The 72,089-nt window shown below is 41.4% G+C and overlaps 1 protein-coding gene across 1 annotated transcript; it reads left to right on the forward strand.

The window, feature by feature from the left end:
- The first annotated feature begins 23,986 nt into the window (after window positions 1–23,986).
- LOC107783393 (ribosome-binding factor PSRP1, chloroplastic) lies at window positions 23,987–28,413 on the forward strand. The gene is made up of 5 exons (XM_016604359.2): window positions 23,987–24,503; window positions 24,905–25,048; window positions 25,133–25,399; window positions 27,802–27,910; window positions 28,011–28,413. The coding sequence occupies exons 1-5, from the start codon at window positions 24,237–24,239 to the stop codon at window positions 28,136–28,138; spliced, it is 915 nt and encodes a 304-aa protein (XP_016459845.1). The 5' UTR covers window positions 23,987–24,236; the 3' UTR covers window positions 28,139–28,413.
- Window positions 28,414–72,089: the final 43,676 nt, after the last annotated feature.

The raw sequence follows: 72,089 nt of genomic DNA on the forward strand, positions 1-72,089 counted from the left end.
TTCCTAAGGGTATTAATTCTTCTTGAGGGTTGTTCCTATAGTTTTGGGTCAATTAAGTCTTAAATTGATTGGATATTTGTTTATCTTCAAATGTTCTTTCAATTTACTAAGTTGGTCCTCTGCTATAAATCTCTATCTTTCTATCTTATTCATGCTCTTGTTATTTTGCTTCAACATTCATATCATCTTGGTATTCAGAGCATAGGTGTAGTGATTATTATTGATTGCCACTCAAAAAAATTGAAAAGTATAAAAATATAGCCTCACGAACAAAATTGTTGCACTATTTCCTTCTTTGTTCAATGTGTTGTACTAACTGTGGGGGCTGCTATTATATTGAAAAGGGTTCGAGAATTAGCTGCTTGGGTATTCTTTGAGCCATTTTTGAAAAGCACTTACTGCTGGGTCTTTGGAGTTTGTAGTTTGAATTTGAATCTTAGATCTAAAAGTTGTTGTGACCTGTTGTTGTTTGGAATTTAATCAGAACCAAATTCCTTGAGTTAGATTTGAGGAGACTCTCGATCTCCATTGCAAGGAATCAAATGTATATGCTGGGTTAGTTCGAGTTCGAACAAATCGGCTAAGAGTTTTTGGATCTATTTAAGAAAGAAAAAAAAAATTGGGGTTCGAATTTGTTGGTTAAACTTTGATTAAAGTGAATAGTGATAGTGTATTTGTACAAAAAATAAAACACAAATTTGTGGAGTTTGGTTGAATCAAAGATGGGAATCCACCATTGAAGAAGTTGTGGAAGCTTGAGATTGACAAGTTTTGAATTGAAATTTCGAGTTCTACAAGTAGGTATTGTTCCACCTTGATGAAACTACAATTCATTACTGTTTAGGACATTCTCGGAGGACCACATCTGATTGGGTGTGAAGAAATTCGAACTAACTTGTTTGTGGTGTTTTGGTTGTTAAAAAGAGTTTAAGGACTTTCAGTTCTTTGAATACCTGTAGTGTAGGTTGCAGCACATTGAGTTAGCTTTGGATCAAAGTTAACAGTGCAGTTTCCGTTTTAATCTTAATCTCAATTTTATTTATTTTCTTTGTGTTCTTTAGATAGATTAACATTAGTATTAGTTCATATTAGTGTTATCTAGTTACTTGACTTCATATTTTTCATTTTGTGCCATTTTTTCGTGCTTTCATCTTTAGTTTGGTTGTTAATTTCTTTTTTTTTTATTGTCCTTTAGCCATTTTAGCTTCTTTGTTGAGTCACACAAACTCCACTCTCACCCCGAAGTTGGAAGGTCCGCTTGAAAGTACTCATAATTGAGTTTAATATCAACTTTTGATATTCATCCAATAGTGAAAAAAGGCTTGAGTTGTGAGTAGTGACAGTTACGTGGAAAATCCCGCCAAGACTATCTCTGCTACGCGCCAAAGATCATGCCACTTCCAGGATACTTCTGGAGAACTATCCAAAAAGGGAGGAAGTATCTGTATTGATAAAAAATCGACTTTGATATGTGGACAAATTGCATGATAACGCGACATTATTGGGGATAGGTTTTAACCCCGGAACAAGATAGCGGTGGGATTCGATTTTCACAAGAAGTACTTACGGTTCGGTGAGCTCTCCCCAGAGAAATAGGCGTCGTGTATCAAGTGAAGCATCCCAAAGATGGTTCCGAGGGCTAACCGATGAAGTCATGATCCAGAACTTAACTTGGTCATCAACTGTCGCTGTAACACAAGGGATAACTCGTGCCTACTACGCCAGATTTGCCACCCACAACTGTCGAGTATCTCGACGGTTATTAACCACTTGGAGCAACGTGAAGTGGGGATGATCATGTGAAAGTTATACTTAGGCTATAAATACCCCCATTTTGTTTACTTGTACATTGATTCACAATCTACTAAATTTATTTTTTACTTAAAGCTATTGTACTATTTTTGGGCAATCTTTCTTGATTTTGCAAGCATTGTGGCTCACGATGGCAGTAGGGCTGTTCATTTGGATCGAATATCTGAAATTCGAACCGATCCGCTCAATTTCGAATTTCGGATATTGGGATCGAATTTCGAATTATGTTTATTAAACTTTCGAATATTTGGATCGGATTCAGATTGGTATAATTTTAACCCGATCCGATCCGAAATCCGAAATTATTAAGGCATGTATAAATACTAAACTTTAATTTCGGATAGTTAGTACTTTATTTACATCTTCCTCCAAGTTATTACCTTTACAATTACTGGATTTAGCTATATTGGCACCGTAGTACACTCATAATTGCAGAAACATAATTTTTTCTTGTTGTATTGCCTCTTTTACAAAAAAAATATACGTATGAGTTTGCAACTTTGAGGCGTAACAACTCGAACCCCCAGAGAAGTATTTTCTTAGAGATGTCATGCTGATAAAAGGGATGAAAAGCAAAGAGATGTTTATATTAGCATAGAACACAGAAGAAACAGATAAGACAGATGCATTAGCCGATTAGATTAGCAATAGCCTTAATAATATGTATAATTCGATCCGATCTGATCCATGCACAACCCTAGATGACAGTCATAAAATCCTTTTTAACTTTTATTTATTTTATTTGATTAATTTATTCACATCACTATTAGCTTCATTCTACGATTCATTGGATTGGACTTCGATTCGAACAGATTGCTACTAACCTCATTAAAAATAAATTTAATTGTTTATTCCTAAACTATTTTTGGGTTAAACGCCAAGGTCTTCTTTGTCTATTGAGACCTTGACTTTGAAGCCTTAAAGTATATGTTTGATTGTTTGACGTTGAATAGCTTATTTACCGTGAAAATGGTAATGACAATTAAATTTGATTTAGTGGTTCTAAAATACGTGATCTATTTTTATGCTAGTTGTTAAGCAATTGATACTGTGCGAAAGACTTAGAAATAATGTAAGCGCTTAAAAATGAGGTGTTAGCCAAACCAAAAGGTTAGCAATCGGGGCCTCGAGCTTGTCGATTCTAGGGCCTCGAGGTCGATTCTGATGCTCGACTGGGAGCTATCGAGGGTGGTCGATGGAGACTAACAATTATGCATGAATCAAAGACACTCTTTATGGCCAATAATAAGCAATAAATGATGAACTTTTAATAGAACATAATAAATACAAGCAATAAATGAAGTAATAAAATCGAGAGAATGTGTTAGCGAGCAGAGATAATGTTCTTGTGTATTTAGTATGGAGCAACAAATGTTTACAAAATGACAAGGATCCCCTTTATATAAGAGGGGGAATCCCAACATAGTACAAGTGCATTTATTACAAAGATATGGAGATGAGACAACTAGTTAATGCCTACGATACGAGCTCAGACTAGCTTGACAGACTTTGTTGGCTCTGGCTTCATGCCTAGGGAACTCCCCACTTTCTTTCCATGACCATCGGTCTCATACTGCCCCGAGGTCGAGCGTCGGTGGCCCTCGAGGGATGAAACCCGATCGTGATTTCGAGCCTTTGAGATGTTATAACGACGGAAAATTGGACCCTCCAATTTTACCGTATATAGATAGTCCCTGCGTTTCTTAGAGTAGAACGATAAGAAACGACCTTGATAGCCATCTTTCCAAATTTCCCGCAATAATGTTATATTGATGATGTCATACTCATGACATAGGCTTTTGTGGCAACCGAGGTGTCCTGCTGACTTGTTTTTTCAGCATCTTTCAACGCACTGTCGATCCTCGTCCTTCTAAGCGATAACATCGTCGTCGATTCAGTTCCCAAAATGCATTAATTGCACCTACCAAAATGTCTTTCAAGGACATTGATGGCGCCGTCAGTTGCATTTTTCAAAAGAGCATTGATTGTACTCGCTGGTTACTTTGCCTTTCTCTATAAATGGGGTTTTATGGAACCAATTCCTTATTCAAGTGTTCTTCAATTAGCCTTTCTCCCCTTTCTTCTCTCCAACCTCATACACTTTCGTTTCCCATGTTTGCGGCACGTGGCCTCAAAGTTGCCTGGGCGTTCTCATCAGTTATACCATGACCTTTTTCCGGGGCCCCTCCTTATCGAGCGAGATCACACCAACTTGTTGTTGTTGTTGTTGTTGTCGTTATTGCTGTTGCCATTGGCCCGAGACGAGAAGATAAGGAGGCCGATCTCTTCTGTCTTGGGAAGGTATTTGGGATATACACCACTACTCACGAGGGTGTTCGGACTATACACCACTGCTCATGAGGGTGTTCGGGCTATACGCCGATGCTCACCTTCCTACCCGGTCTGGTGTGGCACTTCACCCCTTTTGCTTTTCGTGGGGTGAAGTGGTATCTCTGGCCAGTAGCTTGCATGGCACAATGTCCCAAGAAGTGGACTCAAAGTAGCCGTGCAAGTGGGGCCGATGCTCGCCAAGTCTTCTACCGGGCCGTGATCTTCTTGGCCTGGTGAAAGCTTTTTCTCATTGGCGGGATATGGCATTTTTTTATCCCTTTCTACCTCTTTACTTTCCTCTTCTTCATCTTCCCATTTTCCTCTTCTTCATCTTTTCTCTTGGAGATACCATTCTAGAGGACCGAGATGAGACCCCCGAGGAGGTGGATGTCAAAGATACTACCACCGAGGATGCATACCCGAGGGGATGGTGCTTGAAGATACTACTGCCGGGGATGAACCCTCGAGAATGTACCATTTTGTCTCTTTGTTTCTGTGTAAGGACCCCTTGTAGGCTTTTGTAATCATATGTAAGGACCCTTTGTGGGCTTTTATAATCAAGTGTTTACGAATATAAAAATATTTCTTCAATTTGTCTCTGATGTATGCTATATTTCCCCTCATTTACGCCTGTGAAGAATCTGTACGCATGACTCCACCAATTGGTGCAAATATCGAGCCCAGATGTGGGTATTTTTCTGACCTTTGATCGATTAACACGGCTCCCCTCGGAACCCTTTGCCATTCCTTGGACCGAGCCCGGATTGAACTGATAAACTCGGGTCATTGGGACCCTGACTTCGAGTTGAATGAGAGTAGGGCTTCGAACCCCCAAATCGAGACTTAGCCTTTAGACCCTGCGATAATCTTCGAGGGGGAATTCGCTCGGAAGCTCGAGAATGCAGACCTCCTTTAGGCCCTTTTAGGGCAGTCCCCGAGTGAGAGTTTGCTCAAACACGGGTAGTCTGGAAACTTGTTTTGAACTTAGTACAGATAGCCTTAAGGCGTTGTAGATAGATCTTCGGATGAGGGCCTATCGGGGTTTAGATGTTAACCCGAGGCCAAGCCCATGTAAGTGGAGTTTTAAGCGCTTATTTTCCTCTTGAGAGGAGCCTTCGAGACTGGGTACCATCACGAATCTTGTAATAGTGTCGATGGCCCCTTGGAGAGATCCTCGAGATCGGATACCATTTCGGGACTGGCGATGGTGCCAAATGTTTCCTGGAGGTTGACTTCTTTTTTATAGAGGTCCTCGAGATCGGGTACCATCTCGGGACTCAATTGATGCCAAAGGATTCCTGGAGCCTAACTTTTTTTTTGATGGAGGTCCTTGAGATCGGGTACCATCTCGGGACTCGATTGACGCCAAAGGCTTCTTGGAGCCTAACTTCTTTTTGATGGTGGTCCTCGAGATCGGGTACCATCTCGGGACTCGATTGATGCGGGGTCTTCAACCCTAAAACATCGTATGGTGGGTCGTTGCTGCTCTTTCCATATATAGGGTTGTTTCCGCCCCTTTGGAGATTCCACCATTCTGAGTAGTTACCCTTTTTTCCTACATTAGGCCTTTCATTATTTCAGCATTAATGCTCTTGCCCAAATTCCTGCTTCAGTTCTCTAATTTTGCTGCAGTCATGGCCGCTACATCGGGATCCATTCGGCAGGGAGGGGAGAGTTCCGCCTCTAACCCTCGCCTTGCTAGTGGAGCGCTACTGATGCCAGGCGGGCCTGATTCGGGACATTTTGCTTCGAGAGGGGACTTTTTGTCAGAAAAGTACCCCAATTCTCAGGATCAATGAGAGCATACCTTGAAGTTTACTTCTTCGATAGGAGAGGGACACCTTGAGTTGGTGGGGAAAAGCTGCGTATGGGAGGAAAAGGGTAACATTACAGGTACCTTCCTCGGACGAGAGTATTACGGACCATGTATGATGACCCGGTCAGTCGTCTCATGATTTACCACTCTGTTTCCCCTATTTTTGCTTGTTATTGCTTTGTCTATTGGTTCTAAGTGCGTTTGGGTTGGTTGGCTTGGGTTCGAAAAGGTTTTGGTGAGGTTTGAGACACTTAGTCTCTTTTGAGGAAGCTTAAGTTAGAAAGGTCAACCGTATGTTGACTTATGTGTTAGAGAGCTCGGATGTGAGTTTCGATGGTTCGGATAGCTCCAGGAGGTGATTTGAGGCCTAGGAGCGTGATCAGAATGTGTTTTAGAGGTCCGGAGTAGATTTAGGCTTGAATTGGCGAAATTGGTATTTTGGAGTTTTTCGGTTGATATGTGAGATGTTGATATAGGGGTCGGAATGGAATTCCAGGAGCTGCAATAGTTCCGTTGTGTCATTTGGGATGTGTGTGCAAAATTTTAGGTCATTCGGACATGGTTTGGTATTTTTTTTTATCAAAAGTGTAATTCGGAAGATTTTGGAAAGTTAGGCTTGAATCCGATGCGATTTGGATGATTCGATGTTGTTTGAGGTGTTTTGAAGATTGGTATAAGTTTGAATGGTGGTATATGACGTGTTTGTGCTTTTGGTTAAGGTCCCGGGGGCCTCAGGGTGATTTCGGATGGATGACGGAAAGAATGGAAGATTGAAATGGCAGCTGAAGTTGGAATCTGCTGTCATAACTGCATTTGCGGTTGGGAGGCCGCAGGTGCGACCCCCGCAGATGCGGAAATGAGTCGCAGAAGTGGAAGAAGGTGAGGTTTGCAGGAACCGCAGAAGCGGTTGAGGAACCGCACCTGTGATGGCGCAGGTGCGGGCTAGGCATCGCAGATGCGGAGACTGTGGGGCTTAAGTGAGGACTGCAGATGCGGTTCATGGACTACAAAAGCGGTACCGCAGAAGCAGGATTTTGGCCATAGATGCGAAATCCCTGGGCCAGAAGGTATAAAAGCATTCCTTCACGAATTTTTGGGTCATTCCACCATTTCTAAGTCGGTTTTGGAGCTTTTTGGGAGATTTTGAAGAGGGATTCAAGGGATATCGTCTGGAGGTAAGATTGTTAAACCTAAAGCTCGTTTCTATGGTATTATTTCACGGATTAGGGCTGTAATTAATGGAAATTAAGGGTTAAAATTGGTAAACTAGGGCTTGGTATTGGAGACCTATACTTGAGGATTTGAGGGGCCATTTGTGGTAGAATTTTGGGACTTTTGATATGTATGAACTCGTGGGGAGATAAGGAATCTATTGATGTAAATTTTATTGAATTTCGAGATGTGGGCCTAGGGGTCGGGTTTTGGTTAGATTTAGAATTTATGTTGTAAATTGATTGTTTTTGCATAGGCTTTGTTCCCTTAGCATATTTTGATGGTTTTGCACTGATTTTGGTTAGATTTGGAGCATCCAGAGGCCGATTCCAGGGGCAAAGGCATCGCGAGCTAGAGATTTGGACGGGTAGAGATGATTAATGATTGTAAATATTGTCCTGAGGGTATGAAACCCCCGATTGCACATCGTTGTGCTATATTGAGGTGACGCACATGCTAGATGACGAGTGTGGGGTCGTGCATTGTTGGGGATTGTGACTTAGTCCATCCCGAATGATTATTTTACCGCGTACTTGACTGAAAATTATTTGCTATCATCATATTTTGGGTTGAATGCCATACTTGGGCCTCGTGCCAACTATTTGAACCCTTAGGGAATTTTTGCTGAGATTTCCTCACTGTTTTGACTTTATACTTTAACTCAGTCATGCTATATTCTACCGTTTTCATAACTCAGCCATGTTTACTATGCTTTAACACTTAAAATGATGTTTTAAATGATATTTTGGGCTGAACATCATGTTTTACTGTTGCCTGAGTGGCTTGTGAGATTCTGACTGAGTAAGGCCGAGGGCCCATGTTGTGAGGAAAAACCTGATTACGATTATGAGGCCGGGGGCCTGAGATTTGTATGCCACGAGGTGGCTTGTTGATATGAGGCCGAGAGCCTATGTGATTATACCACGAGATGGCTTGATATTGCGCTTGGGCTAAGGTGCCCCTCCAAGAGTCTGTACACCCCCAGTGAGCGTGGGTACCCATTGTGATGTGAGATATAGCCTATGGGGCTGGTATTGTTCCATATGTGGCCCGAGGGGCTGATTCTGTGGTATTGTGCCCGATGGGCGGTTCTTTATGTGTTTACCTTTCCTAATTGCCTATCATTTACTTGCTTAACTGTTAAAAGGCATTCCAAATAAGTTTTAACTGAACTAAAGTGACTTTACCTATTTTTCACTGTTTTATTGCTTTTACTGGCTTTTACTGCTTCTTTATAGTCTGTTGTTGTGCCTTTACGTGGTTTCTTATTACTCAGTCTGCATTTATTATTATTACTCACTGAGTTGGAGTACTCACTTTACTCTCTGCACCCGTGCAAATTCAGGTACATCAGGTCCTGCTTGCGAGGGTTGAGAGATGTCCAGCAGATTTTGGATATTCACTAGGTAGCTGCCCGGCGATTCGTAGCCTAGTGCTTCTCCCTCTATCTTATTTTCCTTCTGTTTTAGCTATGTAATAGTGGAGTAGACTCTTTCAGACTTGTAGTATTATTATAGATGCTCATGACTGATGACACCCCGATGTCGGGCTATGTCTTTTTCGCAAACTATATTATTTACCTTATTTTGGGGATTTATTATTATGATTAAGGCTTAGTCCTATCATTTAATTACTTAAAATGAATTAGGAGCGTGTTGGCTGGCCTTGTATTCACGAGAGGCGCCATCACGACCTGGTCCGGGTTTAGGGTCGTGACAAGTTGGTATTAGAGCCTAGGTTATATAGGTCTCACGAGTCATGAGTAGGTTTAGTAGAGTCTCGCGGATCGGTACAAAGACGTTTGTATTTATCCTTGAGAGGCTGTAGAACCTTTAGGAAAAGCTTCACATATTTGAAATTCTTGTCGTGCGAATTTGTTGATCCGAGTACTTAACTTCTGTTATTCTATTCTCTCACAGATGGTGAGGACACGCGCTATCGGTCAGGATGGACGACCACCAATACCACCAACTGTGGCCAATAGAGGTCGAGGACGCGGTCGTGCTCGCGGTAGGGGTAGAGGTGTAGCCCGCACAACAGCTAGGGCAGCACCTGCAGATCCACCAACCGCCCCAGTTCATGATTAAGTCCCAGTTATGGACACTCCAGCAACACTAGCTCAGGCACCAATTATGCCTATTATGATTCCGGGTCTTCAGGAGGCCTTGGCTCAGATTCTATCAATATGCACTGGCCTAGCTCAGGAGGTCTCAATTATTACAGCCGCAACTACTTCTCAGGCCGGGGGAGGCACTCAGACTCCCGCCGCTCGCACACCTGAGTAGGTCGTGCAGGGACTTCAGACACCGGGGGCACATCTAGCCCAGCAGGTTGCAGCTGCTCAGGACTATGTAGTTCCTGCCATGTCAGAGGACGAGCAACGTATGTTGGAGAGGTTTGGTAGACTCCAGCCTCCGACTTTCAGTGGTGCAGAGGGCGAGGATGCCCAGGGTTTCTAGGATAAGTGTCAGAGGATGCTTTGTACAGCGGGTATTCTAGAGACCAGCGGGGTTGCTTTCACTACTTATCAGTTTTCTGGAGCTGCCTTCACTTGGTGGGAGGCTTTTGAGAGGCGTAGGCCTGTTGATGCAACACCCTTTACCTGGTAGCAGTTCTCCATTCTCTTCTTGGAGAAGTATGTGTCGCAGTCTCGTAAAGAGGAGCTGTGCAGGCAGTTTGAGTTGTTGTGTCAGAGAGATGACTGTGATGCAGTATGAGATGAGGTTCTCTAAGTTAGCTCGTCATGTAATTTGGTTGGTTCCAACAGATAGAGAGAAGATTAGGAGGTTTGTTGATGGCCTCACATATAAGCTTCGTATTCTTATGACCAGAGAGAGGGTGACTGGTGCTACTTTTGAGGAGGTTGTAGGCATTGCTCGTGAGATTGAGTCAGTTCGTCACCAGGAGAGGGAGGCCAAGAGGCCTCGAAGATCTGGTAGTTATAGTGGTGCTCTTTTGAGAGTTCAGTTTTAGCACGGCAGAGGCCGTCCATTTAGGCATGCTCAGCCAGCTCGCCCAAGTTATCGTAGGGCGTCATCGGATCATGGTTCTCACAGTTCTCATCAGGGCCAGTAATCACTTAGTGCTCTTCCAACTTAGAGTTCGTCCCGTGCTCCATCAGTTCAGGGCTCTTCTATGCCAGGTGCATCTGCTAGGCATTCCCTTCAGTCCCCGTCTCTAGCACCCGAGAGTTGCTATGAGTGTGGAGAGATGGGTCATATATGGAGGTAGTGTCCTTATCGCCTTGTGGGTTTATCTCAGAAGAGTCAGCCATCGGCTTCTACACCAGTTACTTCATCACCACCCACCCACCCAGCTAGGGGTGGAGGTCAGTCAGCCTAGGGGTCGCCCTAGAGGGGAGGTCGATCAGGTGGCGGTCAGGCCCATTTCTATACACTACCAGCTAGACCGATGCTATTGTTTCCTATCCTATTATTACAGGTATTGTTTCAGTCTGACACAGAGATGCTTCTGTATTATTTGATCCCAGTTCCACCTTTTCTTATGTGTCATCATACTTTGCTCGTTATTTGGATACACCCCATTCTCTTATTTTACCTGTTCATGTATCTACCCCAGTGGGCGATACTATTGTTGTAGACCGTGTGTACCGGTCGTGTGTGGTGACTATTGGGGGTCTGGAGACCCGAGTGGATCTTTTATTATTGTGTATGATGGATTTTGATGTTATTTAGGAATGGATTGGCTATCTCTGTATCGTGCTATTCTGGACTATCATGCTAAGACAGTGACATTGGCTATACTGGGTGTGCCACAGATTGAGTGGCGAGGTTTGATTGATTATGTTCCTAGTGGGGTAATCTCATTCTTGAAGGCCCAGTGTATAGTTGGGAAAGGTTGTCTTCCATATCTAGCCTTTGTGAGGGATGTCGGTGCAGAGACTACCAATATTGATTTTGTTCTAATTGTGAGGGAGTTTCCTGATGTATTTCCTGCAGACCTGCTGGGCATGCCACCGGACAAGGATATTGATTTTGGTATTGACCTAGTGCCAAGCACTCAGCCCATCTCTATTCCACTGTATCATGTGACACCAGCGGAGTTGAAGGAGTTAAAGGAGCAGCTTCAGGAAATCCTTGATAAGGGATTCATTCGGCCTAGTGTATCACCTTGGGGGTGCGCCGGTTCTATTTTTGAAGAAGAAGGTTGGGGCACATGGTGTCCAGCGAGGGTATTCAGGTTGATTCGAAGAAAATAGAGGCGGTTCAGAGTTGGCCCAGATCGTCCTCAGCCATAGAGATTCACAGCTTTCTTGGTTTAGCATGCTATTATTGCCGGTTTGTTTAAGGATTCTCATCTATAGCATCGCCCTTGACCAAGTTGACTCAGAAAAGTTCTTCATTTGTATGGTCGGATGAGTGTGAGGAGAGCTTTCAGTAGCTTAAGACAGCCTTGACCACAGCTCTAGTGTTAGTTTTGCCATCAACTTCGGGTTCATATATCGTGTATTGTGATGCTTCGAGAGTTGGTATTGGGTGTGTATTGATGCAGGAGGGTAGAGTTATTGCTTATGCTTCTCGTTAGTTGAAGCCCCATGAGAAGAACTACCCTGTTCATGATTTGGAGTTGGCTTCCATAGTTCACGCGCTGAAGATTTGAAGGCATTATCTGTATGGTGTGGCTTGTGAGGTGTTTACTGATCATCGTAGCCTCCAGCACTTGTTCAAATAGAAGGATCTCAATTTGAGGTAGCGGAGATGGTTGGAGTTGCTAAAAGATTATGATATAACTATATTGTACCATCCGGGGAAGGTCAATATTTTTGGTCGATGCTTTGAGCCGAAAGGCGGTGAGTATGGGGAGTTTGGCATATATTCCAGTTGGGGAGAGACCACTTGCAGTTGATGTTGAGCCTTGGCCAATCGGTTCGTGAGGTTAGATATTTCGGAGCCCAGACGGGTACTAGCTTGTGTGATTTCTCGGTCTTCCTTATATGATCGCATCAGAGAGCGCCGGTATGATGATCCGTATTTGCTTGTCCTTAAGGACAGAGTTCAACACGATGATGCAAGAGATATGACAGTTGGTGATGATGGGGTGTTGAGGATGCAAGGCTGGATATATGTGCCCAATGTAGATGGGTTTCGGGAGTTGATTCTGGAGGAGGCCCATAGCTCGCGGTATTCCATTCATCCGGGTGGCACGAAGATGTATCAGGATCTGAGATAGCATTATTGGTGGAGAAGAATGAAGAAGGACATTGTGGGATTTGTGGCTCGGTGTCTCAATTGTCAGCAGGTGAAATATGAGCATCAGAGACCTGGTAGCTTGCTTCAGTGGATGGATATTCCAGAGTGGAAGTGGGAGCGAACCATGGAATTTGTAGTTGGGCTCCCACGGACTTTGAGGAAGTTCGATGCTATTTGGGTGATTGTGGATCAGCTGACCAAGTCCGCGCAATTCATTCCAGAGTGTTGGCAAAGATCTATATCCGAGAGATAGTTCGTTTGCATGGTGTCCTAGTTTCTATCATTTCAAATAGGGGCACTCAGTTTACTTCATAGTTTTAGAGGTCTGTGCAGCGAGAGTTGGGTACTCAGGTTGAGTTGAGCACAACTTTTCACCTTTAGACAGACGGGCAGTCCGAGCGCACTATTCAGATATTGGATGACATATTGCGTGCTTGTGTCATTGACTTCGGAGGGTCATGGGATCAATTTCTACCACTTGTAGAGTTTGCTTATAACAATAGCTACCAGTCGAGTATTCAGATGGCTCCATATGAGGCTTTGTATGAGAGGCGGTGTAGATCTCCAGTTGGTTGGTTTGAGCCAGGTGAGGCTAGGCTATTGGGAACAGACTTGGTGCAGGATGCTTTAGAAAGGTGAAGGTAAGTTAGGAGAGGCTTCGTACAACGCAGTTGATACAGAAGAGTTATGCTGATAGGAAGGTTCAGGATGTGTCCTACCTAGTTGGTGAGAAGGTTCTGTTGAAGGTCTCACCCATGAAGGGTGTTATGAGATTTGGAAAGAAGGGTAAATTGAGTCCTCGGTTCATTGGGCCTTTTGAAGTGCTTCAGAGGATTGGGGAGGTGGCTTATGAGCTTGCTTTGCCACCCAGCTTATCGAGTGTGCATCCGGTATTTCATGTTTCTATGCTCCGGAAGTATATTGGGGATCCGTCTCATGTTTTGGATTTCAGCATGGTTCAGTTGGATGGTGACTTGACTTACGATATGGAGCCAGTAGCTATTTTGGGGCGTCAGGTTCAAAAGTTGAGATCAAAGGATATAGTTTCAGTGAAAGTGTAGTGGAGATGTCGGCCTGTGAAGGAGGCTACCTGGGAGACCGAGCGGGAGATGCGGAGCAGATATCCTCACCTGTTTGAGGCTTCAGGTATGTTTCTTGACTCGTTCGAGGACGAACGTTTGTTTAAGAGGGGGAGGATGTGACGACCCGGCCAGTCGTCTCATGAGTTACCGCTATGTTTCCCCTATTTCTGCTTCTTATTTCTTTGTCTATCGGTTCTAAGTGCGATTGGGTTGGTTGGCTCAGGTTCGAAAAGGTTTTGGTGAGGTTTGAGACACTTAGTCTTTTTTGAGGAAGCTTAAGTTGGAAAAGTCAATTGGATGTTGACTTATGTGTTAGAGGGCTCGGATGTGAGTTTCGATGGTTCAGATAGCTTTGGGAGGTGATTTGAGTCCTAGGAGCGTGATCAGAATGTGTTTTGGAGGATCATAGTAGATTTAGGCTTGAATTGGCGAAATTGGTATTTTGGCATTTTTTGGTTGATAGGTGAGATTTTGATATAGGGGTAGGAATGGAATTCCGGAGGTTGCACCAGTTCCGTTGTGTCATTTGGGATGTGTGTGCAAAATTTCAGGTCATTCCGACGTGGTTTGGTATACTTTTTAATCAAAAGCGTGATTCGGAAGATTTTGGAAACTTAGGCTTGAATCCGATGTGTTTTGGCTGATTCGATGTTGTTTGAGGTGTTTTGAAGATTGGTATAAGTTTGAATGGTGGTATATGATGTGTTTGTGCTTTTGGTTGAGGTCCCGGGGGCCTTGGGGTGATTTCAGATGGATGACGGAAAGAATGGAAGTTTGAAATGGCAGCTGAAGTTGGAATCTGCTGTCATAACCGCATCTGCGGTTGGGAGGCCGCAGGTGCAACCCCCGCAGATGCAGAAAGAAGTCGCAGAAGCGGAAGAATGTGAGGTTGGCAGGAAACCGCAGAAGCAGTTGAGGAACCGCACCTATGATGGCGCAGGTGCGGACTAGGCATCGCAGATGTGAGACTGTGGGGCTTAAGTGAGGACCGCAGATGTGGTTCATGGACCGCAAAAACGATACCGCAGATGCGGGATTTTGGCCGCAGATGCAAAATCCATGGGCTAGAAGGTATAAAAGCATTCCTTCGCGAATTTTTGGGTCATTCCACCATTTCTAAGTCGGTTTTGGAGTTTTTTGGGAGATTTTGAAGAGGGATTCAAGGGATATCGTCTGGAGGTAAGATTGTTGAACCTAAAGCTCGTATATGGTATTATTTCACGGATTAGGGCTGTAATTAATGCAAATTAAGGGTTAAAATTAGTAAACTAGGGCTTGGTATTGGATACCTAGACTTGAGCATTTGAGGGTCCATTTCTGGTCGAATTTTGGGACTTTTGATACGTATGAACTCGTGGGGAGATAAGGAATCTATTGATGTAAATTTTATTGAATTCCGAGACGTGGGCCCGGGGGTCAGGTTTTGGTTAAATTTGGGATTCATGTTGTAAATTGATTATTTTCGCATGGGCTTTGTTCCCTTAGCATATTTTGATGGGTTTGCACAGATTTTGGTTAGATTTGGAGCATTTAGAGGCCGATTCCAGGGGCAAAGGCATCACGAGCTAGAGATTTGGATCGGGTAGAGGTGAGTAATGATTTTAAATAATGTCCTGAGGGTATGAAACCCTAGATTGCACATCGTTGTGCTATATTGAGGTGACGCACATGCTAGATGACGAGTGTGGGGTCGTGCATTGTTGGGGATTGTGACTTAATCCATCCCGAATGATTGTTTTACCGTGTATTTGACTGAAAACTATTTTCTATCATCATGTTTTGGGCTAAATACCATACTTGGGCCTCGTGCCAACTATTTGAACCCTTAGGGAATTTTTGGTGAGATTTCCTCACTGTTTTGACTTTATACTTGAACTCAGTCATGCTACATTCTACCGTTTTCATAACTCAACCATGTTTACTCTGCTTTAACACTTAAAATGATGTTTTAAATGATATTTTGGGCTGAACATCATGTTTTACTGTTGCCTGAGTGGCTTGTGAGATTCTGACTGAGTAAGTCCGAGGGCCCATGTTGTGAGGAAACACCTGATTACGATTATGAGGTCGGGGGCCTATGATTTGTACGGCACGAGGTGGCTTGTTGATATGAGACCGAGAGCCTATGTGATTATACCACGAGATGGCTTGATATTGCGCTTGGGCCGTAAGGTGCCCCTCCAAGAGTCTGTACACCCCCAGTGAGCGTGTTTACCCATTGTGATGTGAGATATAGACTATGGGGCTGGTATTGTTCCGTGTGTGGCCCGATGGGCTGATTCTATGGTATTGTGCCTGAGGGGCGGTTCTTTATGTGTTTACCTTTCCTAATTGCCTGTCATTTACTTTCTTAACTGTTAAAAGGCATTCCAAAGAAGTTTTAACTGTACTAAAATGACATTACCTATTTTTCACTATTTTATTGCTTTTACTGGCTTTTACTACTTCTTTATAGTCTGTTGTTGTGCCTTTACGTGGTTTCTTATTACTCAGTCTGCATTTATTATTATTACTCACTGATTTAGAGTACTCACTTTACTCCCTACACCCCGTGTGCAGATTCAAGCGCATTAGGTCCTGCTTGTGAGGGTTGAGAGCTGTCCAGCAAATTTCAGGAGATTCACTAGGTAGCTGCTCGACGATTCGCAGCCTAGTGCTTCTCCCTCTATCTTATTATCCTTCCGTTTTAGCTATGTAATAGTGGAGTAGACTCTTTTATACTTGTAGTATTATTATAGATTCTCATGACTGGTGACACCCCGATGTCGGGCTATGTCTTTTCCGCAAACTGTATTATTTACCTTATTATGGGGATTTATTATTATGATTAAGGCTTAGTCCTATTATTTAATTGCTTAAAAATAAATTGGGAGCGTGCTGGCTGGCCTTATTTTCATGAGAGGCGCCATCATGACCGGGTCTAGGCTTAAGGTCGTGACACCGTGCCGAGGGGTTTTTGAATGTGTATACGTATCCTTTCACGCTGGGCCCCTTGATAGGGTTGTGCTTGACTTCTATCGAAAGTATTAGGTTACCTTGGCGCAGATTCATCCGTCATTTTGGCGGATAGTGTTGATGATACGGTTCTTTGCGGAGAAGGCAGGGCTTGAATTTATACTTAGTTATGTTATCAGGCTATACCGGCCTTTTCACCATCGAGGTAACCTTACGATGCCGGTCGGCCACGCCGTTCTTTGTGGATGATGAAGAAGATTCGTTCGAGTATGGACTGTAGATATTATCCCCGTGGAGTTTATGCCATTCCTTGAGAAATGTAATTATACGCGTAAGTGGTACACTTGTGCCTTCGCAGTCTTTTTTAGTTATGGCAAAGGAGTGTTCCGTAAATGTGCTTTCTCTCCCTCTTTTGCAGCAATTTCATGGATGTCGTGCGAGGTCCTTGATCTGCCAAATTGGGCCCGGGTGTTGACGATCCACTCGACCTGTGACGAGCATAAGTGGCAAGCTTGGTCTAGGGGTAAATGGGAGGCAAAACATCACGGTACCTCTGTGCGATCTATTTCCTCCCCTTCTTTTAGTTGGAAAAACACTTTCTCTTTCTATGTATTAACCCTGTTATTGTAGGCATCAGGGAGCTTTCCGAGATGAGGTTGTGCCCCCTTGGAGACGGAGAAGGATCGCTAGCTTAGGGCCTAAAGAATGATAACAATAAGCAAGAGATACCTTTACAGGGCGACAGAGCTCAATGCAAAGCGAAGCTGGACCGTGGGCCCGGAGTGGAAGTATTGGCTGAGCCTGCTGCACCCGTGATTTCTGGTTTTGGAAAGGCAGCTTCTCCTCCGCCGTCGTCTTCTTTTTTCATCAGAGGTACTTCGAGGGATACTCGAGATCCGGGGTCATATGCTTCGAATGATCGTGCCTCGATCGGGCTCGATTCTTTTGGAGCTGAGAGAACTAGGTTAGTAGATGTGCTCTCGACCTTCGAAGAGGCCCAGCGACTTCACTCTGTGGTGAGTTTTCGCATAGGTATTTCGAGTTTTGCGCCTTCCCTTCCTCATTCAGTTTTCTTTTATAGGCTTTCGACAAACTTAAGTTCGAGCTGATCCGCCGTGAGGCTAGGCTACGAAAAGCTCTGGATGAGGAGAAATCCCTTAGGGTCCTTTGCGAGGAGAAGGAGGTCGAGTTGGCACGCTTACGGTATGAGGCGAGTTGGAGCTTGAATTATAGGAGCTATTTGAAGGAGCAGGTAGTTTTTATTCCGAGCAAGTGTGTGTTCTTTTTTCTAGCTCCTGAGGCTAATGTTTCGTTTATCTCAGTTGCAGAAAAAGATGGAGGATTTGGAGCGCCTTCGGAATGAGGTTGGCTGAGCCAAGCACAAATATGATGAGTTAAAGGCTCAGGCGGACGCCCAGGCTTCGATGGAGAAGGGTGCTTTGGCTAAAGCTTCCGCCCTTGAGGTTCAACTTCGCTTAGCTCGTGATAATACCTCGGTCCGAACAGATATGATTACGAAGCTCGAGTCCGAGCTTTTGAAGGTCAAGGCCGAGGTTGTGGATGCCCGGGCTAAAGCCATAACGAGCCGAGCTAAGGCTGACCAGAAGGTGGCGGTCTATTTGAAGGATGTTGTTGATGCTCAAGCTGAGCTGAGAAAGATCCTTGACCACAAAGATAGGAGCAAAGAATATGCTCGGTGTAAGTCTCAGAGGAAAACCCTCGAGGAGATCTATGTTAGGGGATTTGACCTCTCGGAAGAGTTGGCGCGGGTGAGAGCGGACGAGTGTGATGCTCAGTTGCTTCTGTCCGTCGCTAAGGATAGCGGAGATGAGGCCGACGGGCCATATCCCCCAGGGGGTGTAGATTTTACTTTCCGATTCTGTGTATAGCCTTTTTTAGAGCTCGTTTATAAATGGAGCTTGTATTTTTTCGTATATGTGTGCATAAGAAAACCTTGCAGTTTTATTTCTTCTGTTATCCCTTTCTATATTGAATTTAGCCAGATGGATTGGTCTTTGAGCTGAGAAGGAATCCTTAGGTTCGTGGTATGGCTTTGAGGCTCATTAAGCTGGCCCATAGGCTCTTACGCATTTGGTCGATGCGACCTTTTAGTATGAGCTGGCGACAATGGCTCTTACGCTTTCGGTCTTAGGCATGTTTAATTAACTATTTTGGGTTCAGTCTCCGAATCGGGTTTCGACTCGAGCTCATTCGACCCTCAAGTTTTTGAATTCATAGCCGGCCCTTAGGCTCTTATGCAATGGGTCGGTATGACCTTTAGTATGTGCTGGCGACAGTGGCTCTTACACATTAGTTTTTGGGTATATTCAGTTAGCTGTTTTGGGTTCAGTCTCCGAATCGGGTTTCGACTCGAGCTCATTCGACCCTCAAGTTTTTGAATTGCTAGCTGGCCCTTAGGCTCTTACGCATTGGGTCGGTGCGACCTTTTGTGTGGGCTGGCGACAATGGCTCTTACGCCTTGGGTCGATGCGACCTTTAATATAGGCTTTATTTTTCCCTCGTTAAGGACTTTTTTAAAATAATATTTTCCTGACTCTTCGATGGTTTAATAAAAAACCTCGATTATGAGTCGTTATGTGGCGAAGATCGAGCACCTCGGGAGGTTTGGCTCGGGAGCTGAGTATCTCGAAGCCAGTGTTTGGGAGCTGACGTGGTCGAAGCTCTTTTTGCCTATGTCGAGGGTAACCTGTTTAACCGGTTCTTTCCGAAGTATATTCGGAGTAGTTGAAGGTTTGTAATTTTATAGCGACGGTCAGGCATACCCGAGTCATGTTAGTTTGCTGGTACAGCCGTGTGACCAGAGTCACTTGTGTTTGGCCGGAGCCTTTTTAGTCCCGAGTGAAGTAGTTCTATATCGAGGGTATTCCTTTTTAGGGGTCTTACAACTTCGATATATAGCCGAAACTTTAAGATCGAGTTTATGCCTTAGTACGGTCTTACAAGTTCTACATGCCTTTGAGGTCTTACAGTTTTGGATGCTTGGTACAAGTATGGTTCGTGCCTTGCTTGAGGTCTTACAGATATTGTTGTTGCCTTTATAGGTCTTATGAGACTGAGGTTGCCCGCATGTGGCCTCACGACCTCGGGTTTTGCTAAGTCGGTGGAGGTGGTGCTTGATGGCAGTCCCCGAGTCATCGAGGGTTTCTTGACTCGGGAGCCATTACTTATAAACTTGGTATTGCCTCATTGACGGCTTATGATTTCGGAATTTCCAACCTAGAGGTCATGTGGTATTGAGTTTTTGACGCCAGTCCCCGAGTGTTCGGGACGTCTTTTGGCTTTGGAGCTGTTTTGTGATCTTGTTGTTGCCTCATCGAGGGCTTATGAGCTTGAAGCTCCAACCGGGGGGTCGCATCGTTGTGAATTGTTGACGCCAATCTCCGAGTATTGGGGACGTTTTTTGGCTATAGGATCGTTTTTTGCCAAAAATGTCGAGCTTCCTTGACACGCAAAATGCTTTTGTGAAGTATTCTTTGATTTCTCGGTGTAAGTATACCTGTCTTTGTTGTTTAAGGACTCAGTTATTATATACGGACACGGTTCGTTCGACCGTTTGGCCCGGTACATTATCTTCCTATCGAAACACCACTTGATGTGTCGTGGCTTTCTCTGAGTAGGTGGCCTCCCGGGGGGGATGCCCCCCAGTATTCGAGGTTGATTGCAAAAGAAGCCTTGAATACTTGTTGAGTTTTCTTTAGGTAGCATATGGATGTTGTCTCGTTAAAAACCTTGTCGGTAAAATCCTTTTCGGGATAAAAACTCGGTTAAAGGAAAGAGTGCAACACGTGCTTTTGAAACCTAAGGTCTTAGAGTTGGAAAATGCTTTGGCCGTTTCGATCGGATACCTGCGTTCAGGTCAGTGTAGAATGTAATTGAAAGAGAAATGAGATGGTCATACCTTAGTGTAAAATGTGCTGGCGATGTTTCGAGCTCCGATATGTTTCAGTCGCTTGCGATGAGGATGCGGTACGGTCCCCTGCTTTGTTTAGTTGATGATAGCCGAGACCGTGGCTCGTTATCGCTATTTTACTGTTTGCTTATCCTTCGACTCCTTCAAAGATGGATGTACCGGTGTCGGGGCCACATCGTGCACCTCGAATATTTCCCTCGCCGCATGTTGTTCTCCGTAAACGGTCTTAATCCCATCCTTCGTGGGGAATTTCATCATTTGATGGAGGGTAAATGGTACTGCTCTTATGCAGTGTATCCAGGCCTTCCGAGCAAGGCGTTGTACCTCATGTCTCCTTCGGTGACATGGAATTTGGCATTTTGGGTTGTGCCGGCCACGTTGACTGGGAGGATGATTTCCCCTTTTGTCATTTAGCTCGCCATGTTGAATTTGTTTAGGAGTCTAGAGACGGGTACAATTTGGTTAAGCAGGCCGAGCTGCTCTACCATCCTCGACTTGATAATGTTGGCCGAGCTACCTAGATCTACAAGTACACGTTTAATTTTAAATGTATTTACAAGAAAAGAGATTACCAGTACGTCATTGTGAGGCTAAGACAAGGTGTCGATGTCCTCGTTGCTGAATGTGAGAGCATCCTCAGGTATGTAATCCCGAGTTCTATTTTCTCTGGTGATGGATATTTTTGTTTTTCTTATCATGGACTCCTGCGGGGCATCGATGCCTCCCAAGATCATGTGGATGACATGTTGTGGCTCATTTGTTTTGTTCTTCTTGGCCGCCTCTCTTTCTCGGAACTGATTTTTGGCTCGGTCGCTAAGGAATTCCCGGAGGTGACCTTTGTTAAGTAGTCGGGCTACCTCTTCTCGGAGTTGGTGGCAATCCCCGGTCCTATGGCCGTGCATGTTGTGGAACTCGTACACTAAGTTATGATTTCTTTGCGAAGGATCTGATTGCACAGGCCTGGGCCACCTGGCATCTCTAATTTTACTGATGGCGAACACGATGTCTGATACATCGACATTGAAGTTGTATTCCAACAAGCGAGGTGCCTCCGTCGGCCCTGTGTATCTATCGAAGCTAGCTCTGTTGATGAGTCCCCGAGGATTCTGGCCTTGGTCCGTCCTTCGATCGTTGCGGGGTATGTTACGCCTCAGGGCGTTTCTCCTATCTTCGGTGTATAGCTGGTACCTTTCTTTGTTTGGCTTTGGTTTCTTTGCCGGAAGCCTGTTTGGGTATACTGAGCCTGTAGGGGCCCCTAGTTGGTCGTCCTCGACCCTGATCTTTGACTGGTATCGGTTATGGACGTCCAACCAGGTCACAACGGGATACTCGACCAAGTTCTGTTTCAACTGCTTTGAAGCCACCGAGCTTCATTCATTTAGACCTTGAGTGAAGGCCTGCACTGCCCAGTCATTGGAGATCAGTGGTAGTTCCATTTGGAAACGAGATACGAACTCTCACAACATCTCATTCTCTCTCTACTTGATCTTGAAGACGTCGGATTTCCTTGTTGCTACTTTGATGGCACTGACATGTACCTTTATGAAAGAATCTGCCAGCATGGCGAATGAGTCTATGGAGTTAGGAGCTAGGTTGTGATACCACATCATGGCCCCTTTCGAGAGTATTTCCCCAAACTTCTTTAGCAAGACGGACTCGATCTCATCGTCCTTTAGGTCATTGCCCTTTACTGCACAAGTGTAGGCGGTGACGTGCTCGTTGGGGTCCGAGGTTCCGTTGTATTTCGGAAGGTCTGGCATTTTGAACTTCTTCAAAATGGGTTTTGGAGCTGCCTCCTTTGGGAATGGCCTTTGTATGAACTTCTTCGAGTCTACCCCTTTTAGGGTCGGGGGTGCGCCCGGAATTTGGTCGACCCTGGAGTTGTAGGTCTCGACCTTTTTGTCATTGGCTTCTATCTTCTTCTCACCCGATTCGATCCTCTTTGTGAGGTCCTCGAGCATTTTTACGATGGCGGGGTCGGCTACCAACCCGTTGTTGCTTGATCTCTCTGGTACCTATTCGGCTGGGGGAACCGTCCCCGGTGCTACCGTTCTAGGAGTTTTCTGGTGACTTTGCAGCTGAGCAATAGCCAGTTGTTGTGCCTGCAACATTTCAAAAATAACATGAAAGCTAACCTCCCGTTCTTCCCTAGTCAGGGTTTTCTGAGCTTCTTGTTGATCTTCTTGGTACACGCTCCTATTAGTGTGGGAGCTTATGTCGACGTGTTGGGCATCGCGCGAGATCGCGTCCACGGGGATTGGTTCTGGTGCATTCCCAGGGTTTCGTAGTGGCACACCAACACCTGGAACACCCATACCATTTTTCCCGTGGTCCTCAAGATTGTTGTTTTCACCTCCATTCACTGAGTTAGACATTTCGACCTGAAATCGAAGATCTTGAAAAAGAAAAAACGTGAAAGATAACTTGCGTTATGTAGTAAAACCAGCAAGAAAATAATCACTATTATTTTTAGCCCCACGGTGGGCGCCAAACTGTTTACCGTGAAAATGGTAATGACAATTAAATTTGATTTAGTGGTTTTCAAAATACGTGATCTATTTTTATGCTAGTTGTTAAGCAGTTGATACTATGCGAAAGACTTAGAAATAATGTAAGCGCTTAAAAACGAGGTGTTAGCCAAACCGAAAGGTTAGCAATCGGGGCCTCGAGCTTGTCGATTCTGGGGCCTCGAGGTCGATTTCGATGCTCGACTGGGAGTTATCGAGGGTGGTCGATGGAGACTAATAGTTATGCATGAATCAAAGACGGCTCTTTATGGCCAATAATAAGCAATAAATGATGAACTTTTAATAGAACACAATAAATACGAGTAATAAATGAAGTAATAAAATCGAGATAATGTGTTAGAGAGCACAATAATGTTCTTGTGTATTTAGTATGGAGCAACAGATGTTTACAAAATGACAAGGATCCCCTTTACATAAGAGGGGAAATCCCAACATAGTACAAGTGCATTTATTACAAAGATATGGGGATGAGACAGCTAGTTAATGCCTACGATACGGGCTCAGACTAGCTTGACAAACTTTGCTGGCTCTGGCTTCATGCCTAGGGAACTCCCCACTTTCTTTCCGTGACCGTCGGTCACATACTACCCCGACGTCGAGCGTCGATGGCCCTCGAGGGATGAAACCCGATCGTAATTTCGAGCTTTCGAGACGTTATAACGACAAAAAATTAGACTCTCCAATTTTACCGTATACATAACTATAATTAGTTTACCATTAGTGACATAAGTAGAGAGGGCATATGTGACAAAAGGAATGATAATTTAACTCATTTCTTGTGATTCCACCTGAACCCGAGCCATCCTACAATAATTGGACTGCTGCCCGTGTATACAACTGGATTATTTGAAAATTTTCTGTATAAATGAACAGTTCATGTAGTAGTTGTAGAAGATAAATTCTTGATACGAGCGCTCCAAAACAAGAAAATAAAATGATAAGAGTAACAAGTGTTTGCAAATGAAGAAAAAAATATCAACGATGAGCTGGGCCCTCCAACATGGGTATAACGATCAATATTATCCATTTTCTCGCATTGTGATCAAACCCAGACACGTCAACTAGGATATGTGAGAAATGAAATTGGGTTGGGGGACCATACCTAAAAATCATGCAGAGGTCACGTGTCAACCATCATCTGAAATCGGATAACGCATTCTTCTTCTTCTTCAGTCCCTAGCAATATCTCTATTATTACTGTACCTAGCAATAAGTACTGAACTAGCAATAAGTACTGAAAGTGCTACTCTCTTCTGCTTATTCAAAAACCCAGATAATACTAACTGAATTCATCGCCCCGCTTCATATTTTACTATTGATCCAGAAATCTCAAGCAGCTACCTTGTGTAATTTACAAGAATGGCGACTCTTTCCATTTCACCAACAGTTGGAACAACTTTTCCTTGCCCCCATAGCTACCCACCTGGTTCCTCTTCGTTCACTTCTTCTTCAACTTTGTCGCTAACATTGTCAGCAAGTAGTTCAGGGTTTTTAAATTCAGCTTTCAAGAACAATGAAATTAGCGCTCCTATGAAGAAAAAGGGGACAAGATCGTTTGGGATTCGAATGTCATGGGATGGTCCACTCTCTTCCGTCAAACTCATCCTCCAAGGCAAAAACCTTGAGGTTTAACTTTCTTCCCCTTTACTCTCTTATTTATATCCTTAAGTACTTCAATATGAAACTGTTGTTTCCACACTTGATTGATTTTGAGTCTACTCCTCTGTCAGACACTATTACACTATTGTTATTTGCGAAGTTCCCTTACATTTTTAATTATAGAAATTGTGACTTAGGGTACGTTATTTAGGTTTTAAGTATGTAAGTTTAATTAAAGAATCTGATGTCTAAATTGATACTACAAAAAAATTACTTACTTGTTTGACTCATATTCGGAACCCCATTAGGAAGTACAATAATTACTTCACAATGAAACTAGAAGCTTTAAAAGATTGATCCTTCGACTAGAAATCTTGTTTCCTTGCTTAAACATGTTCTATTGACTTATTGTTTTAGCGGAATTACAGTTAACGCCTGCTGTGAGGAGCTATGTGGAAGAGAAGTTGGGTAAGGCAGTTCAAAAACATAGCCATCTAGTCAGGGAAGTCGATGTTAGGCTGTCTGTTCGAGGTGGAGAGCTAGGAAAAGGCCCAAAGATTCGAAGATGTGAAGTATGCACCAAAAAATTGAAAATTTATTATATTGGATTTTTATTATTGTTAAAAATTTGCTTGACCGGCATTCATGAACTATAGGTTACTTTATTCACGAAGAAGCATGGAGTAGTTCGTGCAGAGGAAGATGCGGAGTCGGTCTATGGAAGTATAGATATGGTATCATCAATTATACAGCGAAAATTGCGGAAAATTAAGGAGAAGGATTCAGACCGTGGCAGGCATATGAAGGGCTTCGACAGGCTGAAGGTCAGGGACCCAGAATTGCTGGCAGTTCAAGAGGATTTGGGGACACTTCCCCAAGAGGAGGAAGTTGAAGATGAAGAAAGCGAGGGCTTTGTTACTGAGGTTGTCTCTGTACTTAAATGTTTTGCCAAATATATTTTTTCTTGCACTCAATATATTGGTTACTACTGCTTTGACATGGCCTTTCTAGTTTGAGTTAATTGAATTCCTAGCAACAGCAAGGAGATATGCTTGTCAATTGATATCTTCCCAATTACTAATATTCAACTGAGTAGAACATCTTTGATGTGTATTGCCTCAGTGGTATTCCATTTTGGTGTCATGTGTTAGATGTCATTCTCTCGTCCTATTATTCTTCCATGACAGTGGAGTCCGATCGGTGGAATAACATTCTTGTATCACACCCTAGGGATGTTAATAAATAAGTCATTTCATGTGTCAGTTTGTTTAAATCTAATTCCACTGTCTTCAAATTAGTAAGGTTCTTGAAGGGAACAAACTGATAGGTGTAGTAGAGTTTGGTTACACGCTTCAATGCTTCCTGTCAAATGAAGAAAAAACGTTTTAAAATTGTATGGTAAAATGGTTCACCTAGAAAGCATTTGAAATAACATTTAGGAATTAAGATTTGGTTGCCTTTACAGCGGTATAAATCTTCAAGCATGTGCTTTGATGCAGTTGTACAAATTGATTTAGGGGTAAAAAATATGATGTAATGAGTTAATCCGAAATGAGGAAAAAAAGCATTTAGAGGCACTTAATTCCGATTTGTTAGGAATGCCATTCTATAGTCTTAACAGGTGAGACCTATGCCTTAAACATCCTGATTTCTGATAAGTTGTGTGATATCAGATGCACCTGTCCATTTGTCTCCCTAAGGCTCCACTTTCAATTTGTTCCATTTTACACAACACTGCGGAATGTGCATTAGGCTCGTCTTTCCAAGTACATGTTATTGAAATTACAGGATTAATATCCATTCCAAATACAATAAGATTGTCCCTTTTCTAGAAGTGCTTTTTTACTATAGACCTTCTTCCTTTTGTTCCTTTGACTCGTCATATGATTTGTTGATAATTACTGATAACTGCATTATAGGAAGTTCTCTGCCCGAAACTTCTTCCGTTTCTTGTGTTTGTCATAAGTTTCAAACTTCCGAAGTCATTAGCAACTGACTTTATTTGAGGGACCTGATCATTTCATCTTCTAGAATATGACACTCCCCATCCGCAGTTTGACCCTTTTACCTTGAAAGCAACTTTTGTTAATAATTTATCACCAACTTAATTAATATCTAAAATTTTCCAAGGAGAATCTGGAATATTCAAAGAATGGTAGAGAATTGGAAGAACTCTAGAATGAAAATTCTAGAGTGAGGAGCCTAGAAGCATTCTAAAAAGTACAACTCTAGAAATAAGTGCAAGGTGTAATTCTAGAATTAGGTAGTTGGTAACATTCTACCCCCACTAGATCCTCCATCACCACCTACAAATAGAGGTGGTTCATTTGAGTTGTATGTGCTTAAGCAAGCAAGCAAGAAAGGAAGAAGTGAGTGATCAAGTGAGAAGTGTGAGAGCAAGTGAGAAATACAAAAGAGAAACAAAGAGAGGTGCTAGTGTGTGAGTGAAGGAGAAATAAAATTCAAGTGGTGACCAAACAATTGTGCTCAACAATTTTCAACAACTTTTGCCTCTGTTAATTTTGGAAGTTTTCATCTTCCGTATGTTCTAATTTTGAGATAATTGCACCTTTCCACTTAACTTTTCCAAGCAATTGTGTCTAGCAGAATCTTTTAGGATTGATCTAAAACTTTCTATATGGCTTAATAGTGCATGAGCCTTTAAGCTGTCGTGTATGCATTTTCTATACATATGTTGCGCGGACTCTCCAAAATGTAGCCGCACCCGTGTCGATCCTTCAAAAATACACTACTTTTGGAGGATCCGACACGTATCCGGCCACATTTTCGGAGAGTCCGAGCAACATAGTTCTATACTGAAGTTAGAGATCTAGCTTCCCTTTAAAAGTTGAAATCCTCCCACTTCCTGTCAAGTGCTTGTGTCTTTATTCAACCCAAACCGAGTAGCCTGTGTTGTGGCCAGATATTCTTAATCTCTGCTTAGCTTAAATGTCTCGTTAGCTTCCTTATTCACAACATGCTCTCCTTAGATCTATCTAAGTATTGAAACGGTCTTTCATCTCTTTTAATTGAGCAAATTCTTTGTGGCTGCTGTGCGTAAGGGTCCATTTTGGACTCTTGCCTTTTGTGCTTTTAACTGCTTGTCCCCAATCTCAATACTAAACGATGTTCCAAGTCACTAACAGCAATAACTTGAAATATAATGATCTGATTGTGAAGATTTTTAGTATTCGCTTAAATGAGTATTAACAGCCATAATAATGTTTTAGTTATAGGTTTATTGGGTCTTTGGCTAATGTTTCTACAATACTACTCATGTATGTTTTAAGCACAATGTCACACTTCAGTTCATATTTTCGTTCAGATTGTTCGTGAGAAGCTCTTTGATATGCCACCTTTAACTGTCACTGAAGCAATTGAACAGATGGAAAACGTCGACCATGACTTTTATGGTTTTCGGAATGAGGAAACTGGTACTGAGAAATGACTCCTAGTCTTTAAACACAATTTTTTGTTTGCTTCATTGGTCATTTTTCTGTTTCATGTGGTTTATGATTTAGTGTGTTGCTGCAGGTGAGATTAACATTGTTTACAGAAGAAAAGCAGGGGGTTATGGACTTATTATTCCCAAGGAAGATGGTAAGACAAAGTTAGAGCCAGTGGAGGTTGAACTAGAGAAAGAAACGTCGATGGCAGAATAGAAGGAATTGATGAGAAGTGATTAGTTAGTGACAGAGTACATTTACTTTGCATTACGGTCACTTTTGGAGTCAAAAGAGAGAAGGTTTTCTGCTTGAGGATGTTTTTGCACCTATATCATCTTACGGATCTACTAATGTTCAGAAACAGCAAATGTTAATTGAGACAGCGCCAATATCGCAAAAGGAGCTTCTAGATGAATGTAGATGTTTCTACCTTTAAGATTTCTGTAAAGATTGTAGTTATAATTGAAAAAGAAAAAGAAAATGTATGCACATGTTCCTGGACTGAATTTACATCCTCGTATGTGTCTTGACAAGAGGGGTTGCTCTGATGGTAAGCAACCCCCACTTCCAACTGAGAGGTTGTGAGTTCGAGTCTCCCCAAGAGCAAGGTGGGAAGTTCTTGGAGGGAAGGATGCCGGGGGTCTATTTGGAAACAGTCTCTCTACCCTAGGGTAGGGGTAAGATCTGCGTACACACTACCCTCCCCATACCCCACTAAGTGGGATTATACTGGGTTGTTGTTGTTGTTGTTGTTGTTGTTGTTGTATGTGTCTTGGATCCGTTGGTAAGTAGCCAAAACACTTATCTTGCAAACTTATGAGGAAAATGCATAACTACCCCTGACCTATATCCGGATTCCTAACTATATACTTTTTTTTGCGGGAATCCTATTACCCCCTAAACTTATTTTAAATATAATTATTTGCACCCTTAATGCCGACAATCAAACTCTTGGCAAGTGGTGAGCTATACGCGCCCCACATTATTTTTAGTACTTTTTTTATTCTTTCTTCTTTTTCTTATTTCTTATTATTCTCATTTTTTTTGGTTATTTCATTCTCTTTCTTTTTGTTTTGGTCACTGGCGGCATATAATGGTGGTCGTCGGAATTTTACAAACACCATTTTTTCCGGCGACAGATTTTTATTTCGATCTAAGTGTGTTTTGATATATATATATATATATATAAAAAAAAAATTGAAAGTGTAATTTATGTGTGGGAGGAAGAGCAAAAGAAATAAAAACAAATATAAGCTGAGAAAACTTTTTTCAGTTAAAATTTCAATACATTGTTTTTTTCCGAAGTGAGAAGATTTTCTGATGATGAATTTTTTCCCATAAATTTCAATACATTCGTGCACATGTTCCCCTAAATTTCAATACATCGTTTTTGAGAGTTTAATTTGTGTGTGAAAAGAAAAAATGGAAGAAAAACGGTTAGACAAAGTCGCCGGTGAATGAATATCTGCCGAATTAGAGAAGAAACGAATAAAAAGTAAAAGAAAAAGGAAAAGGAAAAAAAAGTAAGAAAAAATGGTAAATGTTATAAATATATTATATTATGGATGTTCATTTAGTACTCTGTTATAAATAAGCTTCCTGAAGAAGCTTATCCATATGGGACTCCACCGTAAATATATTTATCTATTTAGTACTATATTGGAAATAAGCTTCCTGAAGAAGCTTATCACTTCGGTACCCGGTTATGGATAAACATTACCCCCAGTAGAAGTTTATCCATACCGGGTATAATAAGCTTATCTTTTCAGTACCCGGTTATGGATAAACATTACCCCCGGTAGAAGATTATCCATACCGGATATAATAAGCTTATCCATTCAGTACTCCGTTATGGATAAATATTGCTCTCAGTAGAAGATTATCCATATCTGGTACAGCAGCAGCTTACACAGCAGCTTGTAGTAGTAGCTTACACAGCAGCTTATAGTAGCTTACACTGCAGCTTGTAGTAGCAGCTTACACAGCAGCTTGTAGTAGCAGCTTACATAGCAGCTTCCTTTCTTCTATAAATAGAAGAGATTTCAGTTCATTATGTACATCAGTTTGAATTCGAATAATATATCAGTTTCTCTCTATACTTGTCTTTACTTTATAGTCTTTATTTCATAACACGTTATCAGCACGAAGCTCTACCATCTCGAGCAAATATTTTGAAAGTATCTGAGGTAAGAACTTTCTTTTCCTAAATAATGTCAAATCTTTTTAAACTTGAATTTGTAGCCCTGGATATATCGGGCAAAAGCTACATGTCTTGGGTGCTTGATGCTAAATTCATCTTGATGCGATGGGTCTGGCAGATACCATCAAGGATAAAAATCAGGAATCAAACCAAGACCCTGCCAAAGCAATGATATTCCTACGCCATCACCTTGATGAGGGCCTGAAAATGGAATATCTCACTATTAAAGATCCAGTTATACTGTGGAATAATTTGAAAGATAGATATGACCACCTGAAGATGGTCGTTCTTCCACAGGCACGTTATGATTGGACTCATCTAAGGCTACAAGATTTTAAATCTATCAGTGAGTATAATTCTGCTATGTTCAGAATTATTTCCCAATTAAAATTATGTGGTGATAATATTACTGATCATGATATGTTGGAGAAAACTTTCACCACTTTTCATGCCTCGAATATGCTCCTGCAGCAGCAATATCGAGAGATGGGATTTAAAAAGTATTCTGAACTTATCTCACATCTTCTTATAGCAGAGCAACATAATGGGCTATTAATGAAAAATCATGAAAGTCGGCCTATTGGTTCTTGTCCATTCCCTGAAGTGAATGAGACGAACTTCTACCAAGCTAAACATGGAAGAGGTCGTGGCCCCAGTCGTGGTCATGGCCGTGGTCGGGGAAGAAACCCCAATCATGGTAATAATAATGCACCAAAGAAGCCTCCTCACCACCAGCAGTGGAAAAGGAAGGAACAAAAGCATGAAGCGGTGCAAGCGCCAAATGCAGAAAATGCATGCTATAAATGTGGAGGAAAAGGGCACTGGTCACGTACTTGTCGTACGCCAAAGCACCTGGTTGAGCTTTATCAAGCCTCCCTGAAGAAGACCGAGAAAAATGCTGAAGCAAATTTTATTTCTGAAGATAATTTAGACTTCATGCATTTGGATGTAGCTGATTACTTTGCACTCCCAGAAGGAGAAATAAGTCATGTAATCGGTAGTGAATCTGTAGAAATGTAAATATTTTAATTTTTGTTGTTTGTAATAAATAGTATGGTTATGTAATTATTGTACATAAATAAAAGTTATGCTTTGATAATGATATTTACTATAATATATTTTATTTATGTTATTTTGAAGAATATGGATAACCCTCAAATTATGTTTGGATCAAAGACAAATCATGAAGATATGTGTGTTATTGATAGTGGAACAACACATGCCATATTCAACGATCAGAAATACTTTTCTTATTTGCATAAGGAAAAAACAAATGTTTCAACAATTTCTGGTAATATAAGTTTGATTGAAGGCTCCGGAAGAGCCATAATATTTCTGTCTAAGGGAACAAAACTTATTATAGACAATGCATTGTTCTCCTCCAAGTCCCGAAGAAACTTGTTGAGTTTTATAGATATCCGCCGAAATGGGTATCATGTAGAGACAATAGATGAAATGAACAGGGAATATCTTTGTATTACAAAGAATATTTCTGGCCAGAAATGCATTGTAGAAAAGTTACCAACTTTATCTTCTGGCTTATACTATTCAAAAATTAGTACAATTGAAGCACACTCTATCGTAAACCAGAAGTTTACGGATTCAAATACTTTTGTGATTTGGCATGGCCGTTTGGGCCATCCCGGATCAATAATGATGAGACAAATTACTGAAAATTCGAGTGGGCATCCATTAAAGAACCTGAAGATTCTTACAAATGACGAATTTTCTTGTGATGCTTGTTATCAAGGAAAAATGATCACTAGACCATCACCAATGAAGGTTGATATTGAATCCCCTGCCTTTTTAGAGCGTATACATGGGGATATATGTGGACCTATTCACCCACCAAGTGGGTTGTTTAGATATTTTATGGTCCTAATAGATGTATCTTCAAGATGGTCTCATGTGTGTCTACTATCATCTCGCAACCTGGCGTTTGCAAAGCTATTAGCCCAAATAATTCGATTAAGGGCACAATTCCCAGATTATCCTATAAAGGCTATTCTCCTTGATAATGCTGGAGAATTCTCATCTCAAGCTTTTGATGATTATTGTCTATCCGTTGGGATAAAAGTTGAACATCCTGTAGCTTATGTTCATACTCAAAATGGCCTTACAGAGTCATTTATTAAACGCTTGCAATTGATAGCAAGACCACTACTTATGAAAACAAAATTGTCCACTACTGTTTGGGGTCATGCTATCTTGCATGCAGCATCACTTATCCGTCTTAGACCGACACATTATAATAAATATTCTCCATCACAATTAGTTTTTGGTCATGAACCAAATATTGCCCATCTACGAATTTTCGGATGTGCTGTATATGTGCCAGTAGCACCACCACAACGTAGTAAGATGGGACCACAGAGAAGGCTAGGAATATATGTTGGGTTTGAATCACTCTCTATTATTCGCTATCTTGAACCATTGACAGGAGATTTATTTACTGCTCGATTTGCAGATTGTCGGTTTGATGAAACAAATTTCCCACAATTAGGGGGAGAGAAAAAGGAAATCAAAAGAGAAATTATGTGGAAAGTTTCATCATTATCTCACTTTGATCCCCGTACCCCTATATGTAATCAGGAGGTCCAGAATATCATCCATTTACAGAATATAGCAAATCAAATGCCAGACGCATTTACTGATTTGAAAAGGATAACTAAGTCACATATCCCAATAGAGAATGTGCCTATCCGAATTGATGTCCCAGTAGGACCATCTACTAGCATGAGAGCTAGTGAACCTAAAGCACGCCTGAAGCGTGGTAGGCCTTTTGGGTTCTAAGGATCGACATCCTCGAAAAAGAAAATCGACAAATGATCAAAACGATACTATGAAGGGATCCCCTAAAGAGACCCAAAATCTGATTAGTTCTGAGATTCCTGAAGAAATCAATGAACCTGAAGCTCATGTGAGTGAGGAACTTTTAATAAGTTCGAACGGTGATGGGATTAATTTAAATCGATTTGAAATAGTGGTGGATAATATTTTTGCATATAATGTTGCACTTAATATTATGCAAGATAGTGAGGATCTTGAACCTCGATCTGTCGAAGAATGTCGACAAAGATCTGATTGGCCAAAATGGCAAGAGGCAATTCAATCGGAATTGAAGTCACTTGCTAAAAGAGAGGTCTTTGGACCAGTAGTCCAAACACCTGCTGGTATAAAACCAGTTGGTCATAAATGGGTTTTTGTGCGAAAAAGGAATGATAAAAATGAAGTTGAAAGATACAAAGCTCGCCTTGTTGCACAAGGATTCTCACAACGACCTGGAGTCGATTTTGATGAAACATATTCACCTGTTATGGATGCCATAACATTTCGATATCTCATCAGTTTAGCACTACATGAAAAGCTTGAAATACATCTAATGGATGTAGTTACAGCTTATCTGTACGGTTCACTTGATAATGAAATTTATATGAAAATTCCTGAAGGATTTAAAATGCCTGAAGCAAAATATCAGGAAATGTATTCAATCAGATTACAAAGATCTTTGTACGGTTTAAAGCAATCTGGGCGCATGTGGTATAATCGCCTTAGTGAATATTTGCTGAAAGAAGGTTACATAAATGATGTTATTTGTCCATGTATTTTTATAAAGAAAATGACATCAGAATTTGTTATACTTGCTGTTTATGTTGATGACATAAATCTTGTTGGAACTCCAGAAGAGCTCCAAAAGGCAATTGAATATCTTAAGAAAGAATTTGAGATGAAAGATCTTGGAAAGACAAAACTTTGTCTTGGTCTGCAAATTGAACATTTAGCAGACGGGATCTTTATCCATCAATCTGCCTATACAGAAAGGGTCTTAAAATGCTTTTACATGGACAAAGCGCACCCATTGAGTACACCAATGGTTGTTCGATCACTTGAAGTGAATAAGGATTTGTTCCGACCTCCAGAAGAGGACGAGGAACTCCTTGGTCCCGAAGTACCCTATCTCAGTGCAATTGGTGCACTAATGTATCTTGCTAATGCTACAAGGCCTGACATAGCATTTTCTGTTAATTTACTAGCAAGATATAGTTCTTCTCCTACACGGAGACATTGGAACGGGATTAAGCATATATTGCGATATTTAAAGGGAACTCTTGATATGGGTTTGTTTTATGCTAACAAAGATAGTGCAGACCTTGTTGGTTATGCAGATGCAGGTTATTTATCTGATCCCCATAAAGCTCGATCTCAAACCGGCTACGTATTTACATATGGAGGTACTATCATATCATGGCGCTCCACAAAGCAATCTATTGTTGCTACTTCTTCAAATCACGCTGAGATAATAGCTATTCATGAAGCAAGTAGGGAGTGTGTATGGTTGAGATCAATAATTCATTTTATTCGAGAAAAATGTGGTTTGGAATGTGAGAAAAGACCCACAATTTTATACGAAGACAATGCTGCATGCATAGCCCAATTGAAGGGAGGATTTATAAAAGGAGATAGAACGAAGCACATTTCACCAAAATTATTCTACACGCACGATCTTCAGAAAAATGGTGACATTGATGTGCAACAAATCCGTTCAAGTGATAATCCAGCAGATTTATTCACTAAATCTTTGCCAACTTCAACTTTTGAGAAGATGGTATACAAGATTAGAATGCGGAGACTCAAATATTTGAAACAAGGTTTTCATCAGGGGGAGTAAAATATGCAATGCACTCTTTTTCCCTTACTAAGGTTTTTTCCCATGGGGTTTTCCTTATAAGGTTTTTAATGAGGCACCTAACAATACGTATTACTAAATATGTGTACTCTTTTTCCTTCACTAGATTTTTTTCCCACGTGATTTTTCCTAGTGAGGTTTTAATGAGACAAATTATCTTTTAATGAACATCCAAGGGGGAGTGTTATAAATATATTATATTATGGATGTTCATTTAGTACTCTGTTATAAATAAGCTTTCTGAAGAAGCTTATCCATATGGGACTCCACCGTAAATATATTTATCTATTTAGTACTATATTGGAAATAAGCTTCCTGAAGAAGCTTATCACTTCGGTACCCGGTTATGGATAAACATTACCCCCAGTAGAAGTTTATCCATACCGGGTATAATAAGCTTATCTTTTCTGTACCCGGTTATGGATAAACATTACCCCCGGTAGAAGATTATCCATACCGGATATAATAAGCTTATCCATTCAGTACTCCGTTATGGATAAATATTGCTCTCAGTAGAAGATTATCCATATCTGGTACAACAGCAGCTTACACAGCAGCTTGTAGCAGCTTACACAGCAGCTTGTAGTAGTAGCTTACACAGCAGCTTATAGTAGCTTACACTGCAGCTTGTAGTAGCAGCTTACACAGCAGCTTGTAGTAGCAGCTTACAGAGCAGCTTCCTTTCTTCTATAAATAGAAGAGATTTCAGTTCATTATGTACATCAGTTTGAATTCGAATAATATATCAGTTTCTCTCTATACTTGTCTTTACTTTATAGTCTTTATTTCATAACAGTAAAAAATAATCTGAAAATCATTTTTTCCTTCTTCTCACTCTCCTTTGGGAGAGTGAAATACACACACTCTGCCACGTCAGCGCTAAGAGTGCAAATAATTCCATTTAAAATAAATTTAGGGGGGGTAATAGGATTCCCGAGAAAAAATGTGTAGTTGAGAATCCGGATATAGATCAGGGGGTACTTATGCATTTTCCCCAAACTTATGTGTTGAAATGTTTCGTCATCACTTGTTTGTATATCGGAGTCTGAGACTCTTTTTCCTTTGGTCAATTCACCTTTAGGACAACCTAGTGTTAACTTTTTGATATAATCAAATAGTATAAAAGTTCTTGACGCTATCACTATATTAAAATTCAAATTATTACCATTTCCTAATAAATAGTTAAAAAAATTAACTTTTATATAACCTAATTGCGTATAAGTTTTTTTTTAACTCTATCTGTGTATGGTCTATAGAAGAGGCTAATCCGCTAATATAAAGCTTGTAGTGACCCGACCGGTCGTTTTGAGCATTTGCACTTCGCTCGGTAATTTGGGGGCACGAGTAGTTCCGTATGATGTATTAGGACTTGTGTGCAAAATTTGAGTTCATTTCGAATTAATTTGATATGTTTCGGCACGAGTGTTTGGAAGTCGAAAGTTCGAAAGTTTATTAAGTTTGATTTGAGGTGCATTTCGTCATTTCGATATTGTTATGCGTGATTTGAGGCCTCATGTTATGTTATGGGACTTGTTGATATGTTCGTACGGGGTCCAGAGGGGCTTGAGTGAGTTTCAGATAGGTTTGGGTTGTGTTGCGCTCGTTTTTCTTATGTTTCGACGTCGTTTCTTCAAGCATAAATGGTACCACATTGAACAAATGAGCTCATATTTCTATTTTGATGGAAGCATTAGATCCATATCGTAATTATGGAGTCATAACAAAAAGAATCGTCGAATTTGGACATCGTATAGGGATTTTATGGTCATTTTACTAAGAATTGGGTTGCCAGATTTTGCAGATTAATTACGAAATTGCCTTTGAATTCGTATGTAAAAATCTGCACTATTTCCAAATATTGAAACCAACATATCTCATTCATTATAAGGTTAAATGGAGTGATTCAAAAGCCTAACTTGACTGAATTTCACAAGGAATCCATTGGAGGCATCAAAAGCAAGTTTCGGAATTGTTTGGCACACAAAACGAGGTAGAACAGCTAGGCAAAAATATTTAATATCGAAGGTTTGTTCATTTGGTCATATTTTGAGTTGGGGAGCTCGGATTTGGACAATATTTGGAGGAGATTTTCACCATACGGATTGAGGTAAGTGTTCTATACTCGATGATTTTGGTTATGTTTCATAAATCCATCTTCGTTTTTGGCATTTGATTGATGATTTCAAAGTGAAATTTTGGGGTTTTGTCCAAAATTTTATAAAGTAAATTTTGAGTTTTGAACATTGATTCAGAGTCGGATTTGAGTGAAACTAGTATGGTTGGACTCGTAATTGAAAGGGTTATCGGATTTTGTTAGTTTTGTCGAGTTCCGAGGTGCGGGCCCATGTTTGACTTTTTGATCAATTTTGGGATTTTGGTTAAAGATTCGACCTTTATCGATTGAGTTTGTTTCCTTTGGCATCATTTTTTTGATAAGATAATGAATTTCATATAAGGCATCAAGAAGATGCAAAATGTACAGTGCAGTAAAAACATTGTTAGCTCTATTACAAAAGGCCTAGTCTAAAGTTAAGGAGCTAACAAAGTCCAAAAAGGCTTCTGGTGAATTTACAGGTAAAAGGTTACTCCAGCTACATAAACTTGCTAAACATCTAGCCTTTTTCCTTTGGCATTATTTGATGTATTTGAGTTGCTTTTGGCTAGTTTCGAGTCGTTCGGAGGTCGGTACGCGCGGAATGGCATTTTTGGAGCATCGTTTTATTTGCTGGTTATTGGATTTGGCTTGTTTAAGGTAAGTAATACTTCTAAACTTGGTGCTGAGGGTATGAAACCCCAAATTACATGTTATGTGTTTGGTGTTGAGGTGACGCACATGCTAGGTGACGGGCGTGCACTGTGTGAATTGTGACTCTGTTATTCCTGTGGTACGGTGTAGTTACCTGATGTTATCTGTAACCATAAAATCTCTACGTACTTGAGCTATTAAGCTGTGATCCATGTTAGAAACCATGTCTAGGCTACATGCTTATTCTGTTGGGACCCACTGAGGTCATATTGCTGTTGAATTATTTGTTTAAATTGCAATTTCATACTCAGTCATGTTCATTCATTTCATATCATGTCTTAGTCTCTATTGCTATTTATTGACACATCATATCATTATTTTAGGCTAGTTTCATGGCATTGTGATCCCGAGAGACTGGAGAGACTGATGATTGAGTGAGGTTGAGTGTCACGACCCTAAACACGAACTCGGTCGTGACCTCTCGTGAACACAAGGCCAGCCGACACTTCCCCATTTCAATTTTAAACAATTAACAATAAGAATTAAGTCTAAAACGTAGCAAATAATCCAAAAGTAAGCAGTTAACAGAATAGTTGGCGGAAAATAAACCCAAAATAGCCCGATATCGGGGTGTCACTAGTCACGAGCATCTCCCAATTCTAACACAAGTCTGAAAAGTCTACAAAGCTATTACAAAGCCACTAATAAGGGAAAAGAAATGAGATTAGGGGGGAGAAATACGGGACTGCGGACGTCAAACAGCTACCTTGTGAACTCTGAAGTCTGTCGGGAGCTCTCAATTCTCGCTAGCAGGATCAGCAATGCCTGAATCTGCACATAGGGTGCAGGGAGAAAAGTGAGTACTCCAACTAAGTGAGTAGTAATCATAAATAAAGACTAAAAATAAGAAATCACGTAAGGCACATTACCGGCTATAATGAAGCAGTAAAAAGCCACTAATATAGTTAATCAGTAAAGATATATAAAAAATCACTTCAGTTCAGTTTAAACTTCATAAAAGGCCTTTTTAACAATTAAGCAGGTAAATGACAGGCAATAAGGAAGATAAGTACATAAAGGTTCGCCCATCGGGCACAATGTCAACAAATCCGCCCCTCGGGCAATATCTCAAAACAATACCAACCCCTCGGGCTATATCTCACATCACAATGGGTACCCGCGCTCATTGGGGGTGTGCAGACTCCTGGAGAGGCCCCTTACAGCCCAAGCGCAATATCAAGCCATCTCGTGGCATCATCACTAGGCTCTCGGCCTCAAATCAACAAGCCACCTCGTGGCATACCAATCTCAGGCCCTCGGTCTCATAATCATAATCAGTGTTTCCTTTCAATATAGGCCCTCGGCCTTACTCAGTCAGAATCTCACAGCCACTCGGGCAACAGTAAAACATAGTGCTCAGCCCAAAATATCATTTAAATGTTAAAGCAGAGTAAACATGGTTGAGTCATGAAAAACAGTAGAATATAGCATGACTGAGTTCAAGTATAAAGTCAAAACAGTGAGGAAATATCAATAAAAATCCCCTAAGGGTTCAAATAGTTAGCACGAGGCCCAAATATGGCATTCAGCCTTAAACATGATGAAAGCAAATAGTTTTCAGTCAAATACGCGGTAAAATAGTCATTCGGGACAGACTAAGTCACAATCCCCAACAGTGCATGACGCCACGCTCGTCATCTAGCATGTGCGTCACCTCAATATAACACAATGATGTGCAATCCGGGGTTTCATACCCTCAGGACATCATTTACAATCATTACTCATCTCAATCCGGTCAAATCTCTAGCCCGCGACGCCTTTGCCCCTCGAATAGGCCTCCACTCGCATCAAATCTATCCAAAATTAGAATCACGGCATCAAAATATGCTAAGGGAACGAAACCCAAGCGAAAATAATCAATTTACAACTTAAATCCTGAAATTACCAAAACCCGACCCCCGGGCCCACGTCTCGAATTCTAATAAAATTTACATCAATGGATTCCTTATCACTCCCCGAGTTCATTCATACAAAAAGCATCAAAATCCAACCACAAATGACCCCTCAAATCTTAAATTCTAGGTCTCCAATTTCAAGCCCTAGTTCTTTAATTTTAGGCTTAATTTTCATGATTAATTTGGTAGATTTCACATTAGAATCGAGTTTTAAGTCCATGAATCTTACCTCCAAGTGATTCCCCTTGACTCCCTCTTCAATCCTCTTCAAAAAGCTCCAAAATCGCTCAAAAATGGTGGAAATAAACCCCAAAATCGCGGATAAGATGACTATTTAAACATTCTGCTCAGGCCTGAAATCCTTCTTCGCGAACGCGGTCAACGCCTCGCGTTCGCGAAGCACAAATCAACTTTGACCAAAATTTACTCTTCGCGATCGCTACCTTCCCATCGCGAACACGATGCTTTCCTCAGACCACTCTTCGCGATCGTGTTACCTCTCTTGCAAACGCGATGAATAAAAACACCCTGAAGCTCAGCTGCCCAATTCCTCTACGCGAACGCGGTCCCCTTCACGCGAACACAATGACCAATCACCCAGCCCTTCGCGAACGCAGAGCCTTCCTCGCGAACGCGAAGGCTAAAATCTCATCCTTCACCAGCTAACCCTTCGCGAACGCAATGGCCTACTCGGTAACGCGAAGGCCATTTCTCTGCAACACTGATCAATAATTTTCTGCAATTCCAAACAACATGAAATGGTCTGATTAACCACCCGAAATTCACCCGAAGCCCCCCAAACCTCAAGCAAGCATGCCAACATATCCCATAACCTTATTCAAACTTGTTCCAACCTTCCGAACACTCAAAATAATATCAAAACACCAAATTCGCATCGGATTCAAGCCTAATAATTCCAAAATCTTCTAAATTACGCTTTGATAAAAAACCCAACCAAACCACATCCGAATGACCTAAAATTTTGCACACACATCCCAAATGACACAACAGAACTACTGCAACTCTCGGAATTCCATTCTGACCCCTATAACAAAATCTCACCTATCAACCGGAAATCGCCAAAAATTCAATTTCTCCAATTCAAGCCTAAATCTACTCCGGACCTCCAAAACACATTCCGATCACGCTCCTAAGTCCCAAACCACCTCCCGAAGCTATCCAAACCATCGAAACTCACATCCGAGCCCTCTAACATATAAGTCAACATTCGATTGACTTTTCCAACTTAAGTTTCCTCAAAAGAGACTAAGTGTCTCGAACCTTACCAAATCCTTTCCGAACCCGAGCGAACCAACTCGATCACATATAGAACTGATAGACAAAGCAATAAGAAGCAGAAATGGGGGAAACGGAGCGGTAACTCATAAGACAACGGGCCGGGTCGTCACATCCTCCCCAACTTAAACAAATGTTCGTCCTCGAACGAGTCAAGAAACATACCTGAAGCCTCAAATAGGTAAGAATATCTGCTCCGCATCTCCCGCTCGCTCTCCCAGGTAGCCTCCTCCACGGGCTGTCCTCTCCACTGTACTTTCACTTAAGCTATATCTTTTGATCTCAGCTTTTGAACCTGACGCTCCAAAATAGCTACTAGCTCCACATCATAGGTCAAATCAATATCCAATTGAACCGTGCTGAAATCCAAAACATGAGACGGATCGCCAATATACTTCCGAAGCATAGAAACATGAAATACCATATGCACACTCGACAAGCTAGGTGGCAAAGCAAGCTCATAAGCCACCTCCCCAATCCTCCGAAACACCTCAAAAGGTCCAATGAACCGAGGACTCAATTTACCCTTCTCCCCAAACCTCATAACACCCTTCATGGGTGAAACCTTCAACAGAACCTTCTCGCCAACCATGTAGGAAACATCTTGAACCTTCCTGTCAGCATAACTCTTTTGTATCGACTGCACTGTATGAAGTCTCTCCTGAATTACCTTCACCTTTTCTAAAGCATCTTGTACCAAATCTGTCCCCAATAGCCTAGCCTCACCTAGCTCGAACTAACCAACTGGAGATCTACACCGCCTCCCATACAAAGCCTCATATGGAGCTATCTGAATACTCGACTGGTAGTTGTTATTATAAGCAAACTCTGCAAGCGGTAGAAACTGATCCCATGACCCTTCAAAATCAATGACACAAGCACGCAACATGTCCTCCAATATCTGAATAGCGCGCTCGAACTGCCCGTCCATCTGAGGGTGAAAAGTTGTGCTCAACTCTACCTGAGTACACAACTCTCGCTGCACAAACCTCCAAAACTGCGAAGTAAACTGAGTGCCCCTATCTAAAATGATGGAAACTAGGACACCATGCAAACAAACAATCTCCCGGGTATAGATCTCTGCCAACCGCTCTGAAGAATAGGTAGTACACACAGGAATGAAGTGCGTAGAATCGGTCAGCCGATCCACAATCACCCAAATAGTATCGAACTTCTTCAAAGTCCGTGGGAGTCCAACTACATAGTCCATAGTGATCCGCTCCCACTTCCACTCTGGAATATCCATCTGCTGAAGCAAGCCACCCGGTCTCTGATGCTCATATTTCACCTGCTGACAATTGAGACACTGAGCTACAAATCCCACAATGTCTTTCTTCATTCTCTTCCATCAATAATGCTGCCTCAAATCCTGGTACATCTTCGTGGCACCCGGATGAATGGAATACCGTGAGCTATGGGCCTTCTCCAGAATCAACTCACGAAGCCCATCTACATTGGACACACATATCCGGCCCTGCATCCTCAACACCCCATCGTCACCAATAGTCACATCCCTAGCATCATCATGCTGAAATCTGTCCTTAAGGATAAGCAAGTGCAGATCATCATACTGGCGCTCTCTGATGCGATCATATAAGGAAGACCGAGAAACCACACAAGTCAATACCCGACTGGGCTCCGAAATATCCAACCTCACGAACCGATTGGCCAAGGACTGAACATCAATTTCAAGAGGTCTCTCCTCAACTGGAATATATGCCAAACTCCCCATACTCACCGCCTTTCGGCTCAAAGCATCGGCCACCACATTGGCCTTTTGTGGATGGTACAATATAGTGATATCATAATCCTTTAGCAACTCCAACCACCACTGATGCTTCAAATTAAGATCCTTCTGCTTGAATTAGTGTTGGAGGCTACGATGATCATCAAACACCTCACACGACACACCATACAAGTAACGCCTCCAAATCTTCAACGCGTGAACTATGGCAACCAACTCCAAATCATGAACGGGGTAGTTCTTCTCATGGGGATTCAACTGACGAGAAGCATAAGCAATAACTTTACCCTCCTACATCAATACACAACCAATACCAACTCTCGAAGTATCACAATACACGGTATATGAACCTGAAGCTGATGGAAAAACTAACACTGGAGCTGTGGTCAAGGCTGTCTTAAGCTTTTGAAAGCTCTCCTCACACTCATCCGACCATACAAATGAAGCACCCTTTTGAGTCAACTTGGTCAAGGGCGATGCGATAGATGAGAATTCCTAAACAAACCAGTGATAATAGCCCACCAAACCAAGAAAGCTGCGAATCTCTATGGCTAAGGACGGTTTGGGACAACTCTGTACCGCCTCTATCTTCTTCAGATCAACCTGAATACCCCCACTGGACACCACGTGCCCCAAGAAAGCCACTGAACTTAGCCAAAACTCACACTTGGAGAATTTTGCATAAAGCTTTTCCTCCCTCAATATTTGCAACACAACTCTCAAATGCTCTGCGTGCTCCTCCTGACTACGTGAATACACCCGAATATCATCAATGAAGACTATGACAAATGAGTCGAGATAAGGCCGGAACACGTTGTTCATCAAATGCATAAATGTTGTTGGGGCGTTGTTCAGCCCAAAAGACATCACCAAGAACTCATAATGACCATATCGAGTCCTGAAAGCTGTCTTTAGGATATCCGAGTCCCTGATCTTCAACTGGTGGTAACCTGAACGGAAATCAATCTTGTAGAACACTCTCACTTCGTGAAGTTGGTCGAATAAATCATCAATGCGATAAAAATGATACTTATTCTTAACTGTTACTTTGTTCAATTGCCTATAATCAATGGACATCCTCATAGTGCCATCCTTCTTCTTCACAAATAGAACCGGCGCACCCCAAGGTGACACACTAGGCCGAATGAACCCCTTATCAAGGAGTTCCTGAAGATGCTCCTTTAACTCCTTCAACTCCGCTGGTTCCATACGATACAGCGGAGTAGAAATGGGCTGAGTGCCCGGCACCAGGTCAATACCAAAATTAACATCCCTGTCCGGTGGCATGCCCGACATATCTGCAGGAAACACATCGGGAAAATCCCTCACAACTAGAACAGAATCAATATTGGGAGTCTCTGCACCAATATCCCTCACAAAGGCTAGATACGAAAGACAACCCTTCCCAACCATACGCTGGGCTTTCAAGAATGAGATTACTCTACTGGGAACATAATCAGTCAAACCTCGCCACTCAATCCGTGGCACATCCGGTATAGCCAATGTGACTGTCTTGGCATGACAGTCCAGAATAGTACGACACGGAGATAGCCAATCCATTCCCAAAATGACATCGAAATCCACCATACACAATAATAAAAGATCCACTCGAGTCTCCAGATCCCCAATAGTCACCACACACAACCGGTACACATGGTCTACAACAACAGTATCGCCCACCGGGGTAGATACATGAACAGGTAAAGCAAGAGACTCATGTGGCGTACCCAAATAACGAGCAAAGTATGATGACAAGTAAGAAAAGATGGAATCGAGATCAAATAATATAGAGGAATCTCTGTGGTAGACTGAAACAATACCTGTAATAACAACATCAGAAGCAATAACATCGGGTCTAGCCGAAAGTGCATAGAAATGAGCCTGACCGCCACTTGATCGACCTCCCCCTCTAGGGTGACCCCTAGCTGACTGACCTCCACCCCTAGCTGGCTGGGCGGGTGGTGGTGAAGTAACTGGCGCTGAAGCTGATGATTGACCCCTCTATTGAGATGAACCCACAAGACGACGAGGACACTGCCTCCACATATGACCCATCTCTCTACACTCATAGCAACTCTCAGGTGCTGCAGAAGAGGACTGAAGGGAACCCCTAACACCAGAGTGACTAGCAGATGCACCTGGCATAGAAGAGCCCTGAACTGGTGGAGCACAGGACAAACTCTGAGCTGGAAGGGCACTAAGTGATGACTGGCCCTAATGAGAACTGTGAGAACCATGACCCGACGATGCCCTACGATAACCTGGGGAAGCTGGTTGAGCATGCCTTAATGGAAGGCCTCTGCCGTGCTGAAACTAACCTCTCGAAGGAGTACCACTGTAACTACCAGATCCTCGAGGACTCTTGGCCTCCCTCTCCTATTTCTCCTGGCGACAAACAGACTCAATCTCCCGAGTAATGTCTACAACCTCCTCAAAGGTAGAACCAATCACCCTCTCCCTGGTCATGAGAATACGAAGCTGATAAGTGAGGCCATCAACAAACCTCTAATCCTCTCTCTATCTGTTGAAACCAACCAAATAGCATGACGAGCTAACTCGGAGAACCTCATCTCATACTGCATCACAGTCATCTCTCCCTGACGCAACCACTCAAACTGCCTGCGTAGCTCCTCTCTGCGAGACTGCGGCACATACTTCTCCAGAAAGAGAACGGAGAACTGCTGACAGGTAAGGGGTGTTGCACCAACATGCCTACACCTCTCAAAAGTCTCCCACCAAATGAAGGCAGCTCCAGAAAACTGATGAGTAGTGAAAGTGACCCCGCTGGTCTCTAGAATACCCGCTGTATGAAGGATTCTCTGACACTTATCAAAGAACCCTAGGCACCCTCGCCCTCTGCACCACTGAAGGTCGGAGGCTGAAGTCTACCAAACCTCTCCAACCTACGTTGCTCATCCTCTGGCATGGCAAGAACTACATAGTCCTGAGCGGCTGCAATCGACTGGTCTGGATATGCCCCCAGCGTCTGAAGTTCCTGCACGACCTAATCAAGTGTGCGAGCGACAGGAGTCTGATTGCCTTCCCTGGCCTGAGAAGTAGCTGCGGTCGTAGTGATTGAAACCGCCTGAGCTAGGCTAGTGAAAACTGATAGAATCTGAGCCAAGGCCTCCTGAAGACCCGAGAATCACAATGGGCATAGCTAGTGCCTGAACTAGTGCTGCTGGAGCATCCACAACTCGGACCTGATCCTGAACTGGGGCGGCTGGTGGATCTGCAGGTGCTACCCTAGTTGTTGTGCGGGCCATACCTCTGCCCCTACCACGACCACGACCACGACCGCATCCTCGGCCTCTAGTGGCCACAGTTGGTGGTACTGCTGGTCGTCCATCCTGACCGGTAGCACATGTCCTCACCATCTGTGAGAGAATAGAATAACAGAAGTTTAGTACTCGGATCAACAAATTTGCACGACAAGAATTTCAAGAATATGAAGTTTTCCTAAAGGTTCTGCAGCCTCTCGAGGATAAATACAGATGTCTACGTACTAATCTGTGAGACTCTACTAAACCTGCTTATGACTCGTGAGACCTATGTAACCTAGGATCTAATACCAACTTGTCACGACCCTAAAACCGGACCCAGTTGTGATGGCGCCTCTCATAAAGACAAGGTCAGCCGACACTTCCCCATTTCAATTTTAAACAATTAACAATAATAATTAAGTCTAAAACGTAATAAATAATCCAAAAGTAAGCAATTAACAGAACAGTTTGCGGAAAATAAACCCAACACAGCCCGATAATGGGGTGTCACTAGTCACGAGCATCTACCAATTCTAACACAAGTCTGAAAAGTCTACAAAGCTATTACAAAGCCACTAATAAGGGGGGAAAATGAGATAAGGGGGGAGAATCTACACACGGGGTGCAGGGAGTAAAGTGAATACTCCAACTCAGTGAGTAATAATCATAAATAAATATTAAAAGCAAGAAATCACGTAAGGCACATTACAGGCTATAATGAAGCAGTAAAAAGCCAGTAAAATAGTAAATCAGTAAAGATATGTAAAAAATCACTTCAGTTCAGTTTAAACTTCATAAAAGGCCTTTTTAACAATTATGCAGGTAAATGACAGGCAATAAGGAAGATAAGCACATAAATGTTCGCCCCTCGGGCACAATGTCAACAAATCCGTCCCTTGGGCAATATCTTAGACTAATACCAGCCCCTCGGGCTATATCTCACATCACAATGGGTACCCGCGCTCACTAGGGGTGTGCAGACTCCTAGAGGGGACCCTTATGGCCCAAGCGCAATATCAAGCCATCTCGTGGCATCATCACTAGGCTCTCGGCCTCATATCAACAAGCCACCACGTGGCGTACCAATCTCAGGCCATCGGCCTCATAATCATAATTAGTGTTTTCTCACAATATAGGCCCTCGGCCTTACTTAGTCATAATTTCACAGCCACTCGGGCAACAGTAAAACATAGTGCTCAACCCAGAATATCATTTAAATGTTAAAGCAGAGTAAACATGGCTGTGTTATGAAAAATAGTAGAATATAGCATGACTAAGTTCAAGTATAAAGTCAAAAGAGTGAGGAAATATCAATAAAAATCCCCTAAGGGTTCAAATAGTTGAAACAAGGCCCAAATATGGCATCCAGCACAAAACATGATGATAGCAAACAATTTTCAGTCAAATACGAGGTAAAATAGTCATTCGGGACGAACTACGTCACAATCTCCAACAGTGCACGACCCCACGCTCGTCATCTAGCGTGTGTGTCACCTCAATATAGCATAATGATGTGCAATCCGGGGTTTCATACCCTCAGAAATTATTTACAATCATTACTCACCTTAATCCGATCAAATCTCTAGCCCGCGATGCCTTTGCCCTTCTAATCGGCCTCCACTCGCATAAAATCTATCCAAAATCAGAATCACGATATCAAAATATGCTATGGGAACGAAGCCCAAGAGAAAATAATCAATTTACAACTTATATCCCGAAATTATCAAAACCCGACCCCCGGGCCCACATCTCAAATCCCGATAAAATTCACATCAATGGATTCCTTATCACTCCCTGAGTTCATTCATACCAAAAGCATCAAAATCGAACCACAAATGACCCCTCAAATCCCAAAGTCTAGGTCTCCAATTTCAAGCCCTAGTTCTTCAATTTTAGGCTTAATTTCCATGATTAATTAGGTAGATTTCACATTAGAATCGAGTTTTAAGTCCATGAATCTTATCTCCAAGTGATTCCCCTTGAATCCCTCTTCAATCATCTTCAAAAACCTCCAAAATCGCTCAAAAATGGTGGAAATAAACCCCCAAATCGCGGACAAGACGACTATTTAAACATTCTGCCCAGGCCTGAAATCCTTCTTCGCTAACGCGGTCAACGCCTCGCGTTCGCGAAGCACAAACCAACTTTGATCAAAATTTCTTCTTCGCGATCACGACCTTCCCATCGCGAACGCGATGCTTTCCTCAAACTACTCTTCGCGATCGCGTTACCTCTCTCGCGAACGCGATGAATAAAAACACCCTGTAGCTCAGCTGCCCAATTCCTCTACGCGAACGCGGTCCCCTTTACGCGAACGCGATGAACAATCACCCAGCCCTTCCCGAACGTGGAGCCTTCCTGGAGAACGCGAAGGCCGAAATCTCAGCCTTCACCAGCTAACCTTTCGTGAACGCGAGGGCCTACTCGCGAACGCGAAGGCCATTTCTCTGTAACACTGATCAACAATTTTCTGCAATTCCAAACGACTTGAAATGGTCCGATTGACTACCCGAAACTCACCCGAGGCACCCGGAACCTCAACAAAACATGCCAACATATCCCATAACCTTATTCAAACTTGTTCCAACCTTCGGAATGCTCAAAACAACATCAAAACACCAAATTCGCATCGGATTCAAGCCTAAGAATTCCAAAATCTTCTAAATTATGCTTTTGATAAAAAAACCCCACCAAACCACATCCGAATGACCTGAAATTTTGCACACACATTCCAAATGACACAACGGAACTACTACAACTCTCAGAATTTCATTCCGACGCCTAGATCAAAATCTCACCTATCAATCAGAAATCGCCAAAAATCCAATTTCTCCAATTCAAGCCTAAATCTACTCCGGACCTCCAAAACACATTCCGATCACGCTCCTAAGTCCCAAGCCACCTCCCGAAGCTATACGAACCATAGAAACTCACATCCGAGCCCTCTAACACATAAGTCAACATCCAGTTAACATTTTCAACTTAAGCTTACTCAAAAGAGACTAAGTGTCTCAAACCTTACCAAATCTTTTTCGAACCCGAGCCGACTAACCCGATCACATATAGAACTGATAGACAAAGTAATAAGAAGCAGAAATGGGAGAAACGGAGCGGTAACTCATGAGACGACGGGCTGACCACATCGAGGGTGTGAGTGTGAGTTATATGATTGGACCAGGCTGCACGCCACATCATTTTTTATCGCTTGGGCTGAAAGAGCCCTTCCAGATTCTGTACACAACGTGTGTGTGTGTGTGTGTATATATATATATATATATATATATATATATATATATATATATATATATATATATATATATATATATATATGTTTTCACACCGCAACGGGCCTTATGACTATATATATGTGGATCGGATTGCACGCCGCAATGGACCTTATGGCTATATATATGTGGATCTGGTTGCACGCCGCAATAGGTATTGTATAGTGCTGAGTGACTAAATATGATAAGTATTGAGCATAGTGAGTGGAAAGTGTGGGACAATGAGATTGAGTGCTGTGAGAGTGTGAGTACATGAGTTCATTTCTGAGATACATTGCATTGACATGCATACATGACATACAAACATAAATATGCATTTTTCCTCAAGCTGTATGGTATCACGTCAATCGTGACTTCTCACACATATTGACATGTAGGCATAGAGATGTATTTTCCTCGTGCCATTTGAAAATGAAACATTTACCTGTGTAAAGCTTTTTGGGAAAAATTACAGTTTCAAACTTACTCGTATTTTCGCGATTTCGATAAAAGATTTGGATATCCACTAATATACTTGAAAGGCGGATCTATTTTCTGAAACTGTGAAAGAGCGCAGCATTTTATCTCTGAGTTACTTCTTTCATTACTTTCATTATGTTATTATGAACTGTTGTTAGCTATTGGTGTTAGACTCTGACCCTTATCCCAGCTTATCATTACTTTCAACCTAAGGTTAGGTTTGTTATTTATTGAGTACGTAGGGTTGTTTGTATTCATACTACACTTCTGCGCCTTGCGTGTAGATATTGGATGCTAATGTTGTTGTGTTCGACGAGAGTTGGATTTGAAAATGTACCTGCATTCCGGTTATAACTGCCTCTTGTTCATGATAGCTCTAGACTTATGAAAGATCTGTTCATGTATATTTCAAATAGATGATGTACTTTATTTCATACCATCTTTGTAAATTCTAAATCTTAGACGCTCATGATTTGTACTATCAGTCCTTGGGAAATATATAAGATTCAGGCACTTTCTTTTAATTTATTGTCTTATTAAATTTCATTGGAATTGGATAGTTGTTAATTGGCTTACCTAGCAGGTTGGGTTAGGTGCCATCACGACTAGTTAGATTTTGTATCGTGACAAAGACCATACATGCGTAAACAGTGATTTGCAGAACTGGATACTGCAATGCCTGTGTTTATACTTATTCATTGAACAATTAACAAGATAATAAAGAAGATAAGTTTTGTCGTCTAGAAATTAGACGCTAGCAGAGATTAACATAAAAGACGTCATTTGCTTGCTATAGGTTGACCCTCATAAAGATTATGAGTTACTTAAAACGTTTGATTTGTTGTTATTATTCCACATTCATGTTACCTAATGAGAATTTAAAGGTCCTAAAAAATGAAATGCAGAATCAAGCAATAAAGTACTCACGATCACTTATTTTTAAGTCTTTTCCTCCCAGGTCATAAACAAATATAACTATGTTATAAATTGTGACGACCTGGCCGGTCGTTTTAAGAATTTATGCCCCGATCCCCCATTAACTATTTCCCCCAAGTTTATTTCTGCTATTTTGATCTACTGGGATGTTCGGTTTTAAGTTTCAGAGAGTTTTGGGACACTTAGTCCCTAAATGAGAGCTTAAGTGTTGGAAAGTTGACCGTAGTCGGAACACTGTAAAGAAGGCCTCAGAATGGAAATACGATGGTTCTGTTAGCTCCGTTGGGTGATTTCGGGCTTAGGGGCGTGTTCGGATTGTGTTTTGGAGGTTCGTAGCTAATTTAGGCTTGAAATGCCGAAAGTTGAATTTTTGAAGTTTTCGGTTGGATAGTGAGATTTTGATCTGAGGGTCGGAATAGAATTTCGGAAGTTGAAATAGCTCTGTAGTGTTTAATTTGACGTGTGTGCAAAATTTCAGGTCATTCGGACGAGGTTTGATAGACTTTTTGATCGAAAGCGTATTTTTAGAGTTTTTGGAATTCTTAGGCTTGAATCTGATGAAAAATAGGTGTTTTGATGTTGTTTTGAGCATTCCGAAGGTTGAAACAAGTTTGAATGATATTTTAGGATTGGTTGGAAAGTTTGGTTGAGGCCTCGGGGGCCTCGGGTGAGTTCGGATGCTCAACGGATCATTTTTGGACTTAGAGGATTGCAGAAAATGCAGCAGGTCTCCAGTTCTGGTTTCCTTCTTCGCATTCGCGAGTGGGGTCTCGCGTTCGCGAAGAGGAGATGGGGCTAGTGGAAGCTTAATGCTTCACGTTCGCAAAGATGGTCCCGCGTTCGTAAAGCTGAGAGGTCGTATGCCTACGCATTCGTGAAGAGGGTCCCGCGTTCGCGTAGGAGGGAGAAGTTTGCTATCGCGTTCGCGATAGGGGAAACACATTCACGATGAAGGAAATCTGGGCCAAGCGAAGTTGTGCTTCGCGAACGCGAGGGTCCTTCCGCGTTCGCGAAGAAGGATTTACCTAGGCGGATTATAAAATTTCAAAGTCGAGGGTTTAGCCATTTTTATCAAAACTAGAGTTTGGGAGCTCGGATTTGAGCGAGATTTTGAGGGATTTTCATAGATAAAAATTGGGTAATGATTCCTTATACCTTTTTGCTTTTAACCCATTAATCTAAACATGAATTCATCATTTAATTTCGGATTGGAGATGAAAATTGGGGAAAAGTTGGAAGAAAGTTCTTAGACCTAGAATTCAACTTTTGATTGGGAATTTGACCTTAGATTTGGATAATTTTGGTATGCATGAACTCATGAGAGTGTGAGGATTCTAAAAATATAAGTTTTATCCGACTCCGAGATGTGGGTCCGAGGGGCGTTTTGGTCATTTTACCTAATTTTGCGTATTAGCTTAGAATTTCTTTGTAGAATCAGTTACTTGAAGTGTTATTTACATTATGCAATTGAATTGAATAGATTTGAGTCATTTGAAGTTGAGTACTCTTGGCAAGAGCGTGGTTTCGGGTTGATTTTGAGTCGGTTTAAGGTAAGTGGCTTGTCTAACCTTGTGTGAGAGACCTTCCCCTTAGGATTCAGTATATTTGATATTTGAAAAGCCTTGTACGCGAGGTGACGTGTGCGTACTTGAGCTAATTGTTGAAAATCTGGTTTTCTTTAAGTAATTTCAGTTGTGTTCCTTTCCCTGTTTCATTTTACTTGCAATTTTAACCTGTTGTTAGCTTAGAAAAAGCATGTCTAATTAACTTAACTGTTTATTTGCTTAAACTGCCTTAATTGAATTATGTGAAGCATGTTAGATTGAAATTACGTGTTTACTTGATACGAAATTGAGCTTAATTGAGTATTCTTGTGTTGTTGCTGTTTGTTTTACTTTGGGACTACGGGACGGCATCCCGGGAGATCCCCTATACATATTTATGATTTGAACTAAGGTGCGGGATACCGAGAGATCCCTGGCACGTATATTGAGGATACCGAGAGATCCTTGGGATACCAAGAGATCCCTAGCATATATTGAGGATACCGAGAGATCCTCAGGATACCAAGAGATCCCTGACATATATTGAGGGTACTAAGAGATCCTCGGGATACTGAGAGATCCCCAGTTATTTCCTTGTGATTGTTTTTGCCTCTATTTCAGTTATTGAATTCCTTGTTTTCCTGTATTAAATTATTATCGTTAGTTTTCAATTGTACTACTTATCTTATACTGTCATGTCTTATATTCTTTATTTTATCTTAGTAGGGCCCTGACCTTCCTCGTCACTACCCAACCGAGGTTAGGCTTGGCATTTACTGAGTACCGTTGTAGTGTACTTATGCCCCTTCTGCGTATGTTTTTCATGTGCAGATCCAGGTACTGCGACTCAGCCATATCACCCTTGAGGCGAGGCGACTGCTCCAGTGACTTCGAGGTTCTAGCTTTTGAATATTTGCCCTTCTGTATTTCTTTTCCTTGTTAGATATTCTGGAGTTAGAGTACTGTGTAGTGATTCTTAGCTTGTGATTCATGGATTTTCAGGTCTTGGAAGTATGTATTGCTTTGAGAGTTAAATATTGTGTATGCCGAGCGGCACTTTTAAACACTATTTTATCACTCTTCATTCTGTTTTAATTTGTTTTTATTCCGTACTTTGGTTATCTTCCGCAATTTAGGCTTAGTTAGTCGTAGAGGACTAGGTTCCATCACGATGGTTCACGGAGGGCAAACAGGGGTCGTGACAAGTTGGTATCAGAGCTCTAGGTTCATAGGGGTCATGGATCACAATCCGGTTTAGTAGAGTCTCGCTGATCGGTACGGAGACGTTTGTACTTATCTACGAGAGGCTATGTAACTATTAGGAAAATTCCACTTTATCTGATTTCCTTGTCGTGCGATATTTTGACATCACAATTCTAAACTTCTATCTTCTATTCTCTCACATATGGTGAGGACACATGCTACCCGAGATGATTAGGTACCCGCTCCCTCTACTGCAGCCTTCAGAGGCCAGGGTCGGGGTAGAGGCCGAGGACGTGCATGTGGTGCAGCCAGAGCACCTGCACGAGCTGCCGCCGAGGTACCACCAACAGTTCCAGCCGAAGTCCAAGCACCTAACATGCATACTGCTACTACTACTCCACCTCTTCAGGAGACTCTGGCACAGTTCATGAGCATGTACACCACTTTGGCTCAGGTAGGGTTGCTTCCCCTTACTGCAGCTACACCTCAGGCTGGGGGAAGAGTACAGACTCCCGCCACTCGCACTCCTGAGCAGTGAGTGCATGTTGAGCAGGTCTCTGAGATTATTCTTGTACCGCCTGCAGTGCCAGTTCAGCCCGAGGGAAGGGCAGCGACTTTCTGGGAGGAGCAGTTGAGGCTTGAAAGGTTCAAGAGGTACAAGCCTCATGTATTCAGCAGTCTAGCATCAGAGGATGCTCTGGTATTTCTAGATGAGAGTTACGGCATTCTCCGTACCATGGGTATATCAGGATCGAGCAGAGTTTCCTTCACTACCTTCCAGGTTTGAGGAGCCGCCTATGAGTGGTGGCACACCTATGAGTTAGACAGTCCGGATGAGGCTGCTTCACTAACTTGGACTCAGTTTTCAGATCTATTCCTGAGAGAGTATGTTTCTCAGAGCCTCAGGGACGCATGGCACGCAGAGTTTGAGCATTTATGCCAGGGTGCTATGACTGTCTCAGAGTATGCTGTTTGTTACACTAGTTTGTCTAGGCATGCACCAGCCTTGGTTTCTACTGTTCGCGAGAGGGTTCACCATTTTATTGAGGGCCTTATTCCCAGCATCAGGTCTAGCATAGCTCGTGAGTTGGAGATGGATGTTTCTTATCAGCAGGTGGTGAGCATTGCTAGGAGGATTGAGGGTATGCATGCTAGGGAGAGAGAGGAGAGGGAGGCCAAGAGGTCTCGAGAGTCTGGCCATATCTCTAGTGCCCGTGCCCCAGCAGCAGGTCGTCATGGTAGGGGTTATATGAGTCACCATGTTTATTCAGCTCTTCCAACAGCCAGTGGTATTCCAGCTCCTCCTAGACCTCAAGAGCCTTATTATGCACCTCCGGTATCTAGCGTGCCTCCTATGCGGGGTGCTTTCAGAGGTGAGTCCAGCAGACTTGGCCCGAGCCAATCACATCTACCACATCCTCCCAGAGCTTGTTTTGAGTGTGGTGACACACGCCATGTGGTGAGGGATTTCCCTAGACTTGGGAGGAGTGCACCTCCATAGACTTCTCAGCCACAACGTGCCCCACAGAGTTCTCAGGCTATGGTTACAGCTCCAGTTGCTACCCCACCTGCTCAGCCAACCAGAGGTGGAGGTCGGGGAGGTAAAAGTCGCCCTAGATGGGGAGGCCAGGCCCGATACTATGCCCTTCCTGCCCATACCGAGGTTGTTGCCTCCGATTCTGTCATCACAGGTATTATACTGGTTTGTCACAGAGATGCATCGATTTTATTCGATCCAAGCTCCACTTATTCTTATGTGTCTTCTTATTTTGCTCCGCATTTGGGTGTATCTCGGGATTCTTTGAGTTCCCCTATTTATGTTTCTACTCCTGTGGGAGATTCTCTTATTGTGGACCGCGTTTATCGGTCATGTTTGGTTGCTCTTAGTGGTTTTGAGACCAGGGCCGATTTATTGTTGCTCAGCATGGTAGATTTTGACATTATCTTGGGCATGGACTGGTTGTCGCCCCATTATGCTATTCTGGATTGTCACGCCAAAACCGTGACGCTGGCTATGCCAGGTATACCGCATGTTGAGTGGAGGGGTACTTTAGATCACACTTCCAGTAGAGTTATTTCTTTTCTTAAAGCTCACCGTATGGTTTAGAAGGGGTGTGATACGTATTTAGCTTATGTGATAGATGTCAGTATTGATACCCCTTCAGTTGATTCAGTCCTAGTAGTACGAGATTTTCCCGATATGTTTCTAGCTAATATTTCAGGCATGCCGCCAGATAGAGATATTGATTTTGGCATTGATCTGTTGCCGGGCACTCAGCCCATTTCTATTCCTCCGTATCTTATGGCTCCTCCTGTGTTGAAGGATCAATTACAGGAATTGCTTGACAAGGGTTTTATTCGGCCCAGTGTATCATCTTGGGGTGCTCCTATCTTGTTTGTGAAGAAAAAGGATGGTTCTATGCGTGTGTGTATTGATTAATGCTAGTTAAACAAGATTACAGTGAAGAATCGTTATCCTTTGCCCCGTATTGATGATCTGTTTGATTAGCTTCAGGGCGCACGGGTGTTTTCTAAGATTGATTTGCGCTCAGGTTACCATCAGTTGAAGATTCGAGAGCCAGATATCCCAAAGACTGCTTTCAGGACTCGGTATGGTCATTACGAGTTCCTTGTTATGTCATTTGGGATGACCAATGCCCCAGCAGCCTTTATGCATTTGATGCATAGTGTGTTCCGATCGTATCTTGACTCGTTCGTCATTGTCTTTATTGATGATATTCTGGTGTATTCCCGAAGTTGGGAAGATCATGAGCAGTACCTGAGGACTGTGCTTCAGACTTTGAGAGAGAAATTATATGCTATGTCCTCGAAATGTGAGTATTGGTTGGATTCAGTGGCATTCTTAGGCCACGTGGTATCAAGTGAGGGTATTCAGGTGGATCCGAAGAAGATAGAGGCTATGCAAAGTTGGCCCAGACCATCCTCAGCTATCGAGATCTGCAGTTTCCTTGGCTTGGCGGGCTACTACCATCGTTTTGTGGAGGGGTTTTCATCGATTGCAGCCCCTATGACCAGGTTGACCTAGAAGGGTTCTCCGTTTTAGTGGACAGAGGAGTGTGAAGCGAGCTTTTAGAAGCTCAAGACAACTTTGACCACAGCCCCAATTTTGATACTGCCTACAGGTTTGGGGTCTTATACGGTTTATTGTAATGCCTTGAGGATTGTACTTAGAGCGGTGTTGATGCAGGACGATAGGGTGATTGCCTATGCGTCCAAACAGTTGAAGGTACATTAGAAGAACTATCCGGTCCACGACCTTGAGTTAGCTGCCATTGTTCACGCCCTGAAGATCTGGCGCCATTATTTATACGGTGTGCCTTGTGAGATTTATACTGACCATCGAAGCTTGCAGTACTTGTTCAAGCAAAAGGATCTAAATTTACGCTAGAGGAGGTGGTTAGAGTTACTGAAGGACTATGACATCACTATTTTGTATCACCCGGGAAAGGCCAATGTGGTGGCCAATGCTTTGAGTCACCGGCCAGAGAGTTTGGGGAGTTTGGCTTATTTACCAGCATCAGAGAGGCCTATGGCGATGGATGTTCGGGCTTTAGCCAGCCAGTTTGTGAGATTGGATCTTTCGGATCCTAGTCGGGTTCTAGCTTACGTGGTTTCTCGGTCTTCCTTATTTGATCGTATCAGGGAGCGACAGGTTGATGACCCTCATTTGCTTGTCTTCAAGGACAAGGTTCAACACGGTTATGCCAGAGATGTGACTATTAGTGATGATGGGGTATTGAGGATGCAGGGTCAGATTTGTGTACCTAATTTTGATGGGCTTCGAGATTGATTCTAGAGGAGGCCCATAGCTCGCGGTATTCCATTCATCTGGGTGCCGCGAAGCTGTATCGATTTGAGGCAGCACTACTGGTGGAGACAGATGAAGAAAGATATAGTTGGATTTGTAGCTCGGTGCCTCAACTGTCAGCAGGTGAAGTATGAGCACCAGAGACCAGGTGGGTTACTTCAGCAGATAGAGATTCCGGAGTGAAAGTGGGAGCGAATCACCATGGACTTTGTAGTTGGGCTCCCACGGGCTTTGAGAAAGTCTGATGCTATTTGGGTGATTGTGGATCGACTGACCAAGTCCGCTCACTTTATTCCTGTGTGTACTACTTATTCCTCAGAGCGGTTGGCAGAGATCTATATCCGGGAGATTGTTCATCTGTATGGTATTCCAATGTCCATCATTTCAGATAGAGGTACTCAGTTCACATCATGGTTCTAGAGGGTCGTTCAACATGAGTTGGGTACTCGGGTAGAGTTGAGTATAGCATTTCACCCTCAGACGGACGGACAGTCCGAGCGCACTATTCAGATTTTTGAGGATATGCTCCGTGGGTGTGTGATTGAGTTTGGAGGGTTTTGGGATCAGTTCTTGCCATTGGCAGAGTTTGCTTACAACAACTACTATCAGTCCAGCATTCAGATGGCACCGTTTGAGGCTTTATATGGTAGGCAATGTAGATCCTCGGTGGATTGGTTTGAGCTGGGTAAGGCTAGATTATTGGGCACAGACTTAGTTCAGGATGCTTTGGAGAAGGTTAAAGTGATTCAGGATAGACTCCGTACACCCAGTCCGGAAGAAGAGTTACGCGGATCAGAAGGTTCGTGATGTTTCCTATATGATTGGAGAGCGGGTTCTGCTTCGGGTTTCGCCTATGAAGGGCGTTATGAGATTTGGGAAGAAAGGGAAGTTGAGTCCGAGGTTTATTGGCCTTTTTGAGATATTGAGGCGTGTTGGGGAGGTTGCTTATGAGCTTGCCTTACCTCCCAGCTTGGCAGGAGTTCATCCGGTATTTCATGTTTTGATGCTCCGGAGGTATCACGGTGATCCGTCGCACGTGTTGGATTTCAATTTAGTCCAGTTGGACATGGATCTATCCTATGTTGAGGAGCCAGTGGCAATATTGGACAGGCAGGTTAGAAAGCTGAGGTCAAAGAACGTTGCATCAGTAAAGGTTCAGTGGCGTGGTTAGCCGGTCGAGGAGGCGACCTAGGTGACCGATCAGGACAGCCGTTACCCTCATCTTTTCACTACTTCAGGTATGTCTCTATGCTCGTTCGAGGATGAACGAATGTTTAAGTGTAGGAGGATGTGACGACCCGGCCGGTCGTTTTAAGAATTTATGCCCCAATCCCCCATTAACTGTTTTCCCCAAGTTTATTTCTGCTATTTTGATTTGCTAGAATGTTTGGTTTTGAGTTTCGGAGAGTTTTGGGACACTTAGTCCTTAAATGAGAGCTTAAGTGTTGGAAAGTTGACCATATTCAAAATAGTGTGAAGATGGCCTCAGAATGGAAATCCGATGGTTCCATTAGCTCCGTTGGGTGATTTCGGGCTTAGGGGCGTGTTCGAATTATGTTTGTGAGGTCCGTAGCTAATTTAGGCTTGAAATGCCGAAAGTTGAATTTTTGAAGTTTCCGGTTCGATAGTGAGATTTTGATCAGAGGGTCGGAATGGAATTCTGGAAGTTGGAGTAGCTCCGTAGTGTTTAGTGTGACGTGTGTGCAAAATTTCAGGTCATTCGGACGAGGTTTGATAGACTTTTTGATCGAAAGTGTATTTTTAGAGTTTTTGGAATTCTTAGGCTTGGATCCAATGAAAAATAGGTGTTTTGATGTTGTTTTGAGCGTCCCGAAGGTTGGAACAAGTTTGAATGATGTTTTAGGATTGGCTGGCAGGTTTGGTTGAGGTCTTGGGGGCCTCGGGTGAGTTTCGGATGCTCAACGGATCATTTTTGGACTTAGAGGATTGCAGAAAATGCGGCAGGTCTCCAGTTCTGGTTTCCTTCTTCACGTTCTCAAGTGGGGTCTTGTGTTTGCGAAGAGGAGCTGGGGCTGGTGGAAGCTTAACGCTTCGCGTTCTCGAAGAGGGTCCCATGTTCGCAAAGCTGAGAGGTCGTATGCCTACGCATTCGCGAAGAGGGTCCCGCATTCACGTAGGAGGGAGAAGTTTGCTATCACGTTCGCGACAGGGAAACGCATTCACGATGAAGGAAATCTGGGCCAAGCGAAGTTGTGCTTTGCGAACGCGAAGGTCCTTCCGCTTTCGCGAAGAAGGATTTACTTGGGCAGATTATAAAATTTCAAAGTCGAGGGTTTAGCCATTTTTATCAAAACTAGAGTTTGGGAGCTCATATTTGAGCGAGATTTTGAGGGATTTTCAGAGATATCAATTGGGTAACGATTCCATACTCCTTTTTTGCTCATAACCCATTAATCTAAACATGAATTCATCATTTAATTTTAGATTGGAGATGAATGGGGAAACGTTGGAAGAAAGTTCTTAGACCTAGAATTCAACTTTTGATTGGGAATTTGACCTTAGATTTGGATAATTTTGGTATGTATGAACTCGTGAGAGCGTGAGGATTCTGAAAATATAAATTTTACCCAATTCCGAGACGTGGGATCGAGGGGCATTTTGGTCATTTTACCTAATTTCGCGTATTAGCTTATAATTTCTTTGTAGAATCAGTTACTTGAAGTGTTATTTACATTATGCAATTGAATTGAATAGATTTGGGCCATTTGGAGTCGGGTTTCGGGTTGATTTTGAGCCGGTTCGAGGTAAGTGGCTTGTTTAACCTTGTGTGGGGGACCTTCCCCTTAGGATTCGGTATATTTGATATTTGAAATGCCTTGTACGCGAGGTGACAAGTGCGTACTTGAGCTAATTGTTGAAAATCCAATTTTCTTTAAATAATTTCAATTGTGTTCCTTTTTCTGTTTCATTTTACTTGCAATTTAAACCTGCTGTTAGCTTAGAAAAAGCATGTCTAATTGACTTAACTGTTTATTTGCTTATACTGCCTTAATTGAATTATGTGAAGCATGTTAGATTTGAATTACCTGTTTACTTGATATGAAATTGAGCTTAATTAAGTATTCTTGTGTTGTTGTTGTGTGTTTTACTTTGGGACTACGGGACGGCATCCCGGGAGATCCGTATTTATGATTTGAACTGAGGTGCGGGATACCGAGAGATACCTGGCATGTATATTGAGGATACCAAGAGATCTTCGGGATACCAAGAGATCCCTAGCACATATTGAAGATACCGAGAGATCCTCGGGATACCAAGAGATCCCTAGCATATATTGAGGATATCGAGAGATCCTTGGGATACCAAGAGATTCCTAGCATATGTTGAGGGTACTAAGAGATCTGCGGGATACTAAGAGATCCCCGGTTATTTCCTTGTGATTGTTTTTGCCTCTGTTTCAGTTATTGAATTCCTTATTTTACTGTATTAAATTCTTATCGTTAGTTTTCAACTGTACTGCTTATCTTATATTGTCATGTCTTATATTCTTTATTTTATCTCAGTAGGGCCCTGACCTTCCTCATTACTACCCGACCGAGGTTAGGCTTGGCACTTACTAAGTACCGCTATGGTGTACTCATGCCTCTTCTGCGCATGTTTTTCATGTGCAGATTCAGGTACTGCGACTCAGTCCTATCACCCTTGAGGTGAGGCGACTGCTCCAACGACTTCGAGGTATATCTACCGCGTCTGCAGACCGAGGAGTCCCTTTCTATTCTAGATTTTGAACATTTGCCCTTCTGTATTTCTTTTCCTTGTTAGATATTCTGGAGTTAGAGTACTGTGTAATGGTCCTTAGCTTGTGATCATAGGTTTCCAGGTCTTGGAAGTATGTATTGATTTGAGAGTTAAATATTGTGTATGCCGAGCGGCACTTTTAAACACGGTTTATCTCACTTCATTCTGTTTTAATTTTTTTTGTTCCGCACTTTGGTTATCTTCTACAATTTAGGCTCAGCTAGTCGTAGAGGACTAGGTGCCGTCACGATGGTTCATGGAGGGAGAACCGGTGTCGTGACATAAATATATTATATTGTGGATGTCCATTTAGTACTCTGTTATAAATAAGCTTCCTGAAAAATCTTACCCATATTGGACTTCACCGTAAATATATTTATCTATTTAGTACCCTATTGGAAATAAGCCTCCTGAAGAAACTTATCATTTCAGCACTCCATTATGAATAAATATTACTCCTGTAGAAGATTATTTATATCTGGTACAATAACAACTTACAAGAAACTTACACGGCAGCTTGCAGTAGGAGCTTACAAGCAGCTTATGCAACAGCTTGCAGTAATAATTTACAAGCAGTTTACAAGGCAGTTTCCTTTCTTCTATAAATAGAAGAGATTTCAGTTCATTATGTACATCAGTTTGAAGCTGAATTATCAATCTCTCTATACTTGTCTTCGGTTTATTTACTTTACAATTTTTATTTTATAACACGTCACAAGACTCTGCCATTTTGAGCACTTACTTCGAATTTAATTTCTATTTCAGTGTTCATCTCCAATGTAAGGTGACACTCTTACGTCCTTGGTTAGATTTTGTTCATTCCGAGCATCATAAGGCATATTATATCCTTGAGGTGGTGAGCTTTTCTTCTTGGCAGTAGTGATGTGGATATCACTTACGTCTGGAGTGGCCAAATTTGTGTAAAGTAATTTGAGCATTTTGCTTATATTTGGTTTAATATCTTTATCATCACTTGCTTGGTTATGTGCTATGTGTACAATACTTATTTTGGTATTTGTTTTCATCCTAATTATCTTAATAAAAGATTACAAAGTGGATAACATTGTTAGTTCCACTTAAACTCCATTAGAGTTTGCGAGAAATATACGACCACCAGTAGTGGTTAAGTTCTGTATATCTCATTGTAACTAAATTTTATTAACCACCAAAAGTGGTATATGCCTATGACCACCAGAAGTGATAATTTAGGCTTTCTATGGTTACAATTGAAGATAAGCTAGAGAAATATTCTCTATATTACATACATGTCTCGATTTACTCCTGAAGTAGCATTATCGTAAAAGAGGTTCTAAGACATCACACAATTTGGTGTGATTAATTTCACGTTCAGATAATTATGTTTTATCTCTTGAAGGAAGAGAACTTTTGATAATATTAATCCACTCCCTGAAGCGAATGTGACAATATTAATAAAGCGTGTAAAGATGAACGCGCTCTTGATGTAAATATCTGACGACTCACCTCCAAAGGAGGTAATATGAGTAAGAGAATATATATTCAATTTTTTGTATTTTAAATTTGCTCCTGAAGTAGTAAAATAATTGAATTTTTTCCTGAAGGAAGAAAATATTATGAAACAATGCTTTTCTGTATTTAAACAAAATAATGAGCTATCCAAAGTTATTTTTTAAGCACATTTTCATTCCTCAGAGTGAATGAAGAAATACCACAAGTCACCTCCTGAAGAGGCAGAATAATAAAGGACATAATTATTATTTTTGTGGCGTAGAGATCATTGTCGCACGTACCTGTCATACGTCAAACATCTTTGAAATTTTTTCATTCTAAGGCAAAAGAATTCTTGTAGAATACTTTCGATTACAACCACATTGATATATTATGGTTAGTTGTTATTAACTACCCCGAAGAAAATAACTACTCATGAATATTTCCCTTAAGGATGTAATGACTATGTGGTTGCCGCTTTGATATAAAATATTCAGATGTTAATGGCGTTTCTCCCTAAAGGAGATATTTGTCACAAAGTTGGCGGTAAAAATACTGAAATTCTTAATTTCAGACATTTATAAATTTAGAATTATCTTTATATTGTTCATTTGATTATGATTTTCTCTCATGATACCAGAAGTGTTTGAGCAATATTTCATAGTACAAAATATATCAAAAACTCCTAAAGAGCTAACTATTTGTCAAGAAGACACATGACACCATTAGTGTCTGAATAATATTAGATTGTGGATAATAAATAAAGGCTCTCGAAGATCTTATATATAAATATGTTATTCTTATTATATGATTATGTTCAAAACATATGTTGTAGTAAACCCAAAATTTACTAATACAAATGGCTATCATATTGAGACTACAAATGATTGGAAGATTGAAAATCTTCATGTTTCCACAATCATAGGGGGTAAAATAATATGTATGTGAGAAGTTACCCGCCTTATTCTTCAATTTGTACTACATCATGTATCATAGTAAACCAGAAGTTTACTAATGCAAAAGTTTAAGCCATAGTAAACCAGAAGTTTACTACGAGATAGCACATGACATGATAAACTTGAAGTTTTCATTTTCCATTTATAAATGAGCTATTTGAGTATTCAGATAAGCATATTGAAGAACTAGAAGATTCTTCAAGAATTCTCATGTGATGCTTGTTCTCATAATAAATTGATTATACCAGCTAAAGTTGGGACTAAGAACCTTGAATTCTGGAATATATAAAAGGTGAATATGGGCTCATTCACCTATCATATGAACCACTTATAGATGCATATATGAGATGGTTACATGTGTGTTTATTGCCAACCTACAGTTTAGCATTTGAAATTGCTTTTCTCAATTAGGAGCATAATTTTCAAATTATGAAATCAAGACGGTTCATCTTGATAATGATGATTTATATCCAAACTGTTTTAGCATTGAATACTACCTATTAATGGTTAAACTATTGCTTATGAGAACAAAGCTTCATGTGTTGGTCTAAGATTTTCTAAATTGCATACAACAATATTTATATGCATCATACCAACAAGATATGATAAGTCTTCCCTTCACAATTGGTTTAAAACCAAATATTTTTACTATCTAATAACTTTTGATGCGTGGTATATGATTAATTTCTCTACCACAATGCACAAAGATAGGTTCCCTAAAGAAGATTGGGCATATATGTTAGTTTTTCTAACATTTAGGATATGGAATAAGCAGTTGAAAAATATGCTATATGAACCAAACTATCATTAATATGATCCTCAGTCAGAAGATAATTCAAGTCAAATGCCAGAAGCATTTGTTCATCTAAAATTAAGTATCATATTTTAGTTGTAAATTCTCCTATTAAAATTAAAATCACTGAAGGATAAAGTTTACTGCACGCATGAAGCATAGTAAATCGATTAGTTCCAAAGTTAAAAATCCTTGAAAAATGATAGGAGCAAATGATTAAAGTGATCATAATGGAGAGGAAATGAGCTCTAGAAGAGCCCACGGCATAACATCATGAAACTCTAGAAGAAGTTCAGACACCTGAAAATAAAAAAACTGATGAGATCTCCACAAGTTATGTCACTTAAGAACCGATACAAAATGATCGTCGAGGGTATATTTGATACAATATAGTTCACAATATTGTAAAAGATTGTGAGGATCGGACCTGTAGTCCAGACACCTGAAGATTTCATGTCATTTAAATGCAAGTCATAACCTATATGACTCATTTGATTAAATCTATATGAAGATCCCTAAAAGATTTAAAATACTTAAACATATAATTACAAAAATCTTTGTACGGTTTAAAGCAATCTGGGTGCATGTAGTATAATCGCTTCAGTAAAAATTTGCTGAAAGAAGGTTGCATAAATGATGTTATTTGTCTATGTATTTTTATAAAGAAAATGACATCAGAATTTGTTATACTTGTTGCTTATGTTGATGACATAAATCTTGTTAGAACTCCAGAAGAGCTCCAAAAGACAACTGAATATCTTAAGAAATAATTTGAGATGAAAAATCTTGGAAAGACAGAACTTTTTCTTGGTCTGCAAATTGAATATTTAGCAGACAAGATCTTTATCCATCAATCTGTCTATACAGAAAAGGTCTTTACATGTGTTTACATGGACAAAGCGCACCCATTGGGTACACTAATAATTGTTCGATCACTTGAAGTGAATAAGGATATGATTCGACCCCCAGAAGAGGATGAAGAACTCCTTGGTCCTTAAATACTCTATCTTAGTGTAATTGTTATGCATTTATAGGTGGTGTTGATCGTATTGGTTATGCAGATACAAGATTAGAATGCAGAGCAAGATATAGCTCTTCTCCTACACGGAGATATTGGAACGAGATTAAGCATATATTGTGATATTTAAAGGGAACTCTTGATATGGGTTTGTTTTATGCTAACAAAGGTGGTGCAGATCTTATTGGTTATGAAGATGCAGGTTATTTATCTGATTCCCATAAATCTCGATCTCAAACCGGGTATGTGTTTACATGTGGAAGTACTGTCATATCATGGTGCACCACTAAGCAATCTATTGTTGCTACTTCTTCAAATCATGCTGAGTTAATAGCTTTTCATGAAGCAAGTAGGGAATGCATATGGTTGAGATTAGTGATTCATTTTATTTGAGAAATATGTGGGTTGGAGTGTGACAAAAGACGCACAATATTATACAAAGACAATGTTGCATGCATAGCCCAATTAAAGGGAGGATTCATAAAAGGAAATAGAAAGAAACATATTTCACCAAAGTTATTCTTCACACATGATCTCCAGAAGAATGAAAATATCGATGTACAACAAATCCGTTCAAGTGACAATCCAGCAGATTTATTTACTAAATCATTACCAACTTCAACTTTTGAGAAGACGGTATACAAGATTGGAATGGAAAGATTCAAAATATTTGACATAAGATTTTCATCAGGGGGAGTAAATACGCATTGTACTCTTTTTCACTTACTAAGGTTTTTCCCAGAGGGTTTTCCATATAAGTTTTTCATGAGGCAGCGAGCAATGCATATTACTAAATATGTGTACTATTTTTTCTTCACTGGGATATTTTTCCTAGTAAGGTTTTAACGAGGCACATTATCTTTTAATGAACATCCAAGAGGAGTGTTATAAATATATTATATCGTGGATGTCCATTTAGTACTCTGTTATAAATACGCTTCCTGAAGAAGTTTACTCATATTGCACTTCACCGTAAATATGTTTATCTATTTAGTATTCTATTGGAAGTAAGCCTAATGAAGAAGCTTATCATTTACAATAACAGCTTATAAGAAGCTTACACAACAGCTTGCAGTAGGAGCTTACAAGTAGCTTATACAGCAGCTTGCAGTGGAAACTTACAAGTAGCTTATACAATAGCTTGCAGTAGTAGCTTACACAACAACTTCCTTTCTTCTATAAATAGAAGAGATTTCAGTTCATTTTGTACATCAATTTGAAGTTGAATAATATATCAATCTCTTTCTATACTTGTCTTCGGTTTATTTACTTTACATTTTTTATTTTATAACAAACTACGATTATTTGTCATCAACTGCAATGATTTTAGTCACAAGCCATGGTTTTCATTTTATTTTTATTTTTTTGGTCAAAAGAAACTAGTTATATTAAGATAACAATTGTGTAGTACAAGGAACCAAAGGTAACATAGGCACAGTACGATGCTGGCCTTTAATAGTAGAGAACCTACAGGGACGGCCTTGTGATGGATCAGGATAAAGGGATGGTGTAGGGGTTTACCTAGAACTAGTTGAGTCCATGGCAGGAGTTGTACAAAAAGTGGCATCATGTGGATGCATGACACATCCAGAAAATGGTACTATGTGTCTAACAAAAAGAGTTCCTAACTTATCTTCCTCCAAATCCATATGCACAAAAGTTAAAGGGAGTGCAAAAACAGTGAAGTCTCACTACAAAGAAAAAGGTCGAGTATTTGAAATAGATAGAAAGGAGTCCAATCTAAGCAAGTGTAGTGGAGGAAAAAATTCCTAAAAGTAAGTTGTTGAATTAGTCCCCGCTAGTATTAGTTGGTGTTACTTGATCATACAATTAATTGTGGCAAGCAATAGAAAGTCAAGTTAGTGTTATGGTGCAGCGAAAGACACCCTCTAATCTTCCTTGAGTTGACGTCACTGGGACATATATCGCTTGGATCCTACCTTGTTAGTCATTCGTTAGCTAAAGGCAATTTTTTGAAGTCATTCCCATTCCCGCACACCAATATCAACTAGGGTGGGTATATAACATCCTAGATGGAACCTATTTTTAGAAGTTTGGATACCTCATCCTTGATGAACGCGTGTTTGATCTCGGACTGTAGCCTTCTCTTTTTATTGACCCAATAGAACTTCGGATTCAAACTCAACTTGTGAGTGGTTACCTCCGGTGGGATCCCTATCATGTCTAGACGGGACCAGGAAAAACAATCGGTGTTAGCTTTAAGAAAATCAAGAAGTTTTCTCCTGAGCTCGGGGGTTAACCCCGTGCTCAGGTATACCTTTCGATCCGGTAGGTGCTCGATTAATATAACTTGCTCCAACTCCTCGAGCATTGATTTGGTGGTGGTGGTGTCATCCAGTGCTATGAATGATCTTAGGACATTGTAATCATCCTCATCATGCGCTTCTTATTCTTCCTGTTTCTCTGGTTCTGCTAAAGCCGGTATCATTGATTGCTATTTAGTTTCTTATTTTTTGGTTGGTTATGCGCTTATTGATGTTGAGACCACGAGCACTAGGATCACTTCATCGATAGCGAACATTTCCCTTGCGGCCGGATAATCTTCGTAGACTGTTTGGACTCCTCCCGGAGTGGGAAATTTCAGTGCCTGGTGTAAGGTCGAAGGTACCGCCCTCATATTGTAGACTCATGGCCTTCTTAACAAAGCGTTGTACCTCATATCCCTTTCGATCACGTAGAACTTTGTTTCTTTGATTGTCCCAGCAGTGCTTACCGGTAAAGTTATCTCTCCTTTCGTGGTCTCGCACGCCATGTTGAATCCATTAAATAATCGGACCACCGGTATGATTTGATCCTATAACCCCAGTTGTTCTACGACCCTCGATCTGATGATATTGGCTGAGCTACCCGGATCAATCAACACACGTTTAACCCGAGATTTATTGATAAGTACAGCTATAACCAATGCATCGTATGTGAGGTTGTACGATGCCCTTGGTATCTTCGTCACTGAATGAGATAGCTCCTTCCGGAACATAATCCTGGGCGCGTTTTTCCCTTATAGTAGACACTTTAGTGCGTTTTATCATTGCTCCTTGGGGGACATCGACTCCCCCAATGATCATGTTGATTACATGCTAAGACTCCTCTTGTTCGACCTATTTTTTGGCGTCCCTATTTCTGAAGTGGTTTTTGGCTCGCTCACTCTGGAATTCTTGGAGGTGCCCATTGTTGAACAATTGAGTACCTTCTTCTCTTAACCGATGGCAATCTTCGGTCCTATGACCGTGAGTGTCGTGATACTTACACATTAAATTCGGATCTCTCTGGACATGGTCGGACTGTAATGGTCGAGGCCATTTGGTCTCTGTGATACGCCCTATGGCCGACATAATGGTTGCAGCATCAATGTTGAAATTGTACTCCAACAATCTTGGTGCTTCCTTATTCTCGAGCGACTTATCAAACATGGTCTTGCTCATCAGGCCCCGATCGCTCAATCCTCTATCACTCCTTTTCTCGTTCCTAGTTGGGTGATACCCGGACCTGTTTCCCCTTCGATCCGCGTTGTATGGTTGATATCGATCTCGGACCAGCCTTGGCTCCTGATCAATGGCTCTCTTAGATCTATCATCGGTTCTGATTGGGTAAGCAGATCCATACGGGGCCCCGATTTAAACGTCTTCGATTGGTACTTGTTGTGGATGTCGGCCCACGTTACCGCTGGGTACTCTACCAAATTTTGTTTTAGCTATTGAGAGGCCACAAAACTTCGAGGGTTGAGCCCTTGAGTGAATGCCAGAACGGCTTAATCATCCGCAACTGGTGGCAAATCCATTCGAACCATCTGGAATCTTGACATGAACTCCCTGGGCATCTCGTTATCCACTTTGTTTAACCTTCAAAAGATCTGACATTCTGGTCTCGACCTTGATGGCTCCTGCATGGGCCTTCACAAAAGCATCTGCAAGCATAGCAAACAAGTCAATAAAATTTGGAGGCAAGTTGTGATACCATATCATTGCCCCTTGTACAAAGTTTCCCCAAACTTTTTCAACAACACCGACTCGATTTCGCCATCTTCCAAGTCGTTCCCTTTGTCCGTGCATGTATAGGAGGTTACATGCTCATTTGGATCCGTGGTCCTATTATACTTGGGAATGTCGGGCATTTGAAACCTCTTCGGATCGGCTTCGGTGCTACGCTCGGGTAGAAGGGCTTTTGGATAATATTTTTAGAGTCCGATCCTTCAATATCGGAGGTGCTCCCCGGATTTGATCGACCCTGGAGTTGTATGTTTCCACCTTCTTGTCGTTGGCCTCAATCTTTTTCTCGCATGAATCCACCCATTTTGTTAATGCTTCGAGAATCTTCATCACCTCAGAAGTTTCTCCAGGCTAGGCTTCACCCAGTCCCATGACAACTCGTTCATCTCTCCGAGTATTTTCTCGGGATTGTTCAGGCTCGACCCTGTTAGGGGCGTGGCTTTGGTTTTGTAGATGTGTTGTTGCCGTTTGTTGCACTGCAACATTTCAAAAATCAATCGTAGGCTCACCCCATCACCTTCACCATCCGGTGCTTCTCGAGTTGTTGGTCGGGGTCCCCTACGAACACTATTTCCGGGATCAGTTTGAAAATTGATGTTGATGACCATCTGCGAGTTAGCATCGACTGGATCGGCGGCTGGGACACCATTGGGATCAACAGGAGGCACATCATTACTAGGAACCACATTATTATTCTCGTCGTGATGGTCTGACTCAATGTCAACATTCAAGTGAGGAGACTGGGAGTTTGACATTCTTAGGCTAACCTGGAATTACGATTTCAAAGAACAATTGTAAAATAGGATGTGTTATAGAGATTCGTATCAGATCACCACTATTATCCTTAGCCCCACGATGGGTGCCAAACTATTTACCTTAAAAATGAGTAACAATTAAATTTGTACGCGGTTTAAAGGATATGTGATTTAATTCAATACGAATAACTAAGAACAACAGGTAAATTAGTTAAAGATAAAATAAATGATCAAACCAATCGTGATGTAATAACCAAGCCTGATCTTAGATTTAACAGTAGAATTCGTCCTCGATTGGACCCTCGATTCAAGCTCGATCGCGAGTGAAGAATAGAACAAATGAATAAAGCCTTAAACAATATCTAGAAGACAAAGGTAAACCTTTATTGCTTTGAGTTGCGTGTTACAATATGTCATAGTAAAGAAAACTTTCCCCTTTATATAGTAGGAGAATTTCATTGCTAGTACAAGTCTAAAAAAGGTAAAAATCTTTTTTTCCAGTAAATGTTGATTTATAGTTGATACTAAATGGGTTCGCGCTGTAATATCCAATTGAGGGCGAGTATTACAGTCCCCTACCTATCATGCTTAACTGTTCACCGCACCTCCGAGGTCCAGAAGCTATACTTGGTTCGGGTACATCGAGTCGTGCTTCTTCTTTGTTCACTCATCGGGGAGTCGGGGAAAACTTTGCCCCCGATTTTACTTGTACACAAAATTCTCGCACAATATGCTCAAATGTGCTAGAATTAGCACTTTTATAATTGAAAACTCTAGCATATTATGATGGAGTTAGGACTATTATAAGTCAAACTCCAGCGTACTATACCGCCTCGAGTTTGAACTGATATAGTTCAAATCCAACATTTTTTTCCTAGAGTTTGGATTGTGTTAGTACAAATTCTAGCATTTTCTCCTAGAGTTTGGACTGTGTTAGTTCAAATCCAGTATTTTTTCGTGAACACTAGTATTTTTCCCTAAACTCTAATATTTTGTCCTAGAGTTTGAATTGTTATTGTTCGCATTCCAGTATTTTATGTTGGATTTCCAATTATTTTTATTAAATTATATTCTTAATTTGAACCTCTCTGGCTCTCTCTTTCACACGTAGAATTTTAACTTTCGTCCACTCATTACCAATTAAAACCCACCTTTTGGCATCTTCATCACTCATTGGCACCTTTATCACCAATAGCTTAGAGAGCATAATTTAGATTGTAGTCTTGAATTTCAATTCAAAGGTGATGAGCTATTTGAAACTGCTATCAGAGGAGGACCCAGGATTTGAGCACGACAAAAATTATGATGAGCTATTAGTGACAAAATTAGGCATACAACTCTTTAAAAACTTGATAATTATGATGACTTATCTATCATTCAAGTATAAACAAAATGAAGTTCTAAAAAGCAGAAAGCTCCGAACAGAGAGAGATATTTCTTCTCAAAATAGGTGTTATGGAAAGGGAAGGTGTTTGGTTTAAGCATGTTTTAAACATTGAAGTTTCTAATTTTTTCTCAAATAAAAAAGGGCCAGTGATCAAAAGGGTATTCAAACTTCAAAAATAATTAAAAAATTACTAAATAAATCAAGATTAAGGGTGTGTTAATAATCTTTAAATCTAGTTACCATTATCGAGTCGGAGTTGACAAATATGTGTTACTTTGTCAAAGTTATTGTTGAAGAAGGTTGTGACAGAAAGATTTCTATTATTTAAATCTATGGAGAGATAAGTTGCAACTTGAGGCTTTAAATTTTAAGGGACAAATCTTAAAAAAACAACAACAACAATAACCCAATAAAATCCCACCAGTAAAAAGAATAAAATTAATTAAGTTGACTATTATGCATTAGTATTAAACTTGAAACGATCCGACCGGTTATTTTGAGCTCTAGCATGTCCTTTGGCAGTTTGAGGCCTTGAGTAACTTCACTTCAGGTATTATGACTTGTACATGTGATCGGAATTGAATTTCGGGAAGTTCGGAGTTGATATGGAAAGAAAATTCTAATTTCGGAAGCTTTAAGTAGGAGGAATTGACTAAAGTTTTACTTTTGAATAAACAATCTCAAAATCGAGATTTTAAGGTTCCAACAGGTTCGTATGATGATTTTGGACTTGGGCATATGTCCGGATCGAGTTTTGGATGACCTGGGAGCGTTTCAGTGCTTATTGTGGAAAGTTTACATTTTAGAAGAATTTCATAAATTTGGTTTTAAGTGTATTTTAATGTAATCGACATCTGTTTGGAATTTCGAACCTGGGAA

This window comes from Nicotiana tabacum, chromosome 8 (assembly GCF_000715075.1).
Source record: "Nicotiana tabacum cultivar K326 chromosome 8, ASM71507v2, whole genome shotgun sequence".
In the NCBI taxonomy this organism is placed as follows: Eukaryota; Viridiplantae; Streptophyta; class Magnoliopsida; order Solanales; family Solanaceae; genus Nicotiana; species Nicotiana tabacum.

Coding starts and splice junctions, on each gene's coding strand:
- LOC107783393 (XM_016604359.2), top strand. CDS start 24,237: ATGGCGACTCTTTCCATTTCACCAACAGTTGGAACAACTTTTCCTTGC. Junction 25,400..27,801: donor GCGAGGGCTTTGTTACTGAG/GTTGTCTCTGTA, acceptor ATTTTCGTTCAG/ATTGTTCGTGAGAAGCTCTT. Junction 27,911..28,010: donor TTTTCGGAATGAGGAAACTG/GTACTGAGAAAT, acceptor GTGTTGCTGCAG/GTGAGATTAACATTGTTTAC.